General features: G+C 34.3%; 3 protein-coding genes across 3 annotated transcripts; all 3 read right to left on the bottom strand.

Moving 5' to 3' along the window:
- Window positions 1–18428: 18428 nt before the first annotated feature.
- Window positions 18429–19211, bottom strand: LOC139863852 (uncharacterized). The gene has a single exon (XM_071852452.1). The coding sequence runs from the start codon at window positions 19209–19211 to the stop codon at window positions 18429–18431; it is 783 nt and encodes a 260-aa protein (XP_071708553.1).
- Window positions 19212–34244: 15033 nt separating this feature from the next.
- On the bottom strand, window positions 34245–35378 carry LOC139863851 (uncharacterized). The gene is made up of 3 exons (XM_071852451.1): window positions 34972–35378; window positions 34694–34857; window positions 34245–34573 (listed from the first exon to the last, which is right to left on the bottom strand). The coding sequence occupies exons 1-3, from the start codon at window positions 35376–35378 to the stop codon at window positions 34245–34247; spliced, it is 900 nt and encodes a 299-aa protein (XP_071708552.1).
- A 2312-nt stretch (window positions 35379–37690) lies between these two features.
- On the bottom strand, window positions 37691–38671 carry LOC139863849 (uncharacterized). The gene has a single exon (XM_071852450.1). The coding sequence runs from the start codon at window positions 38669–38671 to the stop codon at window positions 37691–37693; it is 981 nt and encodes a 326-aa protein (XP_071708551.1).
- Between the last annotated feature and the right edge of the window lie 33418 nt (window positions 38672–72089).

The following is a 72089-nucleotide window of genomic DNA, read 5'->3' as shown; positions in this document are numbered from 1 at the left end:
TATTATATTCAAACTATAGATTCACATACAGAATTGTTAGAAGAATTTCCAGAATTACAAGGAACAGGAGAATGTTCTTTAGGAGAAGGAACTGAACCAATTGATGAAACTGAAATGTTAGCTACACTAATAGCTAATGGATATGACCAACAACAGAAGAAATTCAAATGCTAAAAGAAGAAGACAGATATCGATATAAATCATCGATAGAAGAACCTCCAACATTAGAGTTAAAGCCGCTTCCAAACCATTTGGAATACGCTTATTTACATGGTGAATCTGAATTACCTGTAATAATATCGTCTTCTCTTACTGAAAATGAAAAATCACAACTCATTTCTGTGTTAAAAGCTCATAAACCAGCTATTGCATGGAAGATTCATGATATAAAAGGAATAAGTCCTTCGTATTGCACACGTAAAATCCTTATAGAAGAAGGTCATAAAACGTATGTGCAACGCCAACGAAGACTAAATCCTAATATGCAAGATGTAGTTAAGAAAGAAATTATTAAACTGCTTGATGCAGGTTTAATTTATCCAATTTCTGATAGTCCGTGGGTAAGCCCAGTTCAATACGTACCTAAGAAGGGTGGTATGACTGTCATTACAAATGAGAAAAATGAGCTTATTCCTACTAGGACTGTAACAGGATGGCGTGTTTGTATTGATTATAGAAAATTAAATGACGCCACCAGAAAAGATCACTTTCCCTTACCTTTCATTGATCAAATGTTGGAAAGGTTAGCCGGAAACAGTTACTATTGTTTTCTAGATGGATTTTCCGGATATTTTCAAATTCCAATAGCACCCGAAGATCAAGAGAAAACCACATTCACGTGCCCTTATGGTACTTTTGCTTACAAACGCATGCCATTTCGACTTTGCAACGCCCCTGCAACCTTTCAAAGGTGCATGATGGCGATTTTTCACGACATGATAGAAGAATGCATGGAAGTTTTCATGGATGACTTTTCAGTCTTCGGTGATACATTTGAAACATGTCTAGTTAATCTTGAACGAATGCTTATTAGATGCGAACAATCAAATCTAGTTCTTAATTGGGAGAAATGCCATTTCGTGGTTAAAGAAGGCATCGTTCTTGGTCATAAAATCTCAAAGGAAGGAATTGAAGTTGATAGAGCTAAAGTAGATGTAATTGCTAAACTTCCACATCCCACCAATGTTAGAGGAGTTAGGAGTTTTCTAGGGCATGCCGGTTTTTACCGACGTTTTATAAAAGATTTTTCTAAAATTGCCACTCCTATGAATAAACTCCTAGAAAAGGATGCTCCATTCATCTTTTCAGATGAATGTATCAAATCTTTTAATATTCTTAAAGAGAAACTCACTAATGCGCCGATCATGATAACACCAAATTGGAATCTACCGTTTGAACTTATGTGCGATGCAAGTGATTTTGCAATGGGAGCCGTTTTAGGACAAAGGATTGAAAAACGATTTCAACCTATTTATTACGCTAGTAAGATGTTACAAGGAGCACAAACAAATTATACAACTACTGAAAAAGAACTCCTTGCTATTGTCTTTACTTTTGACAAATTTCGATCATATCTCGTTCTAGCAAAAACGGTGGTCTATACCGACCATTCTGCTCTTAGATACCTATTTTTGAAACAAGATGCTAAACCACCATTAATCCGTTGGATCTTACTCTTACAAGAGTTTGATATTGAAATCCGAGATAAAAGAGGAGCAGAAAATCTCGCCGCTGATCATCTTTTTCATCTTGAAAATCCCGAATTGGAAGTTCTAAATGAACCGACCATACAAGACAACTTTCCTGATGAATATCTATTGAAGATAGATTACAATGAAATACCATGGTTTGCAGACTATGCAAACTACTTAGTATGTGGATTCCTTGAAAAAGGATTATCGTACCAAAAACGAAAGAAATTCTTTAGTGATATAAAACACTATTTCTGGGAAGATCCACATCTGTTTAAAAGTTGTCCAGGTGGAATAATACGCCGATGTGTATTCGGAGATGAAGCTAGTAAAATCTTAAACCATTGTCACACAGGACCAACAGGAGGGCATTATGGGCCTCAACTAACAGCAAGAAAAGTTTATGATGCTGGATTCTATTGGCCTACAATTTACAAAGACGCACACCTTCTTTGCAAATCCTGTGATGCTTGTTAAAGGGCCGGAAAAATAAGTCAACGTGATAAAATGCCACAAAATGTCATTCAAGTATGTGAAGTATTTGACATTTGGGGTATTGACTTTATGGGTCCATTTCCAAAATCTCATAATAATCTCTATATTCTCGTAGCCATTGATTATGTATCTAAATGGGCGGAAGCACAAGCTCTCCCAACTAACGATGCACGAGTTGTAGTCAATTTTTTAAAACGTCTTTTTGCAAGGTTTGGAACACCGAAAGCTTTAATAAGTGATCGGGGTACTCATTTCTGTAATAATCAACTTGAGAAAGTTCTCAAAAGATATGGAGTAACTCATAAAATCTCCACCGCATATCATCCACAAACAAGTGGACAAGTTGAAAATACCAACCGAGCATTAAAACGTATTCTAGAGAAAACCGTAGGATCAAATCTGAAGGAATGGTCCATAAAATAGGAGGATGCACTCTGGGCTTTTAGAACAGCCTACAAAACTCCAATTGGAACCACACCTTTTACACTCGTTTACGGAAAAGCATGTCATCTTCCAGTAGAAATTGAACACAAAGCATTTTGGGCTTTGAAGACATGTAATCTTGATTTACATGAAGCCGGACGTCTACGGTTAAGTCAATTAAACGAATTAGAAGAATTAAGACATGAAGCATATGAAAATTCCTTAATCTATAAGGAAAGAACAAAGAAATGGCATGATAAAAGAATCAGAAGTTCAAAAGAATTTAAAGAAGGAGACAGAGTTCTTCTTTTCAATTCACGATTCAAGCTATTTCCTGGAAAATTGAAATCAAGATGGTCTGGACCATTCATAGTCAAAAGAGTTTTCCCATACGGAACAGTAGAATTAATAAATTCAAATGGGATTGAATTTAAAGTTAATGGTCACAGAGTTAAACATTACATACATGGTCCGATAGAAGTTGACAATGAAGTTAATCATAATTTCACCACCCAAGAAAACCTTCAAAATGAAAACATAAATATGTTATCAACAACATATGAAAAATCAAAATTGGAATATAGGGAGGAGTCAAATTTGAGTGATGAAGAAGAATTCTTATACAAACCTCCCATTCCAAGAAACGAAGAAAAATGTGAACAAGAAGTTCAAATAGAAGTGAAAGAACCAAGAAAAGAACACCCGAAAAAGGTTTACAAACCAACTCGACTTACTAAAGCAGGAGACCCGGGTGAATTTATCATTTCTTGCTTGCTTAATGATGGTACTGTATATAATGGACTCGCAGATTTAGGGGCAAGTGCAAATATTATGCCTCTTTCCTTATACAAAAGATTAGGCATGGGTAAATTAAAACCAACCAAAATAGGTGTTCAATCATTTGACCAAACCATTAAACACCCGGTTGGAATAGCAAATAATTTACTTGTTAACATGGGAAGTTTGACCTTTGTTGCAAACTTCATAGTGATTAATATGGAGAAAAACCTAGATATTCCTCTAATTCTAGGTCGCCCATTTTTAGCAACCACCGAGGCATTCATTGATGTAAGAGAAGGTAGAATGACACTTAGGGATGGTGATACATCGATCACCTTTGTGAACCGAAAGTTTAGATCTCCACCAACCAAAACTGTTAGACCAATAAAAATGCATAAGTGCGGGGAAGATGAAGAAACACTTAATGATGATCCAATCACAAAGAATGCCGTTGATGATACGAAATTAGATGAACCCATTTTTAACAGTTCAACGAAGAAACTTTATAAACGGATTCACGATGCTAAGATTAAAGGAAACTTTAAGTTATGTAACCGATTAGTATCCAATTTATCGCCAAAAGAAAAGACGATGTTAGTTGAATTTGTGAAAGTTACGGAGGAAATCAACAAATGGATTGAAGTAAAAGTCAAAGATATACAAGTTGTTGATGATTCAATTGAAAATAATGTTAATCACAATTTTAACTAAGTGTAGGGAGGTTTATGTATTTCTGTTAGATTTAGATTTTCTGTTTCCGTGTAGTTCTCGAAATTGGAACCCGAATGGTCTTTCCCTAGCAGACCCTAAAGAACTAGTCTTCTCCCCCCATTCTGAATTTTTATTTTTTTTAGGTTTTTACGAAATGAAGACTTCCTGTGAATTAAACCATGGTCTAATTCTACACGCTTTGATCACTAAACGTAATAATGACACACTTCCAAGTGAAATCGTATCATTAATCAGAGGTAAATTGGACGGAGTAAGAAAAGAATCCAGATGCGAAGATAATAAGTTACAATTTGGTAAAGGAAAATCAAAATCAGCAGCGAAAAGAAGAGCACGACACCTTGAAAAATGTCACAAATGCGGAAAATGGTCACACGAAGGTAAATGTTCAAATAATCAAACCTATTCAAATACCGAATTTGTTACTTTATGCAGAGATGGACCGTTCATATGTTTAGAAGAAAAAACACTGAATGCTCGAGGTTACGCCTATGTAGCCATGGAAAATCAATTAGTCCGACTATCTTATGAGTGGGCTAGAGCATATCACTAAGAAATATATTTCACATGTAAGTTTGTACAGTTTTTATTTTTATTTTTATTTTTAACCTTTTGATAATAAACGCTGATTTGTTCGCTATAAAGTATTAAATTGGTATTCATTAAAATTAGGTCTTGCGACCGAAATTATTGATATCATACAAAAATTTATTACATCACTGCGAAATTTAACGTTTATTCTTAAGGTATAAATATCTTTAATCAATCAACTCAAAATATTTCAAAAATTCGTCATGAGTTAAATTAGGTCATGGAACCGAAATTACTTTACCGAAAAGAGGGGCGCATATTTTTGATAATATTTGATTGATTAAAGTGGGATAAAAGCCAAAAAGATTTTTATTTTTATTTTTACCATGTTTTTAAAAAATTAATAAATTAATATTAAATAAATATTGTAAACTTTTAAAATTGTAAATATTTGGAAAATTAATATTTTTAATATAAGTTTGTATGTATAAAAACAAAAATATAATTTAAGTTTGGTGTGAATTTATAATATGAATTTTTAATTAAGTTTGGTGTGAATTTTTTTAATTTTATGCATTTTAAATTTAAGTTTGGTGTGAATTTAAAAACAAAAATGTACTTTATTTCGTAAGTTAAAAATATGATTTTTAAAACTCGTCGTGAGTTGAAGACTAGGTCATTGAACCGAAATTGCTTTACCCGAGGGAGGGACGAGAACTTTTATTATCATTATTTTTAATTTTATTGAATTAAAGTATGCCAAAAACATTAAAAAACCCAAAAATCTTTGCTTTTAAAACCGCGCTTTAAATTGACAAATTTTAAAATTTTGTCGAGGGACGGACTAGGACATCGTTCCGAAACGACCTCGTCCTAAATAACAAGGGAAACAAAATTTTAAAATTAATTAATTAATTGTTTTATAAGTTAAGGTTTTTATTAAAAAAAAAAGAGAGAGAGAGAGAACTCCGCGACTCGCGGAGTTTGAAGGGAAAAATGCCGCGACTCGCGGAGAATCAAATTTCCAGAAAAAAAAATATAAACTGGCCGATCAGACAGTCCCCAACACAACCCAACCCAAAACTGCGAAAACACACACAATAAAACACCAAAAAATCGAATTTTTCACCATTTTTCATCAAATCTTTCACAAAATCATGTTGAGAAGGATGCTATCAATGAATTACTCAAGGAAAATGGTAATTTCTTCATCAAAACACCATTTAATCTGAAAATTTAGTGTTCTTGAGCAATTTTATACCCAATTCAATTTTGATGCTTTTTATTGTAATTATACTTAAAATGTTTATGTATTATGCTTGTATAACCTAGATTGATGCTATTTAATATGATTAGAAGCCTTAAACTTCAAATTTTAAGTAATCTAGGGTTTGTGTTCTTGAGCAATTTGGGGCTTTTTGATATAAACAGGTTATGGCCGATTTTTTTCATGAATTATTGCTAAATTAAGTAATGTAACATGTTTAGGTAGTTAATTGATCCAAACTTTGAGCCTAAACATGATTTTTGAGAATTAAAGTTGACTTTTTCAAGTCTAAAATTCATGAACTTGATTTTTGAGAGATAATGCCATTTAAAACTTGTTTAACTGCTAATAATGATTATTTTGACATGTTATTTGAGTTGAATGCTTATGAACTTGGTGAACATTTTCGTATATGCTTATTTGAAAAAGTGTAGATTTGATAAAAATATGAAAATGAGCATAAGTTTGATATAAATTGAACATATCATTGTAATTATTTTGATTGATGATTTTGCTGACACTAATGCATATTTGGATGCACAAAAATTGTGTTTGATGTGTTTTGCAGACTGAAAGGGGTGAATCTTCATCCCAAGCTCGCATTGCTCCTCCTGAGAATGCGGAACAACAGGATGTTGATAACTATTACAAACAAGATATACCTCATCTAGTTATGACATTTTCAGATATGCACGTGGAAGATTTGCACCCGAACTTGAGATTAGACAGACGTTGGATAGATTATCCAAAATACCAAAGGAGCTTGCACACTCTTCATTCTAAAGCTGTTGAAGTACCTAGGGTAATAGAATGGGAACCGTTAGAAGCCGTAGGATTGGCCGAATGGATTAGAGAATTACTTACACAGAGGTATGGTGATTCTACTTTTAACAATTAGGTACGATTATTCAACATGCGTAGACCTGTATATAAAGTATGGTGTGAAGAATTATTGTGTAGTATAGAAATAAATGATCGGGTAGCTAGTTTAACCGATCAAACTTTTATTATATTTTTGTTAGGAGGTTCGATGTGCCACATGTCTCTATTAGACATGGCTCAGGCCTTACGTATATATACGCCTGAGGAGCTAGCATCTGCCGATTGTCGAGGGTTGATATTAAATGGTAGGAAGATTGATGAAAATTTTGATACACATGGTGTATGGAGTCAAATGACTAGCCATCACCGATTTAAAGGGGGAAATTACTCTTATTTGGATATAGATAGAGCTGAGTTAAGAGTAATTCACAGGTTTCTAGTGAACTCGATTACACAGCGAGGTAAAAATAAGGAAAAGATAAATGAGCAAGATTTATTTTACCACATGTGTATTCGAGACCCACAAAGCGCTGTAAGTATACCTTATTGTGTGGGTTATTATTTATCAGCTATGGTTAGGGAGATGAGACCGCACAGTATAATAGGAGGTGGTATATTTATTACATTAATTGCTGAGTATCTCGATGTGGATATAAGTCGGGGGGATTATTAATCGAAGAACCAGAACCCCACGATACAATTGGTTTAAATGTATATCATGGTGCTAAGGTTTTGAAGAGGCGAAATAACGCCGCAGTACAATATAATGGAAGACATCCACAGGTTGAGAGAAATCAACAGCCACTATATTGATATTGTAATAGTTTTTATAATTTTCTAACTTTTATTATTAGATTTTAATAATTTTTGAATGTGGGGTAATATACCAAACTTCAAAAATATGTATATGTGTTTGCAGTTTATCTTATGTACACAACAGGGTAAAACAACTCATTTTCAAAGACTGGCATTAAGTTCAGCAAAAGCAACTAATTTTGACGACAAGATGCAAAATATATGTGAAATAACAACAAGATGGAATGAACAAATGATATGCACCATTTATCATTCAGCAAACAAAGAACAATATGTTTGGAAACTTTGGTAAAATTTAATCATTTTTCTACGCTAATCACCCTCAATAATTTAAATTGTTACTGATTTCTTGCAAATGAGGGCATTGCAAGATCTTAAGTGTGGGAAGGAGTTAAATTCTTTCGGATTTTAAAATTTTTAATTTAAACACTTGGTTACCATTAAAAATACTAGTAACGCAGTAGTTGTATTAGAATCTAGTGCTCTCTGATAATAAAGAACAGCCTAGTCTTATATACTAACTACCCAATTCTAGTAAAAATTTTCAAAATTTTTAATTAAATGAACTCAAAATCATGTTTATACATATTTATGAACGATGAAAACTAGGTGTTAACACCGAAATTATTGTTACATTGGAAAGGACATAAATTGAGAAACAACTCAAAATGTTAGAATTCATTTAAGAATGGAATAGAGGAAAATAAAAAGGCAAAGAAAGGAAAATAAAAGCCAAGTGTGGGAAATATTTACCAAGTTATTCAAATTATATATCACATATTTTTGTACAAATAACTGAAAATACTTTTGCTTTGGACTAAACTAAAAAGTTTTACCCAATTTACTGTAATATATTTGAAAGAAAAGATGGATCTACACGATGAATCAATTCCATCATTAAAAGGAAGTAAAGTCTTCCGAAAAAAAACGCGCTTCTTGATTTAGGTCATGAAGTTGTCGTCCAGACCAGCTGTAGGTTGACGAAAAACCTAGAAAAGTCATCTCTAAAATCAGCAGGAAATCCACGGACCTCAGCATCAAACAGGGTCGCCAAGTGGTCAGACTTATCCTAACCATGAGAGGATCTGTTTTGTAAAATGGGGAGGACGCCGTGCAAATTAGCTGGATAAGACTAATGAATCAGATCTCCAGAAAGGATAATCTCCTTAAAGATTAAAAATCAGCTTTTAAGACTGATATTACTCAATCCTAGAGATTGACCTTAAAGATTGATAATTACAAACTCATGGAATTCAATGATATCTAAACTCTAGCTTGAACGAGAAAATATTTTGATCAAAATTACAAACCGATTTGTTTTCTAAAAACCCATTTTCAATGCGTTCATTACCATTGAACGTAAAATCCTAGGAATTCACCTGGAATTCATTAGGTCACCTGAACCAAATCGGGTGTCAACCGTAAGAATGGTGGTTGCATAGCATGGTCAAAGACAGGACCTTGTGCCAGACCGAAAAATTATAAGGGTGAGCTTTACTATTGCTCCTACCAAGGATAGTAATTGCATCCGATACGTTATAGACCATAATTAAAAGCATGTCAGGGGACATTGCCTTAACAGTTGCTTGTTCAACGCTTTCCTTTACAACCGAACGGTAGTTTACCGAAAGGTAATATACGGAGCAAGTATACTGGACGTGTTGCTTTCCTAATACAAGGTTAGCAAGTGGGTGACACAAAACCTCAAGTTTTGAGCTAAAATTTTCAAATCTGAAACCCACTAAACCCACAAAAACAATTTGCAAACACCGGTGAAGGGTTATTCCGGAAAACTTAGCTAGGGTAAAAGCTAGAATGAATTTTCAAAAGATCAAATGTTTTCATAAAGATCCAATTTCCTTAATGGATCTAAATTTTTATAGTCATGTGAGACTGTAAACCACATCGTTACTATCATTGTTTATACCGCCGTAAAAAAATCACTGATGTACAAAGTGTGAAGAATAAGAAGTGATTCTAGTATTTCAAGACTATATTGCTTGAGGACAAGCAACGCTCAAGTGTGGGAATATTTGATAATGCTAAAAACGAACATATATTTCATAGCATTATCCCTCAAGAAAGACAAGCTTTTAGTTGCAATTGTTCTATTTACAAGTGATATTCGTTTAAATAATAAAAGGTGAAGACAAAAGACAGATTCGACGAATTGAAGACGCAAACGACCAAAAAGCTCAAAAGTACAAAATACAATCAAAGAGGTTCCAATTATTGGTAAGAAACGTCTCAAAATTACAAGAGTACAAGATTCAAAACGCAAAGTACAAAATATTAAATTGTACGCAAGGACGTTCGAAAATCCAGAACTGGGACCAGAGTCAACTCTCAACGCTCGACGCAACGGACTAAAAATTACAAGTTAACTATGTATATAAATTTAATATAATATATAATTAATTATATAAATTATATATATATTATATTTATATATTAAAACCGTCGGCAGACTAGGATCCAAACTTGTGTGAGCTGGTTTTGCGAACTCCGCGACTTGCGGAGTTTGAAGAGCAAAAATGCCGCGACTCGCGGAGCCTCCCTGAACAAAAATGCCTATAAAAGCCAGCGCAATTCGACGTTTTATATATCCTTTTTTTTCGTCTCTCATAAAACGTATTATATATATATATTATAATTTTAATTTTAATTTTAATTTTAATTTTAATTTTAATTCTAATAATAAGGGTATGTTAGCGAATGTTGTAAGGGTGTAAGTCGAAATTATGTCAGTGTAATGCTACGCTATTTTTAATCATTGTAAGTTATGTTCAACCTTTTTAATTTAATGTCTCGTAGCTAAGTTATTATTATGCTTATTTAATACCGAAGTAATCATGATGTTGGGCTAAAAATATTAAAATTGGGTAATTGGGCTTTATACCATAATTGGGGTTTGGATAAAAGAACGACACTTGTGAAAATTAGACTATGGGCTATTAATGGGTTTTATATTAACTAAACAATACCTTGTTAATTTAATATACAAACTTATAATTTGACGTACTTATATATAACCACATACGCTTGACTGGGTACGGTGGGCGGGATATCTATAAATACCAATAATTATTCATTTTACCGGACACGGAACTGGATTAATAGTTAATAGACTTGTTGAAACAGGGGTGAATTACATTCAAGGGTAATTGGTGTAATTGTTAACAAAGTAGTAAAACCTTGGTTTACACGCAGTCGATAACCTGGTGTATTCATTAAACAAAGTATTAAAACCTTGTTACAATTCGAATCCCCAATTAGTTGGAATATTTGACTTCGGGAATAAGAATAATTTGACGAAGGCTTTCGCTCTTTATATTTATGACCGATGGACTATTATGGACAAATCCGTATGGACATATTAAATAATCCAGGACAAAGAACAATTAACCCATGGGAATAAACTAAAATCAACACGTCAAATATCATGATTACGGAAGTTTAAATAAGCATAATTCTTTTATTTTCATATTTAATTGCACTTCTAATTATTGCACTTTTATTTATTGTTATTGTATTTAATTGCACTTTTATTTATTGTCTTTGTATTTAATTGCACTTTTAATTTTCGTACTCTTTAATTATCGTAATTTTATTTTATCGCACTTTTATTTATCGCAATTTCATTATCGTTATTTACTTTACGCTTTAAATTAAGTCTTTTATTTATTTAATATTTTACATTAGGTTTTAACTGCGACTAAAGTTTTAAAATCGACAAACCGGTCATTAAACGGTAAAAACCCCTTTATAATAATAATATTACTTATATATATTTGTATTTTTATAAAATTAAAACTAATATAGCGTTATGCTTTGTTTAAAGAATTCCATGTGGAACGAACCGGACTTACTAAAAACTACACTACTGTACGATTAGGTATACTGCCTATAAGTATTGTAGCAAGGTTTAGTTATATCCGTTCTATAAATAAATAAATATCTTGTGTAAAATTGTATCATATTTAATAGTTTTTTTTCTTGTAAAATTTAATAGTATTTTATACCCCTTAGCTTTAACATCACTAAGCCACTTAGCATATGAGTGGCATACTTTACTCGGTCGACATCCTCACGGTTACAGATGCGAAAGATGGATTCGAGCTTCTCGAACCAACGAGTCAGTTCGACAGCTTCCTCACTCCCCTTAAAGGACGGAGGCTTGAAATGATCCTTAATGTACCCCTTGAAGTACATTACAAACTTCTCTAATTCCACCAGTGCATAAAGCTGGCGGTCGAGCTCTCTTTCTTGCCTAGCAAACATCACGGAGAACTTGTCATAGACTCTCTTCACATTGCTATCTGTATAGTCCATGCGCTTCTCCATCTTAGCCAAACGCTCGCGGAATGTATCTCTCAAAGTTACAGTGTGACTCTGTAGGTTCATGATATCACATCAAACTAGAGCATGTTCATACTCGGTATAGACAAACTTGGAAGCCTTTAGCTTCTTAGATGAACTAGCATCATCAGTAGCTGGAGTTTCCGGCTCCTTCCTCTTAGGTGAGGGAGTATTAGTAACAGGAGGTTCAACTTCCTCCTCGGAATCATCTTCTAAACTGCAGATAACTCCAAGACCATCATAAGCCAGATTAGCCTTCTTATTAGCTGGTTCCCAAACCACTTCCTCTTCTTCGGGTTCGGACTCTTCCTCGGGCTCTTCCTCGAAATCATCCTCATCTTCAATGTGTTCTTCAATTTCCTCATCATCACCCTCATCGTCCCAATCATAATCATTTTGAGGTTCTTCCTTCACCGATGAGTGTGGTGGAGTGGCAGGCGTGAAGACCGGAGATGCAGGGAGAGTAGCCGGTCGATAAATTAGAGATGTTGGTGGAGAAACGGGTCTATAAGCTGGAGTGTGGACGGACCTCTCCATATCAGATTCTTCAGAGTCAGAAATAACGATCAGGTTGTGGATCGACATCCTAAAAGAAGGGAAAGAAAGAAATCAGAATGTTTCTAAGGTAGACGTGAAAGCACAAAAGGAAATAATAAGTAAAGGCACTAAAATCTTAAGTCCGGAAAGGTTATAGTCCTATAGATTGCTAAGGTACCCTAACTAACACATAAGGCACACATAAATGCAATCCTGGTTCTCTATAACTAACCGTGCTCTGATACCAATCTGTATTACTTATTGGGGAACAATCCCACTCAGTGCCGTCCGGGTGACCACTGAGCGTACCTCAGACACTGATTTTACGGCCCGCCTCTCGGCAATTGACAGCCAACCGATATTGTCTCGCGAGGGGCAAGAGACAGTGCTTCGTCACAGGTTACACTGTGAGAACCCCCTCTACGATTAACCAGCTTATAGGCGGCATTAAACCAGCTCAGATACCACTCTGTCTTCCCCCCCCCCCCAAATAGGGCCTGGGGTAAATATGACTTTTCCAATATCATCACACAGTTATATAAACGAGAACGACTCTAAATGAGATATTTAATAAAATCAGTAATTTAATTGCAGCGGAAAATGAATTATTTTACATGGTAAACCCAAATGTAATAAATGTTTAACAAATGCTAAAATATAAGTAATGTGGACTCCAATGCAACAGCAAGCAAGCAACATAGGGCAGCACATAAGCTATTCATCACCTGAGACAAACATGCTTAAAATGTCAACACAATGGTTGAGTGAACATCATAGGTCTAATAATTAATAAGTTTAGACTACAAGATTTATTTCAAAACATCAAAATATTCAATATGCCATGAGTTATAATATCAAGCTAAACATTAACCCCCTGACACTGTACGGGTGTCGGTAATCATTATTATGTACCCCCTTGACGATCGGTCAATGGGTAGAGATGTCGCTCTCAATAGGCCTACTCGCAATAATTAAGCTTGCAACATTTCAATTCTAGCAATTAACAATATTATGGCGGGGATTTTTCATGTAAGAATACAAGTTAACAATAATCTCATGAAGTTGCATATAAAAAAGTTTAGGCACTTGTGTCTAAATTGTAAATCATTTAAAGCAAGCATGTGTCTCACCCTAAGATTTATAAAATACATTAAAACATGTAAAAGCGAGGCTATGAGTTCACCTTAGTAGCACAGAAGAGTTATTCCACAAGAGATATGAATTGAACGGAAGAACGTGATCGAGATATCAACCTAGAGATAGAATGTACGATCAGATATTGCCTAAAAGACTTAAGTATAATAATTATACTAATGATGTTGGTTTTCTAAAAGAATTTCCATTTTCGGAAAGTTACTATTTATGGAAAGTTTCCACTTATAGTAAATTTCTAATTATAGAAAGTTCGGGTTATAATCTATAACAAGACATTGTACACATTTACCCAAATCTCATTGCTATCATACAAGTCACTCTGATGGTCAGTTGTAACCGGGCGCCCAGGATTCTTGACCAGAATCTATGTCTTGGCATTCAAAATCCACAAGCGGTTCCCATAAGGCAACAAGGATCACCCTAGGCCATATGTAGCGGTGAGGTTCGTATATAATGCACATTATCTTGATTATAACCTTCACATATTATAGGTGTATAGACTTTTATATATATATATATATATATATATATATATATATATATATATATATATATATATATATATATATATATATATATATATATATATATATATATAGTTACTATTTGTTTTTATATAACTATTAATAGTTTTATAATTATATATGTGTTATTATTCAAGCTATAATTACTAACTTATGACATGGATTATTTAATATCTATAATATACTAATCATTATCTCATACAATATATATAACATAAATGTATTATATTAGTTGTTATTTAATTTACAAGATATTTAATAATACAGTACTTTATTAACCCAATATTATCCATAAATACCTAAATAATTAATTAAATACCTAAGAATCATATACATAATTTTTATAGTCTTAGTTAATTATAAAAATCAGTAGAAAAATTTTAGAAAATATTTTTATTACAATTTTGTATTTATATTTGTTTTTATTCTTAATTTAATCACAAAACAAGTTTAATTCTACATAAAATACCAAATAAACATTAATAATTATTTTTAAAATTTTTATAAGTTTCCTAAAGTTAAATAACCTGTAGAAAGTTATTTATAAAAATATTTCTTTATTTTTACAATTATTTTCTTATTTACCTCCTATTTACATAATAATAGTGTTTAATTATGTAATAATTATTTATTCGACCTATAAATTAATTTTATAATTTTCTTAGACCTAGAAAAAGTTTAAGAACAGATAAAATTTATTTATTTATTTTTATTTATTGTATATATTTTTATTACGAATATCACCTTGTTTATATCATTAAATAATACAAAATTTGAATTTAACTTTTATAAAATATTCACTGACCTAAATAATTAAGTTAAATATCGTACTTTACGGGAAAAATATTTGTATATCTTAAATAGCCTTTTTCCTATTATTTATAAATAAATACATATACGTATATATATATATATATATTTACTTAAAATGTTTTAATTATTAAAATTATAAAATCATATTAATATATATATATATATATATATATATATATATATATATATATATATATATATATATATATATATATATATATATATATATATATATATAAGTATTCGGTTTAGAATACACACAAACAAAATTAAAAATAATACAAAAACAAATTAATTTTTTGTAAAATAAATTTTTATAAAACTTATTCATCTTGTAGTTAATTAACATGAATTTAGAAAAAATTTATAAAGTACAAAAGTATTTTTTTTTTCTTTGTTGGGGGTTTTGGCCGAAAAAAACAAGAAAAAGAAAAAAAATGAAAAAGAAAAAGAAAGAAAGAAAGAAAGAAAGGAAAGAAACTCACAATTTTTTTTAGGGTTTGAGAGCTCCCAAAAGTTTGATGTAAAAATTATGAGGGGTTAGGGCCTTATTTATAGTTTTTAATTACTCGGAGAGCAAGATAAATATAATTTAATTAATTAAAAAATCCCTTTTTTAAATTCGGCCGACCTAGGCCTTTTTATTTTTTTTATTTAATGGAACATTCTAGAATTATTTGTATTTTATTTTCTTTTATTTATTTATCATAATGAATTATATATTTATGTACATATTTCGGTATATATACATATACATATATTTTTATATTTATTTTACAAATTTTATATTTATTACCCATAACCTACTTAGTTTATATATAAACACATAATTATATATACATTTACATTTTATATGTGCCACGTACAAATTAATACATAATGTATATGTTTAATAATAATAATAATAATATTAATAATATTAATAATAATAATAATAATAATAATAATAATAATAATAATAATAATAATAATAATAATAATAATAATAACAACAATAATGTTAATAATAATAATAATAATATTAGGGTTAGGGTTAGATTAATAAATACAATCATTTAATAAATTATAGTTCATTTAATACGAGTATTAGGGTTAGGGTTTAGGTTACGAGTATTAATTACTTCATTTATTATGTCCGGATAACAACCCTAATATAATGTACGAATCAACAATGAAACCCTAGGGCATTATAGTCATTACATAGTGGAAAAATGAGGGCTGTTATAATTGTCCAGCATGCTCTTGACTGCAAAGTGGTCGAGCAGCAGTTCGGCGCAGCCATGGTTGCCGCGCGTTCTTATGAGCGTACCCTGTTTTGGAATGTTATTCACCAGGAGTTGTATGTACCCCCCGTGATTCCTCCGAATGTTGTTGAACTGCTCTCTCATGGAGCAAAAGAAAGATGTGAAGAAGCTTGTGCCCGACTTCAACAGATCCCGATTCCCCGCCTCCAGTTTTTAATCAACAATCCCAACGTCTCTGCGTAGGAGATTGTCAATGACAAACTCGACTGAGTTGTTAGGCTACCCAGGATGGATATTGCTTATATGTACTTGGGTAGCGTTTTTTGCTAGTGAGGGATGGGCCTTGCAACCTTGGAGGTTTCGCATCCCTATATTATATTTTTCTTTTACGTTTAAAGCAGGGTATGCGTCTGATCGTTGCGTGCGAGGATGGCATATTCTCCTTAGTGTAGGGCAATCGTTCCAGCCAATGCCACCCCTTTTTTTATTTTTTTTATTTTTATATTAGCATATATTAGGTCAAATTTTGTGCATGTCACACTTTTATGCTAAGCGTCTGACCTTATATTTTTTATCCTAACTGTAATTTGTTAGGTTCGATCGAATGTAATCGGATATCTCTTTTGGTTAAAGTGCAATTATTGTGTTGTTATGAAGTCATTATGGCGGTTATAATGATTCGTTACAATTTTATGCATGCAATAACTCTTATTTAGAATAAATGCCATGACTTCATGACGGGAGCGACCCTTCAATCGTTTCATGATCTTTTTATTCTTGCGTTAACAATCCAATTTTATACACAAAAGTAAGCAAACCAATGCTTATAAGTTTATACTCAAGACTGTTATAAAAATTTTATAAGTGTGTACGCATATACAATCCAATGTAATTTACCCGTATTATAGACAAATCAATGTCTATGCTCAAGAGTCTTCCGGCCACGCCAATGTCCGGGTTATTTAAACAAGTAAACCAAACTTGTATTTTATAGTCTAGACTGTGCAAGTCTCCATCTTGCGCGGTGTACAAGCGTTTGACACAATCCAATGTTTTACTACTGTCACCATTAAAAATAGTATTAGTAACCAAACTAAACTATGCCACTTGAGACTCGGAGGGTGTCCCTGTGCAGCTAAGGGGCATGCAATCAACAATTGTAAAAATACACAAGTTATTGGCTTAAATTGCATGATTCAATTTATTTCAAACATCTTATTTGAACAACACTTAGTTGTCATGTTTACAATGGAAAATAAAAATTACATAATAGAAACTTTAAACAGTTGTTTGGGGTGATCAATTCCTCTGTTGTTTTTCATATGTAGCACCGTTTAAGTGTTTGTGCATGCCAGGTGCGTTTTATTGCTTTTCCATCTAAACTTGCTAACCGATACGCCCTTGTATCGCTTACGCCAATAACCTTATATGGCCCTTCCCATTTTGGTCCGAGTTTACCCGTATCCTCAGCTCTGCTTGCTTCATTCTTTCGCCATACCAAATCATCCAGCTGGAACGATAATGGTTGTACGCGTTTATTATAGTATCTTGCGATTCTTTGCTTGTTGATTGCTTCTTTTATAGTCGCCATTTCCCTGCGTTCTTCAACTAAATTTAGATTTTCACGCAGTTCTTCGCTATTGCTACTTTCATCGAAGGATAATATGCACATCGTTGGCACATTTATTTCCGCGGGTATTACTGCCTCGAACCCGTACACCAAACTAAAAGGTGTTTCATTGGTTGCGCCTTTTGGGGTTGTGCGGTGTGCCCACAACACGTTTGGTAGCTCATCTATCCAACCCTTTTGGCACAACCCAAGTCTTGCTTTGATACCTAGCATGATATCACTATGTGTTACTTCACATTGGCCATTTGCCTGAGGGTGCGCGACTGATGTAAATGTTTGTTTTATATTAAGTTCTTGGCACCAATCGCTGAATGGGTATCCTTTAAATTGTGTACCATTATCACTCACAATTTCATTTGGTATTCCAAATCGATAGATAATGTTTTCCCATACAAAGTTGCGGATCTGCTTGCCCGAAATTGTTTTGAGCGGTTTGGCTTCTACCCACTTTGTGAAGTAATCTATAGCTACGACCAAGAATTTTACGCCTCCTGGTCCTGTGGGGAATGGTTCCACTATGTCGATTACCCATTTACAGAATGGCCAAGGAGACGCGACTGGTATCATTGGATGTCATGGAGCTTTGCTTGCTGGAGCGTGCAGCTAACATGACTAACATTTGCGTATTACCTCTGCGGCATCTCTGTACATTGACGGCCAATAGTATCCGAGGCGCATTTTTTTAGATGCGTCTGTTTTGTGCCCTGAATGCAAAGCGCACATTCCCTCGTGCACTTCTCGTATGATTGACTCTGCTTGAGTTGGATTAAGACACCGCAAATGAGGTCCAAAAAAGGACTTTCTGTATAGAATATCTTTATCTAGCAAATACATTGGTGCTTTCATTTTTATCTTTCTTGCCTCTGTTGAATCTATTGGCAATGTACCAGCGTTCAAAAATTCCACTATCGGTGTCATCCAACTTGGTTCATCTTCTTCAACTGCGGCGGATACACCGTCTGTATCAATGGATTTAACTTTCACTTCCTCAACCCATATTTCTTTCTTGAAATGGCTGAATGTTAAGGCGGCCAGCTTACTCAGCGCATCCGCCTTTTTGTTCAATGTCCTTGAAACTTGCGTTATCTGAAATAAATCAAAATCTACCACGAGTTCTTGCACAAGTTTCAGGTACTTTTGCATCGATTCATCATGTGCTTCAAATATCCCGTTGAATTGGTTTGCAACTAGCTGCGAGTCAACATATACTAACAGCTCTTTTACCTCCAAATATTTTGCTACCCGCATTCCAGATAACAACGCTTCGTACTCAGCTTCATTGTTTGTTACAGGGAAGCTAAAACGCAGCGCGAAGGTGTATTCTTCTTCTTCTGGACTTTTCAGGACTATTCCTGCCCCTGCGCCTTCTAGACCACAAGACCCATATGTGTGCATTTCCCACAGCTGTTCGGGCGGAGGTGGTATTTCTTTTGATTCATGCGAGACTTCGATATCTCCGGCTGTTTCAGCCAGATAATCTGCTAGGACTTGCCCTTTTACCGCACTTCTTGGTGAGAAGCTTATCTCATGCTCACCTAATTCAATAGCCCATTTGGCCATGCGACCAATATTTTCTGGTTTATATAGCACCTGCTCAACAAGTATTAGTGAATGTAAATTTGCTAGAATTTGTCAAGCAATTTTAAGTTTTTTGACAATACTTTGTTTTTTGTCATACCTGCTTTATTGGTTGGTCTGTTAGGACCATTATTGGATGCGCTTGGAAATATCTCCTTAAACGTCTAGCCGTATGCACAAGTGCATAAACCAGCTTTTCAATTGCAGGGTAGTTTAATTCGCTTTCTGTTAAAGCTTTGCTAACAAAATATGCAGGCATTTGTACCTATCCGCACAACATAATCATATAATTTTAAATGTCTATTGATTAAAAAGTAACTATATTTAAATTTATAGTGCGTACCTGTCCCCTGTCCGCTATCAATACTGAACTTATCGCTTCTTTCAATGCTGCTAAGTAAAGTATCAACGTTTCTCCCGCAATCGGCGCAGTCATTGTCGGAAATTCTTTTAACAATTTTTTCATTTCTTGCAACGCCACTTCTGCTTCCTCTGTCCACTTAAAATCCGTTTTCTTTAAGCAATTTTTTAACGTCCCGAAAAAGGGAAGCGATCGCTCTGCAGATTTTGATAAGAACCTTGTTAACGCCGCCAATTTACCAGTTAAACTTTGCACCTCTTTTTTATTTCTGGGAGACGGCATATTTTCGATCGCCTCTATTTTCTTTGGATTTGCGCGTATCCCGTGCTCAGTTATTATATGACCAAGAAAATTCCCTTCCTCTTCTCCAAACTGCACTTCGACGGATTGAGCTTCATATTTATCTTTCTCAACGATGCAAACGTTTCTAATATATCTTCCAACAAACCTTGTTCTGTTGTGCTTTTTATCACCAAATCATCAACATATGCCTCTAAATTTCTGCCAATCTGACTTTTAAACTTCGTCTATTACGCGTTGGTATGTTGCTCCGGCATTCTTTAAACCAAATGGCATCTTGGTATAACAATATATGCCCTAGTTTATGTGAAATGCAGTTTTATCATCATCATCTGCTGCCATCTGTATCTGATGGTATCCTTTGTACGCATCCAGAAAATATTTATATCGGAAGCCGGCTAGCGACTCAACTTTCCAATCTATTTCTGGTAGAGGATAATTATCTTTGGGACAGGCTTTGTTAATGTCCGTGAAGTCGATACACATGCGCCAAGACCCATCAGGCTTTTTTACCAGTACCGGGTTTGCCACCCACGTTTGGTACCTTACTTCTCGCAATATGTTTGCTTTGACTAACTTGTCAACTTCCGCCTTCAACTATTCGCTTCTTTCCAGTGCCATACCACGTTTCTTTTGTCGTACCAGCGTCAGACTTGGATTTGCATTAAGTTTATGCTCAGCAATTTCTCTTGGCACGCCGGTCATGTCTGCTTCTTTCCATGCAAAGACATCCGTATTAGAAGCTAATATGTGAAATGTCCCGTTCTTATTGATTAAAAACGTTCCATATTAATTGATTTCATTGCGAGATTTTGACCTCTATATGAGACGTTTTTCAAAGACTGCATTCATTTTAAAACAAACCATAACCTTTATTTCATCAATAAAGGTTTAAAAAGCTTTACGTAGATTATCAAATAATGATAATCTAAAATATCCTGTTTTACACACGACTATTACATAATGGTTTACAATACAAATATGTTACAACGAAATAAGTTTCTTAAATGCAGTTTTTACACAATATCATACAAGCATGGACTCCAAATCTTGTCCTTATTTAAGTATGCGACAGCGGAAGCTCTTAATAATCACCTGAGAATAAACATGCTTAAAACGTCAACAAAAATGTTGGTGAGTTATAGGTTTAACCTATATATATCAAATCGTAACAATAGACCACAAGATTTCATATTTCAATATACATCCCATACATAGAGATAAAAATCATTCATATGGTGAACACCTGGTAACCGACATTAACAATATGCATATAAGAATATCCCCATCATTCTGGGATCCTCCTTCGAACATGATATAAATTTCGAAGTACTAAAGCATCCGGTACTTTGGATGGGGCTTGTTGGGCCCGATAGATCTATCTTTAGGATTCGCGTCAATTAGGGTGTCTGTTCCCTAATTCTTAGATTACCAGACGTAATAAAAAGGGGCATATTCGATTTCGATAATTCAACCATAGAATGTAGTTTCACGTACTTGTGTCTATTTTGTAAATCATTTATAAAACCTGCATGTATTCTCATCCCAAAAATATTAGATTTTAAAAGTGAAACTATAACTCACTTTCACAGATTTTTACTTCGTCGGGAAGTAAGACTTGGCCACTGGTCGATTCACGAACCTATAACAAATATGTACATATATATCAAAGTATGTTCAAAATATATTTACAACACTTTTAATACTTTTTTATGTTTTAAGTTTATTAAGTCAGATGTCCTCGTTAGTAACCTACAACTAGTTGTCCACAGTTAGATGTACAGAAATAAATCGATATATATTATCTTGAATCAATCCACGACCCAGTGTATACACGTCTCAGGCTAGATCACAACTCAAAGTATATATATTTTTGGAATCAACCTCAACCATGTATAGCTAACTCCAACATTACTGCATATAGAGTGTCTATGGTTGTTCCAAATAATATATATACATGGGTCGATATGATATGTCAAAACATTTGCATACGTGTCTATGGTATCCCAAGATTACATAATATATTAGAATACATGTATAATACAATATAAATTAGCTAGGATATGATTTGTATAGAATTGTTAATATTTCCCGTAGCTACAAAAATAAAAAATATCCAATCTTGTTTTACCCATAACTTCTTCATTTTAAATCCGTTTTTAGTGAATCAAATTGCTATGGTTTCATATTGAACTTTATTTATGAATCCAAACATAAAAAGTATAGGTTTATAGTCGGAAATATAAGTTACAAGTCGTTTTTGTAAGAGGTAGTCATTTCAGTCGAAAGAACGACGTCTTGATGACAATTTTGAAAAACATACTTCCACTTTGAGTTTAACCATGATTTTTGGATATAGTTTCATGTTCATAAGAAAAATCATTTTCCCAGAAGAACAACTTTTAAATCAAAGTTTATCATAGTTTTTAATTATCAAACCCAAAACAGCCCGCGGTGTTACTACGACGGCGTATGTCCAGTTTTACGGTGTTTTTCATGTTTCCAGGTTTTAAATCATTAAGTTAGAATATCATATAGATATAGAACATGTGTTTAGTTGATTTTAAAAGTCAAGTTAGAAGGATTAACTTTTGTTTGTGAACAAATTTAGAATTAACTAAACTATGTTCTAGTGATTTCAAGTTTAAATCTTCGAATAAGATAGCTTTATATGTATGAATCGAATGCTGTTATGAACATCATTACTACCTCAAGTTTTGTGGATAAACCTACTAGAAAAGAGACAAATGGATCTAGCTTCAAAGGATCTTGGATGGCTTGAAAGTTCTTGAAGTAGAATCATGACACGAAAACAAGTTCAAGTAAGATTTCCACTCGAAATAAGATTGTTATAGTTATAGAAATTGAATCAAAGTTTGAATATGAGTATTACCTTATATTAGAAATATATCTTACTATAAATAAGAAAGATTTCTTGAGGTTGGATGATCACTCTACAAGATTGGAAGTAAGCTAGCAAACTTGGAAGTATTCTTGATTTTATGAAACTAGAACTTGTAGAATTTATGAAGAACACTTAGAACTTGAAGATAGAACTTGAGAGAGATCAATTAGATGAAGAAAATTGAAGAATGAAAGTGTTTGTAGGTGTTTTTGCTCGTTGGTGTAACATCCCGCCTTTTTCCATTTACTTTTCCGTTATACTAATATAAAGTCCGTTATATGTTTATAACATCTCCCGTTGATACGCGTTTTAAATTATCTCGTTTAGGTAATTCCCGCACCCGAACGAAAGTTGAGGGACTAAACTTGACAAGGGATCAAACCCTTGACTAGGTCAAAGGGTCAAACCCCTTTCACCCATTCATTTCCACCTCCATCTCTCTCTCTTTCTCTCTAGCAAGAACACACACTCAAAACCAAATTCATTCAACCATCATCTAAATTCGATCTAGGAGGCTTACAACAAAATAAACTACATATTTGTGATCCTCTCTTCATCCTCTTCATTTTGGTACCAACTTCATCTCATTTGGGTAACTTTCTAAAATCACTAGATTTTGTGTTCTTGATGTTTTTAACTTATAAAAGTGTTAATTAGTGTCTATGGCTCAAGTCTAACACGAATATATGATTTATATGCTCGATCTCGTTGTTTTAGTGTAACTAGCATGAACTTGAATTTTGGTGTGTTGTTCTTGAATTTTGGATGATCATATGTTGTTAGATGTTAAAAGTTGATGTTTTAATTGTGTTACTAGCATCACTAGCTTCAATTTGATGTGTAGGTTGCCTTAGAAAACTTCATGAACTTGATTAGTGATTTTGGTGAATTTGGGTTAGGGTTTGATGAACTTGAAATGGGCTTTTGATGCATTGAATGCCATGGATTATTATTGGTAAGTGTTTAGTTGGATTGTATGCTTGATTACCTTCGAAACGGCATATCATTCATGTAAATTGGTTGCCCGAATCATTGAATTGCATTTATGAACTTGTATGCGGTTAATGTTAAGCATTAGATGCGGTTTTGGTTGTTGTAATAGGTAGATTGATTGATGAAATGTGTTTAGTTGTTTTCCTCGTCAAATTACCTTCCCAACGGTATAAGATACTTGTCTTGATTGTTTGTGGATCATAAATGGTGATTGTTTGAAGTTAGGTTCGTGCATAAAACTTAAAAACTGCCAGAATTCTCTGCACAGGTACCCGCGCGGCGCGCCATATACCCGCGCGGCGCGCCGTTTGGGTCTGTCCAACTTGGTCAATTTTCGAATAATGTTTGCTATGCTACGCACCTCCGATTCACATGTAACCTGTCCTAGCATGTTCATACATGATTAAAAACCTCAGAAAAATAGTTCGGGACACGACCCGAACGTGTTGACTTTTTCGTTGACTTTGACCGACCAAAGTTTGACTTTTTGTCAAACTTAACCAAACGATTTTGCAACCTTCCTAACTTGTTTATATACTTGTATCTTGAATGAAAATTGACAATTTGATTTCACATGCTAAATAATCGAGTCGTAACGAGCCATAGGACTAATTGAACATCTTTGACCTATCGTGTTTACCGTTATTGATACGACCTATTTGTTTAGGTCAAGACTAGCATTGTTCTTTGCACACGTTTACTTGTCGAAGTACTTTACTACTCGTGCACTCAAGGTGAGATCATAGTCCCACTTTTACTCTTTTTGAACTTACATTTGGGATGAGAAAACATAAACATTTCTTTACTAAGTGAACACAAGTACAGGAAAAACAAACATTCTACATACGAGTTTAGAACAAAATCCTCAATTCGATTATCATTAGTTACACTTGCCGGGTGTAAGCGAGAACTTATGTTGTATGGATCCATATGGGTTTGACAAACCCTCATTCAAACGGTTCGCTACCGTTTACGAATGAAATATATTTTCGAGAAACAGTGTATGTTCTAGCACTAAGTGATGGGGTTCAATGGAAGGAAATGTTAAGCATTGATAATTGGGTGCTCGTGAAACAAACTTTTGGAATGTATTACTATTATTTCATTGATGCAAATCTTGTGGTTCACTTGTACTTACTTACTTAAACCTATGATTTCACCAACGTTTTCGTTGACAGATTTCTATGTTTTTCTCAGGTCCTTGAACGATACATGATACATGCTTCCGCTCATTATTTGATACTTGCATTGGATGTCGAGTATATGTGCATTTCATGGAGCGTCTTTTGACTTTACTTTAAACCGTGTCGCCTAGATTTCATTCGTATTATAACGTTGTAACTTAACTATTGGTTGAACAATTCTTGTAAACTTTGGGAACAATCTTTATTTTGAAATGAAGGCGACATATTTTGGTCAAACTTTGTCTTAAAGACTTATGACCACGTAACGGGACCTAAGTAGACGGCGCCGTCAAACATGATTTGGTCGGGTCGCTACAGATGGTATCAGAGCGTTGGTTGTAGGGATTTAGAGTTCATTAGTGTCAACCTCGAGTCATAGGGTACATTGGTGAGTCTAGACTACAACCGGCATATAGACTTGAAGTAGGAATTACTTGACTACTTGTGCATTTATACTCGAACGCTTCTACTCATATCTACTCTTAGTTCATCTTAATCTCACGTTGTTTAATTTGATTGACGCGCCACCTTGACTATATGAAATGATGTCGAATGCACATATGAATCAGGGTAATATAATTTCCGGGATTATATTACGGTGACTCATATGAACGTTCCGGCATTATGACATAAAGAATTTAAGGCGAGTCGAAAAAAAAAAAAAAAAAAAAAAAAAAAAAAAACTTCTTCTTCTCCTTATCTTTATTCTATATCACGGTTAGTATTATTGAGAATACTAATCAATGATATTCTTGTGTCTTGAAGGAACAATGGCTCCTCGTCGTGTACGCCGCAATGAAACTCCCGAACAAGCTCTCGAACGGATGATAGCTACCGCCGTAGATGCGGCCATGGCCGGTCACTCATCCAACAACAATAATAATAACAACCACAACAACAACAACAATGGAGCCGGAAACTCAAACGAGGGATGCTCCTATAAAGCTTTCATGGGGTGCAAACCTCACACTTTTGATGGAACCGGGGGACCGGTTGTGCTTACTCGTTGGTTTGAACAAACCGAGGCCGTCTTTAGCATAAGCGGTTGCCGGGATCAAGACAAGGTCAAATACTCCACTCACACTTTTTCCGGAATTGCTCTAACATGGTGGAACACCTATGTTCAATCGGTGGGTACCGATGAAGCTCATGCCCTCTCTTGGGCCGATCTAAAGGAAAAGATGATTGTTGAATATTTTTCGCGCGAAGAAACCCGAAAGCTTGAGGAAGAACTAAGAGCTTTGAAAGCGGTCGGAAACGATCTTAAAACTTATAATCAACGCTTCGCCGAACTATCCTTGATGTGTCCTAATCTTGTTAACCCCGAATCTCAAAGGATTGAGCTCTACATGCTCGGTCTTCCAAAAAGCATCAAACAAGGGGTGATGTCATCCAAACCCACTACTCATCAAGCCGCTATGAACATGGCTCGCCAACTAATTGAAACGGTTGACGAAATCGTAGTTCCGGCACCTAAGGCCGAGGATAAATCGGGCGGCAACAAAAGAAAGTGGGAACCCTCCCAATCAAGCAACAACAACTTTGCCAAGAAATCTTTCACTTTCGACGGCAAGAAGGGTTATGCCGGGAATCTACCTTTTTGCAACAAATGCAACAAACATCACTTTGGCGAATGTAGTAAGCTAATTTGCCATCGGTGCCAAGGAATTGGTCATAAGGCCAACGATTGTAAAAGTGCCACTCCCGTCGCTCGAAAGTGGCCCAATGCACCAAAGACGGGCACTTGTTACGAATGTGGCCAAACGGGTCATTATAGAAATGCATGCCCAAAGAAGAAAGATAACCCCAACACGCGCGGCCGAGCTTTTAACATCAACACCGAGGAAGCCCGGGATGACACTGAACTAGTCACGGGTACGTTTCTCCTCAACAATTCTTATGTCTCTTGCTTATTCGATTCAGGTGCCGATAAATGCTTTGTATCCAAGACTTTGACTCATTCTTTTAGCACTCCACCTCTTCCATTAGATACCCCTTATACCATTGAAGTGGCTAACGGGAAACTATTAAGTGCCGACACATATTATCGGGGGTGTGCGTTAAACATTTTGGGTAAGAAATTTGAAATTGACTTGATACCCATGGAACTAGGAAGCTTTGATGTAATAATCGGTATGAATTGGTTAGTCAAAACGAAATCTCACATCCTTTGTGATCTTAACGCAATCCGAATTCCTATCGAGAATGGTGAACCTTTGATTGTTTATGGCGATAAGAGTTGCACCAGACTCAATCTCGTTTCGTGCCTTAAAGTTAGAAAACTACTCCGTAAGGGTTGTTTTGCGATCCTTGCCCACGTTAAGAAAGTCGAGTCCGATGAGAAGCATATCGATGATGTGCCAATTGTTAGTGACTTTTCCGATGTATTTCCCGACGAATTGCCGGGTCTTCCACCTCATCGACCGATTGAATTCCAAATCGATCTTATTCCGGGGGCCGCACCCGTAGCGCGTGCACCATATAGACTCGCTCCATCTGAAATGCAAGAATTGCAAAGTCAAATCCAAGAACTACTTGATCGTGGTTTTATCCAACCTAGCCATTCACCTTGGGGCGCTCTGATTTTGTTTGTTAAAAAGAAAGACGGATCCCTACGAATGTGCATTGATTATCGTGAACTAAATAAATTGACGGTTAAGAACCGATATCCTCTTCCTCGCATCGATGACCTCTTTGATCAACTACAAGGGTCTTGTGTATATTCGAAAATCGATCTCCGCTCGGGTTATCATCAATTGAGGGTTAAGGGGGAAGATGTCTCCAAAACCGCTTTCCGAACTCGTTATGGTAGTTATGAATTCCTTGTCATGCCATTTGGTCTCACTAACGCACCGGCGGTGTTCATGGATCTTATGAACCGCGTGTGCAAACCATATCTCGATAAATTTGTTATTGTGTTCATCGATGACATATTGATCTATTCTAAAAATGAAGAAGAGCACGAACAACATCTCCGACTTGTGCTTAAACTTTTAAGACAAGAACAACTCTATGCCAAATTCTCCAAGTGTGAATTTTGGTTAAAGGAAGTTCAATTTCTTGGTCATGTTGTAAGTGACCAAGGCATTAAAGTCGATCCAACGAAAATCGAAGCCATTAGCAAATGGGAGACTCCTACTACTCCTACTCACATTCGTCAATTTTTGGGTCTCGCCGGGTACTATCGTAGATTCATCGAAAATTTCTCTTTGGTTGCACGTCCTCTAACCGCATTGACTCACAAGGGAAAGAAATTCATTTGGGCGACCGAACATGAATCCGCATTCCAAATCTTGAAAACGAAGCTAACCACCGCTCCTATCTTGTCACTTCCCGAAGGCAATGATGACTTTGTTGTATATTGCGATGCCTCAAAACATGGTTTTGGGTGTGTATTGATGCAACGAACGAAAGTCATTGCTTATGCTTCTCGACAACTCAAAATTCATGAACGAAACTATACGACACATGATCTCGAACTCGGAGCCGTTGTCTTTGCACTTAAAATGTGGAGACACTATCTTTACGGGACCAAGAGTACTATCTTCACCGATCACAAAAGCCTTCAACACATTTTCGATCAAAAGCAACTAAACATGAGACAACGACGGTGGATCGAAACTTTGAACGATTACGATTGCGAGCTTCGTTACCATCCCGGGAAGGCAAATGTAGTAGCCGATGCCTTAAGTCGAAAAGAAAGAGCGGTGCCTCTCCGTGTCCGAGCTTTAAACATCACCATTCACACCAACCTTAATAGCCAAATTCGGGTAGCCCAAGATGAGGCTCTCAAGGATGAAAACATCTCTCTCGAACACTTGAACGTCCTCACCTCTCGATTCGAAGTTAAAGAAACCGGACTCCGATATTTCGCCGGAAGAATTTGGGTGCCTAGTTATGGGGATCTACGAAGCCTTATTTTAGATGAAGCCCATAAGTCACGATACTCGATTCACCCCGGTAACAATAAGATGTACCACGACCTTAAACAACTACATTGGTGGCCGAACATCAAAAGGGACGTAGCTACTTATGTTTCCAAGTGTTTGACATGTTCCAAAGTCAAAGCCGAACACCAAAGACCGTCCGGACTACTTCAACAACCCGAGATCCCGCAATGGAAGTGGGAAAGGATAACGATGGATTTTATCACCAAGCTACCAAAAACGACGGGCGGTTATGATACCATTTGGGTTATTGTTGACCGTCTCACCAAATCCGCACACTTCCTTGCCATGAAAGAAACGGACAAAATGGAGAAACTTGCACAACTTTACATTAAGGAGATCGTAGCCCGACACGGTGTACCTTTATCGATTATCTCCGACCGAGATGGCCGTTTCGTTTCTAGATTTTGGCGTACATTGCAAGAAGCGTTGGGAACGCGTTTAGACATGAGCACCGCGTATCATCCTCAAACCGATGGACAAAGCGAACGTACAATTCAAACCTTAGAGGACATGTTACGAGCTTGCATGGTTGATTTCGGAAAAGCTTGGGACAAGCACTTACCTCTCGCCGAGTTCTCTTACAACAATAGTTATCACGCGAGTATTAAAGCCGCACCTTTTGAAGCGCTATATGGCCGCAAATGTCGTTCACCTCTTTGTTGGGCCGAGGTAGGCGACATGCAAATCACCGGACCCGAACTCATTCACGAAACCACCGAGAAAATCGTTCAAATCCGAGATAGGCTTAGGACGGCCCGAAGTCGTCAAAAGAGCTATACCGACAAACGACGCAACGATCTTGAATTTCAAATCGGTGACCGAGTAATGTTAAAAGTCGCACCTTGGAAGGGTGTAATCCGTTTTGAGAAACGCGGGAAGCTAAATCCGCGGTATATTGGTCCTTTCGAAATCTTGGAGCGTATTGGAACCGTTGCTTATCGTTTAGATCTTCCGCCTCAATTGAACTCCGTTCATCCTACCTTCCATGTATCTAACTTGAAAAAGTGTCTTGCCGAACCCGATATCGTCATCCCTCTCGAAGAACTTACTATTGATGACAAACTTCATTTTGTGGAGGAACCGGTTGAAATTGTGGACACCTCCGTCAAGACATTGAAACAAAGCCGAATCCCGATTGTCAAGGTTCGTTGGAATGCCAAAAGAGGACCCGAGTTTACTTGGGAAAGACAAGATCAAATGCAAAGGAAGTATCCTCATCTATTCGTGAATTCGGAAACGCAAGATCTCGAGGAAGAAACAACGACTACTACGCCTACTTAAATTTCGGGACGAAATTTCTTTTAAGGAGTAGGTAATGTAACATCCCGCCTTTTTCCATTTACTTTTCCGTTATACTAATATAAAGTCCGTTATATGTTTATAACATCTCCCGTTGATACGCGTTTTAAATTATCTCGTTTAGGTAATTCCCGCACCCGAACGAAAGTTGAGGGACTAAACTTGACAAGGGATCAAACCCTTGACTTGGTCAAAGGGTCAAACCCCTTTCACCCATTCATTTCCACCTCCATCTCTCTCTCTTTCTCTCTAGCAAGAACACACACTCAAAACCAAATTCATTCAACCATCATCTAAATTCGATCTAGGAGGCTTACAACAAAATAAACTACATATTTGTGATCCTCTCTTCATCCTCTTCATTTTGGTACCAACTTCATCTCATTTGGGTAACTTTCTAAAATCACTAGATTTTGTGTTCTTGATGTTTTTAACTTATAAAAGTGTTAATTAGTGTCTATGGCTCAAGTCTAACACGAATATATGATTTATATGCTCGATCTCGTTGTTTTAGTGTAACTAGCATGAACTTGAATTTTGGTGTGTTGTTCTTGAATTTTGGATGATCATATGTTGTTAGATGTTAAAAGTTGATGTTTTAATTGTGTTACTAGCATCACTAGCTTCAATTTGATGTGTAGGTTGCCTTAGAAAACTTCATGAACTTGATTAGTGATTTTGGTGAATTTGGGTTAGGGTTTGATGAACTTGAAATGGACTTTTGATGCATTGAATGCCATGGATTATTATTGGTAAGTGTTTAGTTCGATTGTATGCTTGATTACCTTCGAAACGGCATATCATTCATGTAAATTGGTTGCCCGAATCATTGAATTGCATTTATGAACTTGTATGCGGTTAATGTTAAGCATTAGATGCGGTTTTGGTTGTTGTAATAGGTAGATTGATTGATGAAATGTGTTTAGTTGTTTTCCTCGTCAAATTACCTTCCCAACGGTATAAGATACTTGTATTGATTGTTTGTGGATCATAAATGGTGATTGTTTGAAGTTAGGTTCGTGCATAAAACTTAAAAACTGCCAGAATTCTCTGCACAGGTACCCGCGCGGCGCGCCATATACCCGCGCGGCGCGCCGTTTGGGTCTGTCCAACTTGGTCAATTTTCGAATAATGTTTGCTATGCTACGCACCTCCGATTCACATGTAACCTGTCCTAGCATGTTCATACATGATTAAAAACCTCAGAAAAATAGTTCGGGACACGACCCGAACGTGTTGACTTTTTCGTTGACTTTGACCGACCAAAGTTTGACTTTTTGTCAAACTTAACCAAACGATTTTGCAACCTTCCTAACTTGTTTATATACTTGTATCTTGCATGAAAATTGACAATTTGATTTCACATGCTAAATAATCGAGTCGTAACGAGCCATAGGACTAATTGAACATCTTTGACCTATCGTGTTTACCGTTATTGATACGACCTATTTGTTTAGGTCAAGACTAGCATTGTTCTTTGCACACGTTTACTTGTCGAAGTACTTTACTACTCGTGCACTCAAGGTGAGATCATAGTCCCACTTTTACTCTTTTTGAACTTACATTTGGGATGAGAAAACATAAACATTTCTTTACTAAGTGAACACAAGTACAGGAAAAACAAACATTCTACATACGAGTTTAGAACAAAATCCTCAATTCGATTATCATTAGTTACACTTGCCGGGTGTAAGCGAGAACTTATGTTGTATGGATCCATATGGGTTTGACAAACCCTCATTCAAACGGTTCGCTACCGTTTACGAATGAAATATATTTTCGAGAAACAGTGTATGTTCTAGCACTAAGTGATGAGGTTCAATGGAAGGAAATGTTAAGCATTGATAATTGGGTGCTCGTGAAACAAACTTTTGGAATGTATTACTATTATTTCATTGATGCAAATCTTGTGGTTCACTTGTACTTACTTACTTAAACCTATGATTTCACCAACGTTTTCGTTGACAGATTTCTATGTTTTTCTCAGGTCCTTGAACGATACATGATACATGCTTCCGCTCATTATTTGATACTTGCATTGGATGTCGAGTATATGTGCATTTCATGGAGCGTCTTTTGACTTTACTTTAAACCGTGTCGCCTAGATTTCATTCGAATTGTAACGTTGTAACTTAACTATTGGTTGAACAATTCTTGTAAACTTTGGGAACAATCTTTATTTTGAAATGAAGGCGACATATTTTGGTCAAACTTTGTCTTAAAGACTTATGACCACGTAACGGGACCTAAGTAGACGGCGCCGTCAAACATGATTTGGTCGGGTCGCTACAGTTGGTGTATGGATTAGATATAAAGGATATGTAATTTTGTTTTCATGTAAATAAGTCATGAATGATTACTCATATTTTTGTAATTTTATGAGATATTTCATGCTAGTTGCCAAATGATGGTTCTCACATATGTTATGTGACTCACATGGGCTGCTAAGAGCTGATGATTGGAGTGTATATACCAATAGTACATACATCTAAAAGCTATGTATTGTACGAGTACGAATACGGGTGCATACGAGTAGAATTGTTGATGAAACTGAACGAGGATGTAATTGTAAGCATTTTTGTTAAGTAGAAGTATTTTGATAAGTGTCTTGAAGTCTTTCAAAAGTGTATGAATACATATTAAAACACTACATGTATATACATTTTAACTGAGTCGTTAAGTCATCGTTAGTCGTTACATGTAAGTGTTGTTTTGAAATCTTTAGGTTAATGATCTTGTTAAATGTTGTTAACCCAATGTTTATAATATCAATTGAGATTTTAAATTATTATATTATCATGATATTATGATGTACGAATATCTCTTAATATGATATATATACACATTAAATTTCGTTACAACGATAATCGTTACATATATGTCTCGTTTCAAAATCATTAAGTTAGTAGTCTTGTTTTTACAAAAGAAGTTCATTGTTAATATACCTAATGATATGTTTACTTATCATAATATCATGTTAACTATATATATAACCATATATATGTCATCATATAGTTTTTACAAGTTTTAACGTTCGTGAATCACCGGTCAACTTGGGTGGTCAATTATCTATATGAAACCTATTTCAATTAATCAAGTCTTAACAAGTTTGATTGCTTAACATGTTGGAAACACTTAATCATGTAAATAACAATTTCATTTAATATATATATAAACATGGAAAAGTTCGGGTCACTACAATATGTTACGAAGCTTAAACTTTATTTCATCAGATAATCCTCCGCCGATTTTAATTTTTTGCTCCAGATATCGCGGGTTTGCGATAATCATGTAGCTTCGAAGCTGTTCTTCTTCACCTGGCTGTTTCTCAGCTTGTTCTACAGCTACAACACTTGCATCTTGTTTTTCTGACCTTATCGTCACAATTCCTAATGGTGTTGGGAACTTGATAAGGCCATGCACTATGGAAGGGATAGCTGCCAACTTTTACAAGGTTGTGTGCCCTAAAAGTGCATTATATTTCGAGTAAGACCTTACTACAGCAAATTCTACTGTTGTACTTCTTACTAACTCCTTATTATCATCATCTACCAGCTCTAATTCTAACTCGATGATCCCAATTGGCCATGTGGACTCCCCAGAAAATCCTGATAACGCGGTGCTAGGAGCTACTAGCTTAGCTCGCACCACTCCCAGTAACAAGCGGAAACAATGTTTGTACATTATATCAACACCGTAACCAGTGTCTACATGCAATCACTTTATGATGTACCCGCAACCTTTAACGCGCCCTTTAATTGTGATGGGCGCATCCGAGGGTTCCTGCGCTATGGCCGGAAACATGATGGGAGTGTTTTCCCACTCTTCTGACAATTCTAACTTGCGCCTCTGATTTGCTCATCCGCTGGTTACCATATTAATGGTTTTATCCGTTTCCCTTCCATCATTCTTCCTTTGCCATGGATACTCTTTTTCTCCTTTCGGCTTCTCACTTGATGTTTTTCCACTTTTCTTCAAGTGTTCCAATCTTCCTCTTTTAAGTTCAGCAACTACCTTTTGGATTAGATGCTGACATTCGTTGGTTTCATGACCATAATCATCATGAAAATCGTAAAATTTGCTTTTATCTCTGTTCCCATATTTTGACAAAGGTACCGGGGGGTCGAAGCTTTTGCATACTGCCTCTGTAGCTAAAATTTCTTTTGGCGTTTTTGTAAGATCTTTTACTAATGCAACGTTGTCGGTGTGATTATTTTTGTACCTCTGACTTCCTCCCCCTTTGTTGTTGTTAAACTTGCGGTATTTATCATTATTGTAATTACCGCCTCAGGACGGCCCACTATTACTATATCGTTTGCCATGTTCTGACGCTCTCCCTTGCGTCCGATAGTAATCGTCATCAATGTCCATGTTCAAAGAGTTGCTTCTGAGATTTTGTTTTATATCTTCTTGCACACGCATACAGTCATGCGTTTCTTTTATAGCTTCCGCGAAAGTTTCTGGTACTCTTCTGCACAATCGTTGCCACAAAGAGAGATGTCTGTCGGTGTCTATGCAATGTATAAAGCCGGACACCTTTTGACTCGCCGGGAGGTCTTGTATTTTGGCCACTTCCTTGGTGTACCTGTCGATGATTTCCCCCAAACTTTCTTTTTGTTTTGGTTTAATGTCGTGACATTCAACATGTGTTCTCTTACGGGCGCGCAGGTTGTGAAAAATCAATAGGAATCTTGAGTGCAGATCCGCGAAACCTATAATGCTTTGCGCTGGCAAATTGTTGAACCATTCCCTCGCTACCCCTTGCAGTACTATTGGTAGCATATGACATGCTACTGTGTCACCCCAGCTAGGTGTTCTTGCGGTTCCTTCAAATTTTTGCAAAAAATCGTCTGGATCTGACAATCCATCGTAACTTCCCAACGTTAAGGGTACCACAGGCGCTACTATGAAGGGATGATTTAAAATATGTGGTACAAATTTTTCAGTTGTAGGAGCTAGCTCGAGACTTTGCCTAGATTTTTGTCCTTGCATTACTGCTTTTCAGTTGTAGGAACTTTATTTCAGTTGTTCATGAATTCTTGAACTCTTGCTGGTTCATTAAAAGTTGGTGCCAAATGCGGCGGTGCGATTTGCTGCATTTGTGATATAAAACTATTCGGTTGGGTCGAGACGTATTGCGTCCTGCAATATTGGTTGCTTGCAACATTAGGGATAGGTTACGAAGACGCATACGTCGTTGACCCTCGTTGCAGTGTCAGCATAATATATGAACCATCTTGATTTCTCAGACCCATCTGCCTGATTCTTTGCTAAGCATTCTCGGTGGTAACCCTTTCAATGGGAGTTTCAGGTTCAACCAAAGTGATGATTGGCATGGTGCCCACATAGGTAGTTTTAACTTTGAAACCTGGTGGAATGGTTACCTGGTGGAATGGTTTCACTTGGAGAACCGAAGCTCAAATTTTTTGGAGGTAGATCCTCGAATTGTTTGAAGCTTGTTCCTGTTTCTAACATGCTTCCATCGAGAGAGTGCCACCAATTCTTAGATGATTCTTTTAGGACTGTTTCTAATGCAACTGGTCCTGTTTTGACGTTTAATGTCGATGAAGGCTTCGATGTGCCTTTGACTGGTGCAGGTGGCGTCGATGGTGTACTCATGACAGTCACTGTAGGTGTTTGAAACCCTGGACTTACGGGAGAATCCGATCGCCCCTGATTTTTTCATTCTTACTTCCTCCACCCATTCTCCGTGATAATTTTGAAAACCTGAAAGTGACCGATTAATTAAACAAAAACATTTTACGGAAAGAAGATACATATAATTAATTATACACAACATAAATTCCTATCTTATTTGTTTCATATAACCGGTCCCACGGATGGCGCCAAATGATCAAGCATATTTTTACGAGGTCAAGGTGAACCTACGCTTGAGTGCATGATAAGGTTTAAGGACTAACAACATTCGGACCTCTGACGCTTAGTCGTGGATAACCCAAATCGGTATTGTTTCAATTCCGACAGGGTGGCCGATTTGAGAGTCCACCAACAACCCAGCATACGGGGTTGAGTGGCCCAAAGAGATGAAGGTTTTATTGTTCGAGACATACCTGAAAGTATTTACATATTTAGATCGTATGAAGCTTTGTTTGTACGATAATGATGTATGCTTTCTATTACGTATGAGTAACTGAACCTGTTTTTAGGGTTTATGAGCTATGTATTTATAGGCTCACGAATTAGGGTTTCAATGGAATCTCTTCCCTAATTAAATGTAATCTTATCCCCAACTAACTCTCGTTATTTAAGGAAAAGAATCCGAATTGGTTATACCGTACATTCTTCTAGAATATACTGGACCCTTATACAAGTATACGAAACTTGCATCAGATGGTATAGGTACATAGAGTGTGACTATACCAATGCCATATGTCTTTCATGGAAATTTGTGTACGGTTCGGGGCTTTGGATGCGTAATCCGCATAGTCATGCGGATATGCGTATCATTACCAGCATTAGAGGAAATTAGTCGGAAGGAGAATGTAACCTTTGAAGACATTAAGGCACTCGAGCTGTAGCACTTTTGTTTGATTTGTACATTTGTAACTGCAATCATGTATTGCATTTTTTGTATTTCAATACGCTTCACATAGCGTTTTATGAATGAAACTTTATATTTCGCAGTTGCAACTTTATTTATTTATATATTGCTTTATCCAATTTATTCATAACCTAGAATTGTCCATTACAATTTCCAACTTTTATTATTGTGCACATAATAAATATGTACTTTCACGAAACAAATTGTACTTGTATAAACTTATACATTATGAATCTTCTAAGTCCGCCAAAGCGATCCTTAGGTAATTTATTAGCATTGCGAAGCATCTAAGTATGGAAAAATCAAATACTTAGGAAATGTTATCCTTTCGCAACATTTATTACTTAGCCCAAGTGGGCATTTTCATCACCTGGCTTTAAAGGTAAAATTTTATGAAATATTCGCATTGTTACTGCATAAGTAGGCTTTATCATTACTTAGCAAAATAATGCCATATATTTTAGAATTTCCGCGAATACTTAGTTGAATTTTGCATAAGAATTTTATTTAGTGTTGTGAGACTTAAACGTTTGCATTCTGCAAAATTATCACTGCGCGTGGCCACACTCAGTGTTTTCTGCTTTGTATAGAAACAAACGCTAAAACACAAATTCATTTCTTTTTATCCTCACTTTTCAAAGAATGACAATCATTCATAAAAACAATGTAACACAGTACGCATTCACTAAAACATGATTAAGCAATCAGGTACTTAAAATGTTTTTTACTGCAAACATTTATGCTATTCAGTGAGCGACGCATGCCCTTCAATACCAATGTTTTCCCGAGCAGTAATCATCGCGCATATTGGTTCAATTACCACCGATGTTAGCGTACCGATGCATCTGCAAGTAGAAAACTTCACCATTCCATGCAACGTAGATGATATTGCATCAAACATGCTCAAAGCAGTGCGCCCAAGAGTCATGTTAAACCTAGTCTGATTACGCATTACATAAAGGTTTAACAAGGCTTGCTGCTTTAGCAGTTCATCGCGTTCATCTACCAATTCAACTTGCAATTCCAACTGACCAATAGGCCAAGTTGATTCCACTGAAAAACTAGCTAACGTAACAGCAGTAGGTTTTAACAAAGCCTTAACATGTGCAGGCAATTTGTTGAAGCACTGTTCATACATGACATCCACATTGCTACCAGTATTAACATGCACATTCATTATTATAATACCAGTATTCTCAATGCAGCATGAAACCACCACTGGTTTATCAAGGTCCGCGCTCACGTTTATAGGAGGGAAAGTAATAGAGGCGCATTGCCAATTCGCGAATTGCTCAAATACTTGAAACACTGACATTTCTCTGTGAACTTCCACTACATTAATAAACTGTATTTCACGCAAGTTCTCTTTCTTGCTTACCATTTTAACCCCTAAATTTTTCACTGCGGGAGCTTTTCGATCAGCTTGAACTATCGCACCAGCATTTGGCACCTGTGGACCATTATACTCTGCAGGCAAGAGCATCACGTTTGCAGTACTCGTAGCACCTTGAGCTAACAAATGGTCCAATTTACCTTGCTCAAATTCTTTCGCAATTAATTCTGCCAAATCTCGACAGCGGTTAGTATCATGGCCATAGTCATCATGAAAAATGCAAAACTTGGACTTATCACGCCTACTATTCTCCGCTAAAGGTTGAGGATCAGGAAAAGACCTCGCCACTCTTTCTTGTAAAAGAATTTTCTTAGGTGTCTTTGTCAACATTTGGATAATATTGAAAGATTCATTATTCTATTTCCGCGAAGAATAACGATCGCACCAATTATATCCATGATTATCGCCTTGACCTTGATGTCTGTCATTACGCGGGTAACTACCGCCGCCGTTTCGCCTTGGATATGCCGAACCGCGAAGGTTATCATTGTTTCCATCACGAAAAGAATCATTATCATCCTGCCAACTTTTATCCTTACCCCATCCACATGTAGGGGTTATAGCACTATCCTCACCGCCTCTAATGTAATCATATGCTTCCTGTTACGCCTTAGAAAAAGTTGGTGGAACATCCCTTCTCAAACGCCGCACAAGCGTTGGATGTCTTTGCGGATTGATGGCATGCAAAAATCCAGAGATTTTTTGATCCTCATTCAAACTTGGTATCTTTTGGCATTCATAGATATATCGCGTAAGTAACGCATTTAAAGTTTCTCTATTGCCCTGCTTGATATCTTGGCACTCGATATGCATCTTCTTTTGCGGTAAAAGATACTGAAACTGCAATAGAAACTTATCGCGAAGATCGATAAAACCGATAATACTGCGGGCTTGCAAGCTATGGAACCACTCCCTTGCTGACCCTTGTAGAACCATAGAAAATACTCGGCACGCGGCCGGTTCATCCCAATTATAAGTTGTGACAACCCGGAAATTTCCGACCAAATTTAAACTTGATCTTTATATATTTCCGACACGATAAGCAAAGTCTGTAATATTGATTCTCAAAATTTTTGAACTAATGTTATATATTCAGTTAATCTTTGACTATTGACCGATGATTCATGAACATCTATTTGTAAATAGATATATATATAAATATATATATATATATCTATCTATTTACAAATATATATACATACAAAATAAGTTGGAATATTAATTATTAAAATTAATTATAAATAACTTGCAATGTGTATTTAAAAACTGATTTATGTATATTAAATAAAGATATATACATATATATAATTTCAAGTTATTTAGTAAACGATAGTAACATTCGATTATTGATTCGATTGATATTTAGATAAGTTAACTAAAACGTTTAAGATGAACAAGTAAAACACTAATTTGCTACAGTATTTTCGAATTGCTACAGTACCCGAAAAGCTACAGTGTTTTTGAAAACCACTATTTGCTACAGTAAAAAATCATTTTTCTACATTAAAACACTATTTCAAAATGAAAATATATGTATATTTTACAAATATTAGAAAATATAATATTAACTTAGATATAAAACGTTTTGATTTAAAATAATATTATTATATATTAAGACGTTAATTTATAGACGCAAATGACTAAAACACTCGAACGTACAAGATACACTTCAGGTAATATAGTTATTGGTAATGTAAGTCTATATTTTGATAAAGGTACACGTCGCGAAACGTAAAGTACAAGTTGTTAAAGCATACGAAGTAACGTTCGAAAAACCGGAACCGGGACATTAGTCGAGCGACAACGTACAAGTTATTGGAACTAAAATTACAAGTCACCTATACACGAGAATATAATAATATATATATATATATATATATATATATATATATATATATATATATATATATATATATATATATATATATATATATATATATATATATATATAAATATAATAATATGTCGACAAGCTAAATAACAAAAATAATGTGAGCTGGATTCAGAGGCCATGCGATCGCATGGCTGTAGGCCTGTGAACCCATGCGATCGCATGGGGTGCAGTTCAGGAAAACATCTATAAAGCTCGACGATTTCAGTTTGCACACACACACAAATATATCCATCTATCTTCCTCTGTATTATATTATTATTATTATTATTATTATTATTATTATTATTATTATTATTATTATTATTATTATTATTATTATAAAGATTAAAATTATTATTAATCTTATGGTTAGGAGTATTATTATTAGTAGTATTATACATAAAATATTACGACGGAGTGCTGTCCATGTAATTTCAAAATGGTGTTTAGAGTAAGTTAAAGCTAAGGAAATTATGGGTTATAGTTATGAAGGTTATGGGTATTGTTCGAGGGTATTGCTTATGAGGTCAAACTAGTGTTTATCATCTCCGTTGCGTCTCCGTACTTTCCTGCAATATTGAATCACAATATTGATACGTGAGCATTCATATCTTATCTTTTATATATTTAATAGTGTATCCATGTCTAGTGCACGAGTATATATGTTTATGCATACTTGTATGCTTTAATTTTGTCGTTAGATAGTCTATGATGAATCACGAATTTGATACATATGTTATTAATATAAGGTATATGATATGCATGTCGTTGGAAAGCTGCCAAAAAATTAATAACTTTTCATTTAGAAATCGTGTGTTTTCGAGAAACGGATTAAAAGTTATGGTCAACTGAATTATGATTAATATTAATTGAAATTGTGTTTGAAACTGTAAATTGATATTTAAACAACTTGTTTATGAGATTGATAAATTGAATTTCCAAATATTATTAGTCGAGTAAATGAATTCTTATATAAGGCACGTCTCGTTGAACAATTGTCAAGTTGACTATTTTATCATATTTTAAAGCTTTATAAACACTATAATCTGATTTTACAAGTATTGGAAAACGATGGGAAATAGTAAAATATGTTCGATTATCATGATAATTCAAATATAACATAGCTCCTGAAATAAATAATATTTTGAGTTTGATAAACTATAAATTCGTTCAATTATCAAGACTTATACTATGTTAATAAACATGTATAGATTTAAAGATCATATTGGGTCAGGTTGACTTTTGAGATAACTTTTGTTAACTTTTGCATGTCGGTCTCGAGCATTAGGATTGTGATACACTATGACCTGACCTAGCTTGTTAGACATGTATTGACCAACATATGTTCTCTAGGTTGAGATCTACGGTTATTTTGCATTACGAGTTTCGGTCACATTTCGGTGAATGACCTTATGTGCTGCTAAGTGAGTTTCATATGCTACCTTTTTAATTGCTTTTGCAATCTATATTTTTGGACTGAGAATAAATGCACTTTATTTTAAACGCAATGGATACAAGTACATACTAAATCCTACAATGAGTTTGAACCGAAAATACCTTAGCTTTGGTAACTAGTAACTGTCGGTTATAAGAACTGGTGGGCGCGAATAGTTGTATATGGATCCATCGGGCTTGACATCCCCGTCTGTTCCAGTATAGAAACCCTAGCCTAAACTATAAAACAGACGTATGCTATTTGAGGTTAGTACACGTTGGTTTGCGTATATTGTACATGTTGGTTGCATGTATGTTAAAACAGGGGTACTTATTATATAGACGTTAAAGTTTAGTTACCAGAGTGCTCAATCTTGTAGAATAATTTGATAAACGTTTCTGGATGAAAAAACTGAAATCTTGTGATCCACCTTTATATACATATTATGCGCAACATTAAAACTATGGACTCACCATCCTTTGTGTTGACACTTTTAAGCATGTTTATTCTCAGGTTCCTAGAAGTCTTCCGCTGTTTGCTTATACGTTATACAAGTTATGTGCATGAAGTCATACATACTCTAATTTGAGGAAACGTTGCATTCACAAAATCATCACCATGTATCTTATTTTGACTGCATTATCAACGGATTTAGTATTGTAAACTATTATTTACGGTGATTGTCTATATGTAGAAATCATCAAACGTCAAAAATCTTGGAATTTGATATTCAATTATGGTGTGTCTTTTTAAAAGAATGCAATGTTTACAAAACGTATCATGCAGAGGTCAGTACCTCACTGTGAAATCGATGAATGATATATTCGTCCAAATGGATTTGGACGGGTCATCACAGTTGGTATCAGAGCTTGAGGTCATAGGGAATCAGAATTTGCATTAGTGTATTTAACAGGTAATTGTTAGGATGCATTAATGAGTCTGGACTATGACCGTATCTGTTTTTTACCGAGTTTTGCTTATCATTTCTTGTCAGAAATTACTTACTTATTGATAATGCTAAAAACTAACATATATTTCATAGCATTATCCTTCAAGAAAGACAAGCTTTTAGTTGCAATTTTTCTAATTTCAAGTAATTATCGTTTAAATAATAAAAGGTGAAGACAAAAGACAGATTCGACGATTTGAAGACGCAAATGACCAAAAAGCTAAAAAGTACAAAGTACAATTCAAGTGGTTCAATTTATTGATAAGAAACATCTCAAAATTACAAAAGTACAAGCCGCAAAACGCAAAGTACAAGATATTAAATTATACGAAAAGGCGTTCGAAAATCCGGAACCGAGACATGAACCAACTTTCGACGCTCGACGCAACGGAGCAGAAAGTACAAGTTAACTATGCACAAGAATATAATATAATATTTAAATAATTCATAATAAGAATAATAATAAATAATAAAAAGTTGTTAATTGAACATAGTTAAAGGGTCATAAGTGAAAATTTCAAATCAATAATTCGCAACGAGATATTATTGATTCAACTTTGAATGGTAGCCAGCTAACATTCCACCTACAACAGTATCAATCATTTGCCTATAAAAGCAAGGCACGGAGTAATGAAGAAACTACACCTTTTTCTTTTCCTTTCTCATATATATATATATATATATATATATATATATATATATATATATATATATATATATATATTTATTTTATGATTATAATTTTAATTTAAGTTTAATAATAATTGGGTTATTGTAAGAATGTTTTACGGGTTAAAATCGAAACTCTGTCCTTGTAACGCTACGCTATAAATAATCATTGTAAGTTTTGTTCTTCCTTTTTAAATTAATGTCTCGTAACTAAGTTATTATTATGCTTATTTAAGCCGAAGTAATCGTGATGTTGGGCTAAATATTAAGATTGGGTAATTGGGCTTTGGACCATAATTGGGGTTTGAACAAAAGACCGACACTTGTAGAAATTAGACTATGGGCTATTAATGGGCTTTATATTTGTTTAACTGAATGATAGTTCGTTAATTTAATATAAAGATTTACAATTTGACGTATCTATAAATAACCACATGCACTCGATCGGATACGATGGGCGGGATATTTATAAGTACTAATAATTGTTCATTTGACCGGACACGGGGATGGATTAATAGTCAATGGACTCATTAAAACAGGGGTGGATTACATACAAGGAAAATTGGTGTAATTGTTAACAAAGTATTAAAACCGTGTTACAGTTTAAGTCCTCAATTAGTTGGAATATTTGACTTCGGGTATAAGGTTAATTTGACGAGGATACTCGCACTTTATAATTATGGCCGATGGACTGTTATGGACAAAAACCAGATAGACGTATCGAATAATCCAGGACAAAGGACAATTAACCCATGGTAATAAATTAAAATCAAAACGTCAAACATCATGATTACGGAAGTTTAAATAAGCATAATTCCTTTATTTTATATCTCATCGTACTTTCATTTATCGTCATTTTATTTATCGTACTTTAAATTATCGCACTTTTATTTTTATGCTTTATTTATATTTTTAATTATTGCACTTTTATTTGTTGTCATTTACTTTACTCTTTAAAATAAGTTATATTTATATTTAATATTTTGCATTAGGTTTTAAATGTGATATAAGTCTCAAAATCGACAAACCAGTCATTAAACGGTAAATCCCCCCAAAGTTACCTATAATTACTATATATTACTAAATCTAGTTTAACTACTTAATTAACTAATTTGACCTAGTAAGACACCCAATAATAGTGTCCACGGATCGACCTCCCGGACTTTACCTTAGCTATATTATTACACGATAGGTATACTTGCCTTTTGTGTTTTAGTTTAATTTAGGTGATTTCCTGTAGTAAATAAATATAAAACTGATAGCCGTTTCATACACACCCTCTAGAACACATCAAGTTTTTGGCGCCGCTGCCGGGGACACTTTTTGTGTCTTCACGGGATATTTAAGTTTTTTTTAGTTTTTGACTTATTAAAGATATATTAATTTAAATATAATAATTTAATAAATATAATAATATTAAAATAAAATATAATAATATAATAATAATTTTGAATCAAATTTGAATCGTAAAGTTTTAAAAAGTCGTATTTATTAAATACTTCAGGGGTATATTATGTAACTTATAATTTATAATTTCTATCATATCGTTTTCATGTGAATAGTAAATTAATTAATTTCGTTTCATTTACTATTCAATAAATAGTAAATGAATTAAAAAACAATTAAAAAGTTTTTGCTTTTCTACTTTTTTAAGTTAAAAAAATTAAAAAAAATTAAAATCAAATCGAAAAATCAAAAAAAATAAAAATAAAATAAAATTTAAAAAATAATAATAATAAAAAAAATCTCGTTTTTTTTAAAAATAAAAATAAAATAAAAATTTTTTAAAAAAAGTAGTTAAAAAAATAAACGTAAAAAAATTATTAATTTCGTAAAAAAAAAAGAAAAGAAATTTTAAAAAAAATATTAAAATCGTTAAAAAAAATTTTAAAAATATAAAAATAAAATTTTTATTAAAAAAATTAATTAAAAAATATATATTTTTAAGATTTTGTCTATAAAATTAAAAAAAAAATTTAAGTTTTATTACCTTTAGATTTTTAGACTCTAGTCACAACTTTTAGTATTAAGTTTAGTTTTGCTATAGTTATTTTTATACTTTTAGATTTTTAGGCTTTACCGTAAAATCCCTTAAGTGCTTTTTCTTTAGACTAAGATTTAGGTTCCTTAAAATTTTGCGACGCCGTGTTAAAATTTTAGTATCCTTTTAAGTAATTCCCGTTTTTCGTTTGGAATCCCTTTTTAATTTTCGACGCGCTACAATTTTCTTATTTTTTGACCTTTTATTTTTCGACATTTTTCGACGCGCTCTTTTTTTTTCTTATTTCTCGACGCTCTAGTTTTTAGGACATAGATTTTTATTTCAAAATTTCAAACGAAAAATTATTTTAAGCGATTAAATTGATAGACATCTAAATTTTCTGGTTCGTAGTGATAGTTGGATTTGTTAGTGGCGAGTTGTGGGCTTCCGATTTAAAGGGTCCTGTCTACCTGCTGCATCTATTGGCTATTCGAAACGTGGACAAAATCAAAAAAGTCTATTAATTTGATAACTTTAATAATTTTTATCTTTATAACTATTAGGATAATCAGTGAATGCACCGAGCAAAACGTTCACCACCTTTCATACGTTCACCACCTGTAACTCGATCAAGACATCTAGCCAATATTGTCGCCGTTGATTTTTCTTTAGAATCATCATCTAGTCGAACAAGTTCTCCAACTCAAATTTCCGATAATCCATTTTTTGAACCAGACTTCACAATTGAGAACCCGGAGGATATTCAGGGACAATTCAGAGATCCTGAACCACTAATCATTCCTCCTGAACCGCAAATTACTCATTCAGAGATTGTCGAGGAAGAAACCATTAAATCAGAATCCTCTAGTGATTCGGATTCAACAAATTCAATTATGGAAGTAACGGAACCTCTAAGTATGGAAGATCGAATGAGAGCTACACGCACTGGCCAAGGTCACGCCATTATTAAGCCAGATGTTAATGCGCCAGATTATGAAATCAAAGGATAAATCCACATGGTAACTAATCAATGCCAATATAGTGGTACGCCAAAAGAAGATCCGAACGAACATCTTCGAACCTTTAATAGGATCTGTACTCTATTCAAAATCAGAGAAGTTGAGAATGAACAGATCTATCTCATGTTGTTTCCCTGGACTTTAAAGGGAGAAGCCAAAGATTGGTTAGAATCGTTACCTGAAGGAGCGATTGACACATGGGATGTTTTAGTTGAGAAATTTCTTAAATGATTCTTTTCGGCATCTAAAGCCGTGAGACTTCAAGGAGAAATTGTTACGTTCGCGCAAAAGCCAAATGAACCATTATATGAGGCGTGGACAAGATTTGGAAAGTTGTTGAGAGGATGTCCTCAGCACGGTTTAGACACTTATCATATAGTACAAATATTCTACCAAGGTATCGACATTGCTACACGAAAAGACATCGACATAGCAGCTGGTGGTTCCATGATGAAGAAAACCTCAACTGAAGCTTACAAAATTATTGATAACACTGCTTCCCACTCACATGAGTGGCACCAGGAAAAAGATATTTTTTGTTTATCTAAAGCAGCTAGAGCCGATTCTAGCCATGACTTTGATTCCGTTTCCACAAAAATAGATGCTTTCGAGAGACGAATGGAAAAGATGAATAAAGATATTCACGCAATACGAATCAGTTGTGAGCAATGTGGTGGACCACACTTAACGAAAGATTGTCACATTGAGCAAACGATGGAACAACGTGAGAATGTTTCATACATGAACCAAAGGCCGGGAAATAATTATCAAAATAATTATCAACCGCCAAGGCTAAACTTCAATCAAAATCAAAACATTCTTTAAAATCCAAATGGACCCAACAATAACTCGTATAACCAACAAAGTCCGAATAACCAACCAACTCAAAACAACACTTTCAATCAACAAAGACCTGGCTTGTATAAACCACCACAACAAACCGAAGAGAAAAAGTCAAATCTGGAAGAAATGGTACAAAAGCTAATGGAATCTCAAACACAATTTATTACATCTCAAACCCAAACAAATGAGAGGTTTGATCAGTCATTAAGAACTCAACAAACTTCCATTTTGAATCTAGAAAAACACGTAGGTACTCTTGCTAGCATGATGAGTGAGAGGGAACAAGGAAAGCTACCAAGTAATACTGAAGTAAATCCTCGGAATGAGAATGTTAATATGGTATCAACGAATTCTGAAAAACCATCATCAGAAGATGAGAAGGTTTTAGATGTGAGTAACAATGAAGAAGTTACAACACCACCACCACCCGAGTATGTAAAGCCAGTGGTGGCACCATACAAACCACCCATCTCGTTTCCAAGAAAAGGAGTTGAGTATGAGCAAGTCATAGGTAATAAAGTTTGTGATACCTCTGGAAAGAAGAAGAAGAATAAGAAAGTGCAAGAAACAAAAACCGTAAAAATAAATCCGGTGAAGACAGTTCCACCAAAACCTCCACCCACGATGGGTGATCCGGGTGAATTTATTGTTCCTTGTCTACTTAGTGATTTAGTCATGTATGATGCACTAGCAGATTTAGGTGCGAGTATAAGTGTTATGCCTCTTTCATTATATAAGAGATTAGGAGTACCCAGTTGAAATTGCTGACAACCCAGTTGAAATTAGCAGATTTAGGTGCGAGTATAAGTGTTATGCCTCTTTCATTATATAAGAGATTAGGAGTACCCAGTTGAGATTAGGAGTGAGTTAAGTCCAACGAAAATGAGTGTTCGACTCTTTGACCAAACCATTAAGCACCCAGTTGAAATTGCTGACAACCTACCCGTTCAAGTAGGTAATTTAACCTTTCTAGTCGAATTTATTGTCATTGACATAGAAGAGGACTCAAACATTCCTCTAATTTTAAGTCGACCATTCTTAGCATCCACCGGGGTGTTATTTGATGTAAGAGAGGGTAGAATGACACTTAGTAATGATAAAAAATCGATCACCTTTGTGAGTTGAAAGTCTAAATCTCCACCAACCAAAACAGTTGAACAGATAAAAACGATCGATGAGAAGCATATTGTTTTATCAACTCCAACGGTAGTGCTTAATAATAATAAAACGCCTAAGTGTAGGGAATATGAAGTAAAACCTAATGATGACCTGATAACAAAGAACCCCGTTGTTGATACGAAATTAAATGAATCCGTTATTAATAGTTCAATGAAGAAACTTATTAAACGGATTCGCGATGCTAGAACCAAGGGGAACTTTAAGTTATGTAACCGGTTAGTATCTAAAGAAAAGGCGAAACTAGTTGAATTTGTGGATATTACACAGGAATCCGACCAATGGCTTAAAGCAAAAGTCACAGATATGCAAGTTGATTATGGTCTAAAAGAAATTGACGATGAAGTTAATCACAATTTCGACACCACGGCTACCTAAGTGTGGGGAGATTCAAATGTTCTAAAAAGAAAACGTTGTCTAGAGTTAGTTGTTCTGTTCTCGTGTAGTTCCGAGAATGGAATCCGATTGGTCTTTTCCACTAGTAGACACTAAAGAACTAGTTTTCTCCCCCCATTCTGAATTTTTGTTTTGTAGGTTTTGTATGAAATTAATATGCATTTAAGTTTTGTGTGAATTTAAAAATAAAAATTTACTTTATTTCATTAAGTTTAAAAAAATGATTTCTAAAATTCGTCGTAAGTTAAAGACTAGGTCATGGAACCGAAATTGCTTTACCCGAGGGCGGGACGACAAATTTTGTTATCATTATTTTTAATATTATTGATCTAAAGTATGCCAAAAAAAAATATTATATGAACGTGGGGTAATATACCCAACTTCAAAAATATGTATATATGTTTGTATTTTATCATGTACACAACAGGGTAAAACAGCGCACTTTCAAAGACTAACATTAAGTTGAGCAAAAGCTACTAATTTTAACGACAAGATGTAAAGTATCAAATGTGATATAAAACAATATTTTTGCAAACTCGGTATTTTTAATCATTTTTCTACACTAATCACCCTCATGAATTTAAATTTTTACTGATTTCTTGCAAATGAGGGCATTGCATGATCTCAAGTGTGGGGAAGGGTTATAAATTCTCTCGGGTTTACACTTGGTTTAATTGCCAAATTTTGTGAAAATTTGAAAATTTTCAACTAAATGAATTAAAAATCATGTTTATACATATTTATAAATGATAAAACTAGGTGTTAATACCAAAATTATTGTTGCCTCGGAAAGGACATAAATTGATAAACAACCCAAAACGCTTGAATTCATTTAAAATAGAATAGAAAAGAATAAAAAGGCAAAGAAAAGAATAAATAAAAGCTAAGTGTGGGAAGAATTTACCAAGTTCTTTAAAACATATATCACATATTTTGTACAAGATTATTGCAGGTACTTTTGTTTTGGACGTTACTAATCAGTTTTACCCGATTTATTGTAATACATTTGAAAGAAAGATGGATCTACACGATGAATCAATTCCATCATTAAAAGGAAGTAAAGTCTTCTGAAAAAGACACGCGCTTCTTGATTTAGGTCAGGAAGTTGTCGTCCAGACCAGCTGTAGGTTGACGAAAAATCAAGAAAAGTCATCTCTAAAATCAGCAGAAAATCCGTGGACCTCAGCATCAAACAAGGTTGCCATGTGGTCAGACTTATCCTAACCATGAGAGGATCTATCTCGTAAAATGGGGAGGGTGCCGTGCAAATTAGCTTGATAAGACTAATGAATCAGACCCCCAGTAAGGATAATCTCCTTAAAGATTAAAAATCAGCTTTTAAGCCCGATATCACTCAATCCTTGAGATTGACCTTAAAGATTGAGAATTACAAACTCATGGAATTCGATGATATCTAAACTAGAACTTGAATGAGAAAATATTTTGATCAAATTACAAACCGATTTTTTTTTGAAAACCTATTTTCAATGCGTTCATTACCATTGAACGTAAAATCTTAGGAATTCACCTGAAATTCATTAGGTCACCTGAACCAAATCGGGTGTCAACCGTAAGAACGGTGGTTGCATAGCATGGTCGAAGACAGGACCTTGTGCCAGACCGAAAAATTATAGGGTGATCTTTACTATTGCTCCTACAAAGGATAGTAATTGCATCCGACACGTTTTGGACCATGAACATCTGCATGTCATTAGACATTGCCTTAACAGTTGCTTGTTCAACGCTTTCCTTTACAACCGGACGGTAGTTTACCGAAAGGTAATATACGGAGCAAGTAAACTGGACGTGTGTTTCCCAATACAAGGTTAGCAAGTGGGTGACACAAACCCATAAGTTTTGAGCTAAAATTTTCAAATCTGAAACCCACCAAACCCACAAAAACAATTTGCAAATACCGGTGAAGGGTTATTTCGGAAAACTTATCTAGGATAAAATCTAGAATGAATTTTGAAAAGATCAAATGTTTTCATAAAGATCCAATTTCCTTAAAGGATCTAAATTTTTATAGTCATGTGGGACTGTAAACCACATCGTTACTATCATTGTTCATACCGCCGTATTGAAATCACTGATGTACAAAGTGTGAAGAATAAAGAAGTGATTCTGGTAAAGTTATATTCAAGTTCTATATTGCTTGAGGACAAGCAACGCTCAAGTGTGGGAATATTTGATAATGCTAAAAACGAACATATATTTCATAGCATTATCCTTCAAGAAAGACAAGCTTTTAGTTGCAATTGTTCTAATTTCAAGTAATTATCGTTTAAATAATAAAAGGTGAAGACAAAAGACAGATTCGACGATTTGAAGACGCAAATGACCAAAAAGCTAAAAAGTACAAAGTACAATTTAAGTGGTTCAATTTATTGATAAGAAACATCTCAAAATTACAAAAGTACAAGCCGCAAAACGCAAAGTACAAGATATTAAATTATACGAAAAGGCGTTCGAAAATCCGGAACCGAGACATGAACCAACTTTCAACGCTCGACGCAACGGAGCTGAAAGTACAAGTCAACTATGCACAATAATATAATATAATATTTAAATAATTCATAATAAGAATAATAATAAATAATAAAAAGTTGTTAATTGAACATAGTTAAAGGGTCATAAGTGAAAATTTCAAATCAATAATTCGCAACGAGATATTATTGATTCAACTTTGAATGGTAGCCAGCTAACATTCCACCTACAACAGTATCAATCATTTGCCTATAAAAGCAAGGCACGGAGTAATGAAGAAACTACACCTTTTTCTTTTCCTTTCTCATATCATATACGATATATATATATATATATATTTTTATTTTATGATTATAATTTTAATTTAAGTTTAATAATAATTGGGTTATTGTAAGAATGTTTTACGGGTTTAAATCGAAACTCTGTCCTTGTAACGCTACGCTATAAATAATCATTGTAAGTTTTGTTCTTCCTTTTTAAATTAATGTCTCGTAACTAAGTTATTATTATGCTTATTTAAGCCGAAGTAATCGTGATGTTGGGCTAAATATTAAGATTGGGTAATTGGGCTTTGGACCATAATTGGGATTTGAACAAAAGACTGACACTTGTGAAAATTAGACTATGGGCAATTAATGGGCTTTATATTTGTTTAACTGAATGATAGTTCGTTAATCTAATATAAAGATTTACAATTTGACGTATCTATAAATAACCACATACACTCGATCGGATACGATGGACTGGATATTTATAAGTACTAATAATTGTCCATTTGACCGGACACGGGGATGGATTAATAGTCAATGAACTCATTAAAACAGGGGTGGATTACATACAAGGAAAATTGGTGTAATTGTTAACAAATTATTAAAACCTTGTTACAGTTTAAGTCCTCAATTAGTTGGAATATTTAACTTCGGGTATAAGGGTAATTTGACGAGGATACTCGCACTTTATAATTATGGCCGATGGACTGTTATGGACAAAAACCAGATAGACGTATCGAATAATCCAGGACAAAGGACAATTAACCCATGGTAATAAATTAAAATCAAAACGTCAAACATCATGATTACGGAAGTTTAAATAAGCATAATTCCTTTATTTTATATCTCATCGTACTTTCATTTATCGTCATTTTATTTATTGTACTTTAAATTATCGCACTTTTATTTTTACGCTTTATTTATATTTTTAATTATTGCACTTTTATTTGTTGTCATTTACTTTACTCTTTAAAATAAGTTATATTTATATTTAATATTTTGCATTAGGTTTTAAATGTGATATAAGTCTCAAAATTGACAAACCAGTCATTAAACGGTAAATCCCCCCAAAGTTACCTATAATTACTGTGTATTACTAAATCTAGTTTAACTACTTAATTAACTAATTTGACCTAGTAAGACACCCAATAATAGTGTCCACGGATCAACCTTCCGGACTTTACCTTAGCTATATTATTACACGATAGATATACTTGCCTTTTGTTTTTTAGTTTAATTTAGGTGATTTCCTGTAGTAAATAAATATAAAATTGATAGCCGTTTCATACACACCCTCTAGAACACATCACTTATCATTCTTAAGTCTAGATGCTTCTTACTTCATTGATTGCATAGATAGTGTATAGACAAAATTCATATCTTGGCATATCTATTACAGTAAACTTTGCCTGACATCTTCCGTAAAATCCTCCGTAACTTATGGGATTCTGGTATTATAAATACATATGTAAACTATGTATTGAGGAATACCAAATTAGTCCTATAATCTATTTCATTCCAAAAATCTTTTCCTTGATTACACAAAATGAATCCTGTATCTAGTTCAAATTCCTTAGATTCCAATAGCTATTCCGATATGGATTTTCACTCGAGCTCCGAAAGCAGTGTGACTGGAATGGATCAACCAATTAGCCATCATCTATTCTGGATGAAATGGGGATGGGTTCGTAGTCTACTTAATCATTGGAGACAAGAAAAAGGTGATCCCTTCTATCCACCACATTCCCCTCTTGGCGAGGAACCTGAAGCACTTACCGGCGAACCTGTTCGTAATACCATTTTCTCTCTTATTTCCAGAGTATCTCGTCGTGATTATATACTATCTAAAATTCTAGATCTTATTCGTTCGCTCATCCGAACTGACAATCACCCTGATGTAATAGAAGAAGTCAACGAGCTTCGCGCTCGGGTAGTGGCTTTGGAAAATATGGTGCAAAGGTTACAAGCACCAGCAGCATCACCGGCATCAATAGTACCACCATCATCAACACCAACAGTATCATTACCACAACCAACAATAACATCCGCATTCCATACCTCAACATCACAATCTGTACCTCGAGCATCAACGTCATACTCACCATAGATACCAAGGAGTACCAACAACAATAACCGATGAAGTATTGATTCATAACTTCATTGGAGTAATATTCTGTGGCGATTATGTAATCTCTAAAGTCTTAGAGATTATCTATTCCAGCCATAACCGTAAATCAGATGAGTAGACCAAAACGATAGTAGGAAGAGTAGAAACCCTGACCGGAATGGTGCACGATTTACAAGCTAGACTTGTTTTACCAGCAGCATCAACAGTACCGTCAGAATCACCAACACCGGTAAAACCTGTAGCACTACAAGTTCCGCCAATTCTATAATCACCAACATCATCAACAAATCAACAACGCGTATATTGTATCAACGAGTTATGAAGTATTAACTCATTTCCCCTGAAGAAATTTGATATCGGCTAAAAAGTCACATTTTTACCCCCGATATTAGCCCCATTTATGATCAAGTAATTGACTTTATCATCCAAATAAGCATTTATTTGCTTCATTTGGTAGATTATGTCATTACGAAGGCTATGTTTCAAGAATCACTTAAAACAGATGAAAAACGAGCAAAACCGGCTAAGACGATTAACTCACGTTTAAATAACTTATTTTATAATTTTTGTAAAATTTTATTTACTTAATCTCATATTTTATAATATTTAATTACGAACACGTGGGCGCAAGAATCGTCAGAATCGGAGCTAAAATGAAGATTCTAGAGCGAAAACGGTGAAAGACCAGAAATCAAGTTACGATCCAGTAAAATCAGCAAACCAGGGCAGGCCAAACGGCTTGCCAAATGCCCTACCACTATGGCAAACATCCTGCTACACAGGTCAAGCAAACGGGCACAGCAAACGGGCAAGGCTGGCAAACGGCCCCTGCAAACGGCTTACCAAATGGCCTGCCAGCCGTTTGCTGGCAAAAATTTGGAATAATCTAGAATGTGCTTGCTCTCCAAGTTATACTTGCTCTCCAAGGTCACCTTGGCCACCAAGTTCTCAAGATGCTTTGCTTGGTCACCAATCCCATTTATTTACAAATTTGCCATCAAGCTTTCCTATAAATAGGTGGCTCATCCTACCATTTCAACACACACCTTCTTCACTTCTCTCTCTAAAACATCTCTCTATAATCGCTCTCTAGTGATCTATAGGAGATTATTTCTCTCTCTACTTTCTCTCTCTAGATTCTAGAGAGAGAAAAGTACAAAGATTAGGAAATGTAATTATCTCTCTATTGTCGCTCTCTAGTGATCAATAGGAGATTAGTATGTAGTTAGTAGTAGAAGCTATCAAGCATTGTAATACTATGGATATTATGAAAAAATACAAGTGTTATTCTGCCGACATTATTCGGTAATATCTATCATTTCTTTTATTAATTTATTATAATATTCTTGTTCGATGTTTGTGATTTATTAATATTAGAAATGCTTGTTGCCATGATGTGTGAGTAATTACTTGATTGTTTGCCATGATTTAATAATGTTAGTTAGGGATGATTATTGTTTCGTATTCGCTTTTTGTCTATGATATTAAACCTCGTTATTATTGTCCTTCCACCAATAAACGTGATTAAAACCTTTTATAAAGTCGACAATTATAAGGTAATTAATTATCTGTGTTTATACATTGGTCAAGGTTTGAACCCATCAGAAATACTATAAAGTACATGGGGAATTACCATAGGACCAGATAAAGACATTGGTCAAGAGTATAAGACTCATGTCGATGTACTATAGGACCATTTGGGCATGGTCAAGGTTAGAAGCTATGGAACCACTATAAGTCTAGTACATGGTGGATAACTAAGAGATTTATTGGGTAGATTTAAGTAAGGGCTGGTGATGTTATGCGAGGTGTATATGAAATAGCTTATATTTTACTAGGAAAAACTATTAAATACGATACAATTTTACACAAGATATTTATTTATTTATAGAATGGATATACTTAAACCTTGCTACAACACTTATAGGCAGTGTACCTAATCGTACAGTAGTGTAGTTTTTAGTAAGTCCGGTTCGTTCCACAGGGAAATCTTTTAAACAAAGCTTAACGCTATATTAGTTTTAATTTATAAAAATACAAATATATATATATAAGTAATATTATTATTATAAAGGGGGTTTTTATCGTTTAATGACCGGTTTGTCGATTTTTAAAACTTTAGTCGTAGTTAAAACCTAATTTAAAATATTAAATAAATAAAAGACTTAATTTAAAGCGTAAAGTAAATAACGATAATGAAATTGCGATAAATAAAAGTGCGATAAAATAAACTTGCGATAATTAAATAGTACGATAATTAAAAGTAAAATTAAATACAATGACAATAAATAAAAATGCGATAATTAGAAGTGCAATTAAATATGAAAATAAAGGAATTATGTATGAAATAAAAGAATTATGCTTATTTAAACTTCCGTAATCATGATGTTTGACGTGTTGATTTTAGTTTATTCCCATGGGTTAATTGTCCTTTGTCCTGGATTATTTAATATGTCCGTCTGGTTTTTGTCCATAACAGTCCATCAGTCATAAATATAAAGTGCGAGTATCCTCGTCAAATTATCCTTATACCCGAAGTCAAATATTCCAACTAATTGGGGACTTAAACTGTAACAAGGTCTTAATACTTTGTTTAATAATTACACCAGGATATCGACTGCGTGTAACCCAAGGTTTTAATACTTTGTTATCAATTATGCCAAGTGTCCTTGTACATAATTTCACCCCTGTTTTAATAATTCTAGTGACTATTAATCCATTCCCGAGTCCGGTTAAATGAACAATTATTCGTACATATAAATATCTCGCCCATCATGTCCGATCGAGTGTATATGGTTATTTATAGGGACGTCCAATTATAAATCTTTATATTAAAATTAACAAACTATCATTTAGTTAAACAAGTATAAAGCCCATTAATAGCCCATAGTCTAATTTCCACAAGTGTCGTTCTTTTGTCCAAACCTCAATTATGGTACAAAGCCCAATTACCCAATTTTAGTAATTAGCCCAACATCATGATTACTTCATTTTAAATAAGCATAATAATAACTTAGCTACAAGACATTAATGTAAAAAGGTTGAACATAACTTACAATGATTAAAAATAGCATAGCGTTACACGGACAGAATTTCGACTTACACCCTTACAACATTCGCTAACATACCCTTATTATTAGAAATCAAAATTAAAATTAAAATTATAATATAAATATATATACATATACGTTGATGAATGAAGAGAAAAGATGTGTTAAATGATGCACCAAAACTCGATTTTTATAGGCATGTGGGCTGGAAAAGTTAGCCATGCGATCGCATGGGATTTCTTCCTCCAGGCCATGCGATCGCATGGCCGTCGGTGACAGCTCAAAGTTCCATGTTTTCTTGTTTGTCGACGTTTTAATTAAATAAATATAATATATAAATAATTATAAGAATTATTTAAATATTATATTATATTTATGTGCATAGTTAACTTGTAATTTTTAATCCGTTGCGTCGAGCGTTGAGAGTTGACTCTGGTCCCGGTTCCGGATTTTTGAACGTCCTTGCGTATAATTTAATATCTTGTACTTTGTGTTTCGCGTCTTGTACTCTTGTAATTTTAAGACGTTTCTTATCAATAATTGGAACCTCTTTGATTGTATTTTGTACTTTTGAGCTTTTTGGTCGTTTGCGTCTTCAATTCGTCGAATCTGTCTTTTGTCCTCACCTTTTATTATTTAAACAAATATTACTTGTAAATAGAACAATTGCAACTAAAAGCTTGTCTTTCTTGAGGGATAATGCTATGAAATATATGTTCGTTTTTAGCATTATCAAATATTCCCACACTTGAGCGTTGCTTGTCCTCAAGCAATATAGTCTTGAAATACTAGAATCACTTCTTTATTCTTCACACTTTGTACATCAGTGATTTCTATACGGCGGTATAAACAATGGTAGTAACGATGTGGTTTACAGTCCCACATGACTATAAAAATTTTAGATCCTTTAAGGAAATTGGATCTTTATGAAAACATTTGATCTTTTGAAAATTAAATCTAGCTTTTACCCTAGATAAGTTTTCCGGAATAACCCTTCACCGGTGTTTGCAAATTCTTTTTGTGGGTTTGGTGGGTTTTAGATTTGAAAATTTTAGTTCAAAACTTGCGATTTTGTGTCACCCACTTGCTAACCTTGTATTGGGAAAGCAACACGTCCAGTATACTTGTTCCGTATATTACCTTTCGGTAAACTACCGTCCGGTTGTAAAGGAAAGCGTTGAACAAGCAACTGTTAAGGCAATGTCCCCTGACATACTTTTAATTATGGTCTATAACGTGTCGGACGCAATTACTATCCTTTGTAGGAGCAATAGTAAAGCTCACCCTTATAATTTTCCGGTCTGGCACAAGGTCCTGTCTTTGACCATGCTATGTAACCACCGTTCTTACGGTTGACACCCGATTTGGTTCAGGTGACCTAATGAATTCCAGGTGAATTCCTAGGATTTTACGTTCAACGGTAATGAACGCATTGAAAATGGGTTTTCAGAAAACAAATTGGTTTTAATTTTGATCAAAATATTTTCTCGTTCAAGCTCGAGTTTAGATATCATTGAATTCCATGAGTTTGTAATTCTCAATCTTTAAGGTCAATCTCAAGGATTGAGTAATATCAGTCTTAAAAGCTGATTTTTGATCTTTAAGGAGATTATCCTTTTCTGGGGATCTGATTCATTAGTCTTATCCAGCTAATTTTCACGGCGTTCTCCCCATTTTACAAGACAGATCCTCTCATGGTTAGGATAAGTCTGACTACTTGGTGACCCTGTTTGATGCTGAGGTCCGTGGATTTCCTGCTGATTTTAGAGATGACTTTTCTAGATTTTTCGTCAACCTACAGCTGGTCTGGACGACAACTTCATGACCTAAATCAAAAAGCGCGTTTCTTTTTCGGAAGACTTTACTTCCTTTTAATGATGGAATTGATTCATCGTGTAGATCCATCTTTCTTTCAAATATATTACAGTAAATCGGGTAAAACTGATTAAAATCGTCCAAAACAAAATATCTTCAGTTATTTGTTACAAAAATATGTGACTTATGTTTTAAATAACTTGGTAAATTTTTCCACACTTGGCTTTTATTTTCTTTTATTTGCCTTTTTATTGTCCTCTATTCCATTTTAAATGAATTCTAACATTTTGGTTTGTTTCTCAATTTATGTCCTTTCCGAGGTAACAATAATTTCGGTGTTAACACCTAGTTTTATCGTTCATAAATATATATAAACATGATTTTGAGTTCATTTAATTGAAAATTTTGAAAAATTTTACTATAATTGGGTAGTCAGTATATAAGACTAGGGCTATTCTTTATTATCAGAGAGCACTAGATTCTAATACAACTATTGCGTTACTAGTATTTTTAATGGTAACCAAGTGTATAAGTTAAAAATTTTAAAAATCCAAAAGAATTTAACCCCTTCCCACACTTAAGATCTTGCAATGCCCTCATTTGCAAGAAATCTGTAACAATTTAAATTATTGAGGGTGATTAGCGTAGAAAAATGATTAAATTTTACTAAAGTTTCCAAACATATTGGCGTTTGTTTGCTGAATGATAAATGGTGCATATCATTTGTTCATTCCATCTTGTTGTTACATCACATTTATTTTTCATCTTGTCGTCAAAATTACTAGCTTTTGCTGAACTTAATGCCAGTCTTTGAAAATGCGCTGTTTTACCCTGTTTTGTACAATCGACAATATACATACATACAAATATAAACATGCATGGCAATTTGAAATGGGACTTAATATCCCACTTTCAAATCCTAAATGTGAAATAATAGTACACAATAATAATAAAAATGATAAAAATTACATAAATATATCCAATAACATAAGTTTAAACATGAATAAGTAAAAAGATAAAAACATAAAAATCATAAAAATAACCAATGGAACTAAATCAGTCTGGATAGGGGTTCCAGTTCATCTCGTCAGGTGGGTTCCATTTTTGGTTATAGGTGTTCTGATAGGCTTGGTTATAGTCATACCGGTTAAAGGGCGGTCGGATGTCGGGGTTGTGTGGCGGAAAATGAGCAGGTCGAGTAGGCACATAATTATTTGGTACCTGATATGATAGCTGGCTCATGATTTGGTGCTGATGAACTAACCAGCTATCGTGTTGGCATCGCCTATAGTCCTCATATACTCGCTCGGAGTTCCACTACATACTATGTCTGGCCGCGTTCGTCATTGCTTCCTCATCTATACGAACGTGGACGTCAAGAATAGCATATCGAAAGACATCCCTAATGTCTTCCGCTTCCTCCATTTCCTCTTCTAAGCCTCTCTCTACCTGAGGATGATTACCTTCATAAGGAAGTGCCTGGTTGAGTCTACTATTTAATACCTTAGCACCCATATAAACCCGCAATCCTATAGTCTCATCCTGTTCTCTACAAAGCTGTAATGGACCCCCTTGGTTCCTATCAACACCTAAATACTCTCCAATGAGAGTAACAAAAATACCTCCTCCTATTATACTCCCCTCCTGCATTTCTTCTACCATTTTAGATAAATAAAAACTAATACAGTAAGGGATATTAACAAAGCTTCCTGGGTCTCGAATACACTTTAGGTAAAATAAATCATGTAAGGTCATTTTCTCCTTATTGTGACCTCTCTGTGTAATCGAGTTAGCCAAAAATCTATGAATTACACGAAGTTCGGCTTTGTTAATATGTAAGTAGGAGTGTTTTCCTCCTAGTGTAAAAACATTATAGTTTGACATACGCCTCCAAAAGGCGTTCGCGTCAAAGTTCCTATCTACCCTTTCACCACGATAAATCAAACTCATACAATCGGGTAGTAGCAATTCACTAGGAGTGTAAATCTGTAATGCCCTGGCCATGTCCATCATGGACATTCTGTACATCCTACCGCCAAGGATAAATCTAAGAAAACCTCTATCATCTAACCTATCTACATCTACATTTAACGCTATAGTACTCATCAGCTCAACACACCATTCCTTATATACAGGTCTACGAATGGTGAAAAGACGTTCCCAATCTGTAAAAGAAGAACTACCATACCTTTGAATCAAAGGCTGTCTAACATGGTCAGCTAGATGGACCGTTTCCAAAGGATTCCAATCAATTACCCTCGGCACCTCTACCTCTTTTGTTACTAATTTGAATTTATTACTTTGATATGATGGGTAATCTCTCCATCGTCTATCGAATCTCAAATTAGGATGCAATGTGTGTTCCGAAATTGTTAGGTATTTTACAGGCGGATGCGGGGGAAATACTACGAATTCATTAGGTAACTGTAGCGGATCATAGTAGGGTACGTGCTGATCAGGCTGTTGTTGTGGTTCCTGTTGTGGTACTTGTTCAGGTTCTGGCTCGTATTGCATTTCTGGTTCTGGTTCTGGAGCTGGAGCAGGTCGTCTAGATGATGATGATCCTGAACCTCCAGTATCGGCTTTCTGCAAAACACATTAAACACAAAATTTGTGCATCCAAATATGCATTAGTGTTAGCAAAATAACAACTTAAAACAATCACAATAACATGTTAAATCAAAATTAAACTTATACACATTTTCACATTTTTTACAATTCTATACTTTTTCAAATGAGCACATATGAAAATGTATACAAAGTTCATAAGCATTTAACTCAAATAACATGTCAAAATAGTCATTACTAACAATTAAACAAGTCTCAAATGGCAAATATATCAAATTAATCAAGTTCATGAATTTTAGACTTAAAAAGTCCACTTTAATCTCCAAAAATCATGTTTAGGATCAATGTTTGGATCATTTAACTACCTAAACATGTTACACTACTCAATTAAGCAATAATTCATGATAAAAATCGGCCATAACCTGTTTATATCAAAAAGCCCCAAATTGCTCAAGAACACAAACCCTAGATTTCTAAAAATTTTGAAGTTTTTGGCTTCAAATCATGTTAAATAGCATCAATCTAGGTTATACATGCATAAAATACTAACAATTTAACACTAATTACACAAGAAATCAACAAAATTGCATTAGGTAAAATATTGGTAATTATCACAAAAACTAGGAATTTATAGAGTTTAGGGGTGTAATTTTTACCTTCTTTGAAAAGCTTCTGAACAATTTCATGATTAGAGCGAAAAATTTGATGAATTACGGTGGAAAAATGATGAAATTAAGAGAGGATTTGAGTGTATGTTCGTGTATGTGTGTGTTTTTGTGGAGAAAGACAGACTCGCTGGAACTGCTTGTATCTGGCCTGGATTTCAGCTCCATGCGATCGCATGGAGTTGAAATGTAAACCCCATGCGATCGCATGGGGTGCCGGCTACAGTGTTTTCAGCTTTTTTTTTTTAAATAAAACCTTATACTTTATAAAATATATAATTAATAAAATTTTAAAAATTTGTTTCTTTTTAGGAGGAGGGCGTTTCGCATCGTTGTCCTAGTCCGTCCCTCGACAAAATTTTAAAATTTGTCAATTCAAAGCGCGGTTTTAAAAGTAAAGATTTTTGGGTTTTTTTAAATGTTTTTGACATACTTTAATTCAATAAGATTAAAAAATAATGATAATAAAAGTTCTCGTCCCTCCCTTGGGTAGAGCAATTTCGGTTCAACGACCTAGTCTTCAACTCACGACGAATTTTAAAGATCATATTTTTAACTTAACGAAATAAAGTAAATTTTTTTGTTTTTATAATCACACCAAACTTAAATTTAAGATACATAAAATTAAAAATTCATATTAAAAATTTACACCAAACTTAAATTATATTTTTGTTTTCATACAAACTTATATTAAAATATTAATTTTTCAAATATTTACAATTTTAAATATATATATTAATTTTAACAAGTTTACAATATTATTTTAATATTAATATATTAATTTTAAAAACAAAGTAAAAATAAAATTAAAAATCTTTTTGGTCTTTTATCCCACTTTAATCAATCAAATATTATCAAAAATATGCGCCCCTCTTTTCGGTAAAGTAATTTCGATTTCATGACCTAATTTAACTCATGACGAATTTTTGAAATATTTTGGTTGATTGATTAAAGATATTTATACCTTAAGAATAAACGGTAAATTTCGCAGTGATGTAATAAATTTTTGTATGATATCAATAATTTCAGTCGCAAGACCTAATTTCATCGAATACCAATTTAATACTTTATAGCGAACAAATTAGCGTTTATTATCAAAAGGTTAAAAATATAAATAAAAATAAAAATAAAAACTGTACATACTTACCTGTGAGAAAGATTTCTTAATGATATGCTCTAGCCCACTCATAAGATAGTTGGACTAATTGGTTTTCCATGGCTACATAGGCGTAACCTCGAGCATTCAACGTTTTTTATTCTAAACATATGAACGGTCCATCTTTGCATAGCGTAACAAATTCGGTATTGGAATATGTCTGATTCGTCGAGCATTTTCCTTCGTGTGACCATTTTTCGCATTTGTGACATCTTTCAAGGTGTCGTGCTCTTCTTTTCGCTGCGAATTTTGATTTTCCTTTACCAAATTGTAACTTATTATTTTCGCATCTGGATTCTTTTCTTACTCCGTCCAATTTACCTCTGATTAATGATACTATTTCACTTGGAAGTGTGCCATTATTACGTTTAGTGATCAAAGCTTGTAGCATTAGACCATGGTTTAATTCACAGGAAGTCTTCATCTCGTAAAACCTAAAAAAAATAAAAATTCAGAATGGGGGGAGAAGACTAGTTCTTTAGGGTCTGCTAGGGAAAGACCATTCGGGTTCCATTTTCGAGAACTACACGAAAACAGAAAATCTAATTCTAACAGAAATACATATTATCCTTTAAAGACTTGATTCTCCCCACACTTAGTTAGCTGTGGTGTCGAAATTGTGATTAACTTCGTTGTCGACTTCCATTGGACTATCTATGTAATGTTTAACTCTGTGACCATTAACTTTAAATTCAATCCCATTTGAATTTATCAATTCTACTGTTCCGTACGGGAAAACTCTTTTAACTATGAATGGTCCAGACCATCTTGATTTCAATTTTCCAGGAAATAGCTTGAATCGTGAATTGAAAAGAAGAACTTTGTCTCCTTCCTTAAATTCTTTTGAACTTCTGATTCTTTTATCATGCCATTTCTTCGTTCTTTCTTTATAGATTAACGAATTTTCGTATGCTTCTTGTCTTAATTCTTCTAATTCGTTTAGTTGACTTAATCGTAGACGTCCAGCTTCATGTAAATCAAGATTACATGTCTTCAAAGCCCAAAATGCTTTATGTTCAATTTCTACTGGAAAATGACATGCTTTTCCGTAAACGAGTTTAAAAGGTATGGTTCCAATTGGAGTTTTTTAGGCTGTTCTAAAAGCCCAGAGTGCATCCTCCAATTTAATGGACCATTCCTTCAGATTTGATCCTACGATTTTCTCTAGAATACGTTTTAATGCTCGGTTGGTATTTTCAACTTGTCCACTTGTCTGTGGATGATAAGCAGTGGAGATTTTATTAGTTACTCCATATCTTTTGAGAACTTTCTCAAGTTGATTATTACAGAAATGAGTACCCCGATCACTTATTAAAGCTTTCGGTGTTCCAAACCTTGCAAAAAGACGTTTTAAAAAATTGACTACAACTCGTGCATCATTAGTCGGGAGAGCTTGTGCTTCCGCCCATTTAGATACATAATCAATGGCTACGAGAATGTAGAGATTATTATGAGATTTTGGAAATGGACCCATAAAGTCAATACCTCAAATGTCAAATACTTCACATACTTGAATGACATTTTGTGGCATTTCATCACGTTGACTTATTTTTCCGGCCCTTTGACATGCATCACAGGATTTGCAAAGAAGGTGTGCGTCTTTGTAAATTGTAGGCCAATAGAATCCAGCATCATAAACTTTTCTTGCTGTGAGTTGAGGCCCATAATGCCCTCCTGTCGGTCCTGTGTTACAATGGTTTAAGATTTTACTAACTTCATCTCCGAATACACATCGGCGTATTATTCCATCGGGACAACTTTTAAACAAATGTGGATCTTCCCAAAAATAGTGTTTTATATCACTAAAGAATTTCTTTCGTTTTTGGTACGATAATCCTTTTTCAAGGAATCCACATACTAAGTAGTTTGCATAATCTGCAAACCATGAAATTTCATTATGATCTATCTTCAATAGATATTCATCAGGAAAGTTGTCTTGTATGGCTGATTCATTTAGAACTTCTAATTCGGGATTTTCAAGACGAGAAAGATGATCAGCGGCTAGATTTTCTGCTCCTCTTTTATCTCAGATTTCAATATCAAACTCTTGTAAGAGTAAGATCCAACGGATTAATCGTGGTTTGGCATCTTGTTTCGAAAATAGGTATCTAAGAGCAGAATGGTCAGTATAGACCACTGTTTTAGCTAGAACGAGATATGATCGAAATTTGTCAAAAGCAAAGACAATAGCAAGGAGTTCTTTTTCAGTAGTTGTGTAATTTGTTTGTGCTCCTTGTAACGTCTTACTAGCATAATATATAGGTTGAAATCGTTTTTCAATCCTTTGTCCTAAAACGGCTCCCATTGCAAAATCACTTGCATCGCACATTAGTTCAAACAGTAAATTCCAATTTGGAGTTATCATAATTGGTGCATTAGTGAGTTTCTCTTTAAGAATATTAAAAGATTTGATACATTCATCTGAAAAGATGAATGGAGCATCCTTTTCTAGGAGTTTATTCATAGGAGTGGCAATTTTAGAAAAATCTTTTATGAAACGTCGGTAAAAACCGGCATGCCCTAGAAAACTCCTAACTCCTCTAACATTGGTGGGATGTGGAAGTTTAGCAATTACATCTACTTTAGCTCTATCCACTTCAATTCCTTCCTTTGAAATTTTATGTCCAAGAACGATACCTTCTTTAACCATGAAATGGCATTTTTCCCAATTAAAAACTAGATTTGATTGTTCACATCTAATAAGCATTCGTTCAAGATTAACTAGACATGATTCAAATGTATCACCGAAGACTGAAAAGTCATCCATGAAAACTTCCATGCATTCTTCTATCATGTCGTGAAAAATCGCCATCATGCACCTTTGAAAGGTTGCAGGGGCGTTGCAAAGTCCAAATGACATACGTTTGTAAGCAAAAGTACCATAAGGGCACGTGAATGTGGTTTTCTCTTGATCCTCGGGTGCTATTGGAATTTGAAAATATCCGGAAAAACCATCAAGAAAACAATAGTAACTATTTCTGGCTAATCTTTCCAACATTTGATCAATAAAAGGTAAGGGAAAGTGATCTTTTCTGGTGGCGTCATTTAATTTTCTATAATCAATACAAACACGCCATCCTGTTACAGTCCTAGTAGGAATAAGCTCATTTTTCTCATTTGTAATGACAGTCATGCCACCTTTCTTAGGTACGCATTGAACTGGGCTTACCCATGGACTATCAGAAATTGGATAAATTAAACCTGCATCAAGCAGTTTAATAATTTCTTTCTTTACAATATCTTGCATATTAGGATTTAGTCTTCGTTGGCGTTGCACATACGTTTTATGACCTTCTTCCATAAGGATTTTATGTGTGCAATACGAATGACTTATTCCTTTAATATCATGAATTTTCCATGCAATAGCTGGTTTATGAGCTTTTAACACAGAAATGAGTTGAGATTTTTCATTTTCAGTAAGAGAAGACGATATTATTACAGGTAATTCAGATTCACCATGTAAATAAGCATATTCCAAATGGTTTGGAAGTGGCTTTAACTCTAATGTTGGTGGTTCTTCTATCGATGATTTGTATCGATATCTGTCTTCCTCTTTTAGCATTTGAATTTCTTCTGTTGTTGGTTCATATCCATTAGCCATAAGTGTAGCTAACATTTCAGTTTCATCAATTGGTTCAGTTCCTTCTCCTAAAGAACATTCTCCTGTTCCTTGTAATTCTGGAAATTCTTCTAACAATTCTGCATGTGATTCTATAGTTTGAATATAATAACATGTATCATCTGCAGATTGCGGTTGTTGCATTGCTCTATCAACAGAAAAGGTAACACTCTCGTCCTCTATACTTAGTGTCAGTTTCTTACCGAACACGTCTATCATTGCTTTAGCCGTGTTTAAGAATGGTCTTCCTAATATTAGAGGAACTTGCGAATCTTCTTCCATATCCAGAACAACAAAATCTACTGGAAATACTAAAGTACCAACTTTAACTAGCATGTTTTCCATTATCCCTCTAGGATATTTTATTGATCGATCGGCTAGTTGTATACTTATTCTTGTTGGTTTCAATTCTCCAAGGTCTAGTTTTGCGTATAGTGAATACGGCATTAGATTTATACTAGCACCTAAATCTGCCAATGCTTCTATTGAACTTAGACTACCCAAAAAACATGGAATTGTGAAACTTCCTGGATCAGATAGTTTTTCTGGTATCTTATTCAACAGCACTGCAGAACAATTAGCATTCATAGTAACAGCCGAGAGTTCTTCCATTTTCTTTCTATTTGTGATTAGATCTTTCAGAAATTTAGCATATCTAGGCATTCCTGAAATCACATCAATGAAAGGAAGATTGACATTTATTTGTTTAAACATATCCAAGAATTTAGATTGCTCGGCTTCAAGTCTCTCTTTTCTCATTTTACTCGGGTAAGGAAGTGGTGGTTGGTATGGTTTAACATAAGGTTTAGCCTTAACTGTGTTATCTTCATTAACCTTTTCAACTACCGGTTCTTTTTCCTTATCTTGCTCAGATTGTGGTTCTTGTGGAGTAGGAATAGCTTCATTAGAAATTACAGGTATTTCAGGTGGTTTAAGTGTGATACCACTTCTTGTGGTAATGGCTTTAGCTGTTTCATTCCGGGGGTTAGCATTTGTATCACTAGGTAGACTTCCCGATTTTCTTTCACCTATTAACCTTGCTAGGTTACTTACTTCTTGTTCCAGATTTTGAATAGAAGCTTGTTGATTTCTAAATGCTTGAGCATTTTGTTCATTGGTTTGTTTCTGAGATGTGAAAACTGTGTTTGAGATTCAACTTGCTTTGTCATCATATCTTCTAAATTTGGCTTTTTATCATCGGTTTGTGGTGGTTTGTTTTGAAAATTAAGTCTTTGCTGGTTGTAAGTATTATTGGATACTTGTTGATTGCTAGGACCTTGTTGGTTGTTGTATGGAACATTTCGGTTATAATTCTGGTTTTGGTTGTAAATCGGTCTTGGCGGTTGATAATTATTCTGATAATTATTTTCAGGCCTTTGGTTTAGATATGAAACATTCTCTCTTTGTTCCATTGTTAGTTCAATACTGAGACAATCTTTTGTCAAATGTGGTCCTCCACACTGCTCACAACTAATTCGTATTGAGTGGATATCTTTAGTCATCTTTTCTATTCGTCTCTCGACAGCATCTATCTTTGCGGAAATGGAATCTAAGTCATGGCTAGAATCGGCTCTAGCTGCTTTAGATGATCTAACGATATCTTTTTCTTGGTGCCACTCATGTGAGTGGGAAGCAGTGTTATCAATAATTTTGTAAGCATCAGTTTCTGTTTTCTTCATAATAGAACCACCAGCTGCTATGTCTATGTCTTTCCTTGTAGTGATGTCGCATCCTTGGTAGAATATTTGTACTATTTGACAAGTGTCTAAACCATGTTGCGGACATCCTCTTAATAACTTACCAAATCTTGTCCATGCCTCATATGGAGTTTCATTTAATTTTTGTGTGAATGTAACAATTTCTCCTTGAAGTCTTACGGCTTTAGATGCCGGAAAGAATTATTTAAGAAATTTTTCAACTAAAACGTCCCATGTATCAATCGCCCCTTCAGGTAACGATTCCAACCAATCTTTGGCTTCTCCCTTTAAAGTCTAGGGAAATAACATGAGATATATCTGTTCATCCTCCACTTCTCTTATTTTAAATAGAGTGCAGATCCTATTAAAGGTACGAAGATGTTCATTTGGATCTTCCTTCGGTGCACCACTAAATTGGCATTGATTAGTCACCATGTGTAGAATTCGTCCTTTGATTTCATAATCTGGTGCATTAATGTCTGGATGAGTAATTGCGTAACCTTGGCCAGTGCGTTTAGCTCTCATTCGGTCTTCCATACTTAAAGGTTCCAGATTCTCCATGATTGAATTTGTTGAATCTGAATCACTAGAGGATTTTGATTTAATGGTTCGTTCCTCAACAATCTCTGTTTGAATTATTGGTGGTTCCGGAGGAAAGATTAGTGGTTCAGGATCTATGAATTGTCCCTGAATATTCTTCGGATTCTCAATTGTGAGGTCGGGTTCAAAAAATGGATTATCGGAAATTTGAATTGGAGTACTTGGTCGACTGGATGATAATTCTGAAGAAAAATCAACGGCGACAATATTTGCTAGATGTCTTGATCGAGTTACAGGTGGTGAACGTACAAAAGGTGGTGAACGTTTTGCTCGGTGCATTCACTGAATATCCTATTAGTTTTTTTTTTTTAAAAAGAAAGAAAAATTATATAAGTTATCCAATTAATAGACTTTTCTGATTTTACCCACGTTTCGAATAGCCAAAAGATGCAGCAGAGGGGCAGGATTCGTTTGGTCTCAATATAATTGAGTACTGTTTGGCTCCAATAACTCGGTCCACGTACAAATCCAACTATTACTACGAACCAGAAAATTTTTGATGTCTATAAATTTAACCACTTAAAATAATTTTTCGTAATTTAAAGAAATTTTAGATAAGAAATAGAGAAAAATTCTATGTCCTAAAAACTAGGATGACGAGAAATAAGAAAGAAAAAGAGCGCGTCAAAAACGTCGAAAAATAAAAAGATCAAAAAATAATAGGCGTCAAAAAATAAAAATAAGAAAGTAGCGCGTCGAAACTTAAAAAGGAACTAAAAACTAAGAATTAAAAGTTGCGTCTAAAAATATTAAAACTTACAAGGAATTCTATATCCCAAATGGCAATAACTTAAAAAGGTACTAAAACTTAAAAAGGCGTCACAAAATTCTAGAGCACCTAAATTTTAGTCTAAAGAAAAAGCACTTAAGGGATTTTAAGGCAAAGCCTAAAAATCTAGAAATAAAAATAACTATGGCAAATACTATGATTTAAAACTAAATACGAGCGAAAAATACAAATATTACGCTAAAATAATTAAAAAGATACAAAATATAAAAATATACTTAAAGTTGTAAAAAGTACAATTTTTATAAAAATATTATTTTTATATTATTTATTTTATAAAACTATTAATTTTATAATTTAATTAAAACTAAATAAACTAAAAATACAAAATAAATAATAAAACTAAATTAACTTAATTAAATACTAAACCCTAATTAGGGTTATAATAAATAATAATAATAATAATTACCGTAATTAATGCTGAACTAGGGTTTCCTGTGGCGTGTCAGACATTCTCATGCGATCGCATGAGATTTTGCCTTCGGGCTCATGCGATCGCATGAGCTTGGATTTTGGCCAGGTTACGGGCTGTAACAGTACGGGCCGAATGTTTTTATATTTTTTTTTCTGTTTTAATTTTTTGATTTATATTAAAACAAAATATTTAAATAAAATTTATATTTTTACAAACTAAAATAAAAACAAAGAAACTTTATAAAACTTATATATTTAACAAACTATTAAAAATATTTATATTTTTGTTTTTCTTTTTATATTTCTGAATTTTTTAAAACGTATTTTTACAAAAATGTATTTTTATAAAAGTAAACTTAAAAATTAATAAAAATCTTTTTTTTATATATATATTAGCGTTGCGCTTCCGGCATTTAAGTAGAATTGTCCCCGGCAGCGGCGCCAAAAATACTTGATGTGCGTAGAGGAGGATATAAAATAGCTTTTATTTTACTAGGAAAAACTATTAAATATGATACAATTTTACACAAGATATTTATTTATTTATAGAATGGATATACTTAAACCTTGCTACAACACTTATAGGCAGTGTACCTAATCGTACAGTAGTGTAGTTTTTAGTAAGTTCGGTTCGTTCCACGGGGAAATCTTTTAAACAAAGCTTAACGCTATATTAGTTTTAACTTATAAAAATACAAATATATATATATAAGTAATATTATTATTATAAAGGGGGGTTTTTACCGTTTAATGACCGGTTTGTCAATTTTTAAAACTTTAGTCGTAGTTAAAACCTAATGTAAAATATTAAATAAATAAATGACTTAATTTAAAGCGTAAAGTAAATAACGATAATGAAATTGCGATAAATAAAAGTGCGTTAAAATAAACTTGCGATAATTAAATAGTACGATAATTAAAAGTGTAATTAAATACAATGGCAATAAATAAAAGTGCGATAATTAGAAGTGTAATTAAATATGAAAATAAAGGAATTATGTATGAAATAAAAGAATTATGCTTATTTAAACTTCCGTAATCATAATGTTTGACGTGTTGATTTAGTTTATTCCCATGGGTTAATTGTCCTTTGTCCTGGATTATTTAATATGTCCGTCTGGTTTTTGTCCATAACAGTCCATCTGTCATAAATATAAAGTGCGAGTATCCTCGTCAAATTATCCTTATACCCGAAGTCAAATATTCCAACTAATTGGGGACTTAAACTGTAACAAGGTCTTAATACTTTGTTTAATAATTACACCAGGATATCGACTGCATGTAACCCAAGGTTTTAATACTTTGTTATCAATTATGCCAAGTGTCCTTGTACATAATTTCACCCCTGTTTTAATAATTCTAGTGACTATTAATCCATTCCCGTGTCTGGTTAAATGAACGATTATTCGTACATATAAATATCCCGCCCATCATGTCCGATCGAGTGTATATGGTTATTTATAGGGACGTCCAATTGTAAATCTTTATATTAAAATTAACAAACTATCATTTAGTTAAACAAGTATAAAGCCCATTAATAGCCCATAGTCTAATTTCCACAAGTGTCGTTCTTTTGTCCAAACCTCAATTATGGTACAAAGCCCAATTACCCAATTTTAGTAATTAGCCCAACATCATGATTACTTCGTTTTAAATAAGCATAATAATAACTTAGCTACAAGACATTAATGTAAAAAGGTTGAACATAACTTACAATGATTAAAAATAGCGTAGCGTTACACGGACAGAATTTCGACTTACACCCTTACAACATTCGCTAACATACCCTTATTATTAGAAATTAAAATTAAAATTAAAATTATAATATAAATATATATACATATACGCTGATGAATGAAGAGAAAAAGATGTGTTAAATGATGCACCAAAGCTCGATTTTTATAGGCATGTGGGCTGGAAAAGTTAGCCATGCGATCGCATGGGATTTCTTCCTCCAGGCCATGCGATCGCATGGCCGTCAGTGACAGCTCAAAGTTCCTTGTTTTCTTGTTTATCGACGTTTTAATTAAATAAATATAATATATAAATAATTATAAGAATTATTTAAATATTATATTATATTTATGTGCATAGTTGACTTGTAATTTTTAGTCCGTTGCGTCGAGCGTTGAGAGTTGACTCTGGTCCCTGT

This window comes from Rutidosis leptorrhynchoides, chromosome 8 (assembly GCF_046630445.1).
Source record: "Rutidosis leptorrhynchoides isolate AG116_Rl617_1_P2 chromosome 8, CSIRO_AGI_Rlap_v1, whole genome shotgun sequence".
NCBI lineage: Eukaryota > Viridiplantae > Streptophyta > Magnoliopsida > Asterales > Asteraceae > Rutidosis > Rutidosis leptorrhynchoides.
This window is presented reverse-complemented; position numbering and strand designations above follow the sequence as displayed.

What these genes read in the sequence shown, in the direction of transcription:
- LOC139863851 (XM_071852451.1), bottom strand. Translation starts at nt 35,378, where the DNA reads ATGCAAGGACAAAAATCTAGGCAAAGTCTCGAGCTAGCTCCTACAACT. An exon ending in TTGGGGGAAATCATCGACAG is followed by an intron (nt 34,858 to 34,971) that starts GTACACCAAGGA and finishes ACGATTGTGCAG; the next exon opens with AAGAGTACCAGAAACTTTCG. An exon ending in AGAACATGGCAAACGATATA is followed by an intron (nt 34,574 to 34,693) that starts GTAATAGTGGGC and finishes ACGTTGCATTAG; the next exon opens with TAAAAGATCTTACAAAAACG.
- LOC139863852 (XM_071852452.1), bottom strand. Translation starts at nt 19,211, where the DNA reads ATGCACACATATGGGTCTTGTGGTCTAGAAGGCGCAGGGGCAGGAATA.
- LOC139863849 (XM_071852450.1), bottom strand. Translation starts at nt 38,671, where the DNA reads ATGTTGACAAAGACACCTAAGAAAATTCTTTTACAAGAAAGAGTGGCG.